Source organism: Xiphias gladius, chromosome 11 (genome assembly GCF_016859285.1).
Source record: "Xiphias gladius isolate SHS-SW01 ecotype Sanya breed wild chromosome 11, ASM1685928v1, whole genome shotgun sequence".
NCBI classification, from domain to species: Eukaryota; Metazoa; Chordata; class Actinopteri; order Istiophoriformes; family Xiphiidae; genus Xiphias; species Xiphias gladius.
In genome coordinates, this window is record NC_053410.1 from 20601923 (window position 1) to 20671341 (window position 69419).

The 69419-nt window shown below is 41.7% G+C and overlaps 5 protein-coding genes across 19 annotated transcripts; 3 read left to right on the forward strand and 2 right to left on the reverse strand.

Moving 5' to 3' along the window:
* The first annotated feature begins 3287 nt into the window (after positions 1–3287).
* lrrfip2 (leucine rich repeat (in FLII) interacting protein 2) lies at positions 3288–23128 on the forward strand. Of its 11 annotated transcripts, XM_040139112.1 has the most exons (27): positions 3288–3520; positions 4768–4928; positions 10628–10714; positions 11170–11229; positions 11899–11958; positions 12102–12140; positions 12343–12414; positions 13337–13384; positions 13514–13582; positions 13802–13891; positions 14488–14544; positions 14939–14992; positions 15124–15180; positions 15700–15771; positions 16074–16187; positions 16615–16656; positions 17122–17253; positions 17723–17794; positions 18699–18869; positions 19000–19092; positions 19535–19627; positions 20356–20457; positions 21248–21380; positions 21605–21775; positions 21874–21953; positions 22091–22195; positions 22278–23128. In XM_040139112.1, exons 2-27 carry the CDS (start codon positions 4839–4841, stop codon positions 22386–22388), a joined length of 2274 nt encoding a protein of 757 aa, XP_039995046.1. In that variant the 5' UTR covers positions 3288–3520; positions 4768–4838; the 3' UTR covers positions 22389–23128. The 11 variants fall into 11 exon arrangements, with proteins under 11 accessions (XP_039995046.1, XP_039995048.1, XP_039995047.1 ...); XM_040139114.1 differs by lacking the exon at positions 15124–15180 and having other exon boundaries at positions 3289–3520; XM_040139113.1 differs by lacking the exon at positions 14488–14544 and having other exon boundaries at positions 3289–3520.
* A 675-nt stretch (positions 23129–23803) lies between these two features.
* mlh1 (mutL homolog 1, colon cancer, nonpolyposis type 2 (E. coli)) lies at positions 23804–30131 on the reverse strand. 2 transcript variants are annotated; one of them, XM_040139902.1, is made up of 20 exons: positions 30042–30131; positions 29844–29960; positions 29511–29601; positions 28546–28644; positions 28378–28451; positions 28166–28238; positions 27988–28079; positions 27839–27881; positions 27569–27657; positions 27336–27448; positions 27139–27232; positions 26898–27051; positions 26350–26687; positions 25196–25356; positions 24968–25076; positions 24822–24885; positions 24581–24745; positions 24401–24493; positions 24199–24309; positions 23804–24101 (listed from the first exon to the last, which is right to left on the reverse strand). In XM_040139902.1, the coding sequence occupies exons 1-20, from the start codon at positions 30068–30070 to the stop codon at positions 23946–23948; spliced, it is 2265 nt and encodes a 754-aa protein (XP_039995836.1). In that variant the 5' UTR covers positions 30071–30131; the 3' UTR covers positions 23804–23945. The 2 variants fall into 2 exon arrangements, with proteins under 2 accessions (XP_039995836.1, XP_039995837.1); XM_040139903.1 differs by having other exon boundaries at positions 29844–30130.
* A 7334-nt stretch (positions 30132–37465) lies between these two features.
* On the forward strand, positions 37466–50132 carry fam83ha (family with sequence similarity 83 member Ha). Of its 2 annotated transcripts, XM_040139594.1 has the most exons (11): positions 37466–37702; positions 38383–38834; positions 38960–39124; positions 40703–40827; positions 41022–45273; positions 48443–48529; positions 48638–48763; positions 48855–48956; positions 49079–49194; positions 49744–49895; positions 49986–50132. In XM_040139594.1, exons 2-11 carry the CDS (start codon positions 38391–38393, stop codon positions 50003–50005), a joined length of 5589 nt encoding a protein of 1862 aa, XP_039995528.1. In that variant the 5' UTR covers positions 37466–37702; positions 38383–38390; the 3' UTR covers positions 50006–50132. The 2 variants fall into 2 exon arrangements, with proteins under 2 accessions (XP_039995528.1, XP_039995529.1); XM_040139595.1 differs by lacking the exons at positions 48443–48529; positions 48638–48763; positions 48855–48956; ... (1 more) ...; positions 49744–49895; positions 49986–50132 and adding an exon at positions 45371–46688 and having other exon boundaries at positions 37468–37702.
* A 4842-nt stretch (positions 50133–54974) lies between these two features.
* On the forward strand, positions 54975–64708 carry herc4 (HECT and RLD domain containing E3 ubiquitin protein ligase 4). Of its 3 annotated transcripts, XM_040139596.1 has the most exons (23): positions 54975–55231; positions 55337–55496; positions 55727–55803; positions 55905–56126; positions 56206–56297; positions 57201–57331; positions 57492–57646; positions 57763–57839; positions 58103–58227; positions 58422–58481; positions 58898–59009; positions 60674–60863; positions 60980–61152; positions 61273–61392; positions 61493–61591; positions 61775–61942; positions 62312–62455; positions 62667–62833; positions 63048–63114; positions 63198–63280; positions 63748–63931; positions 64041–64143; positions 64257–64708. In XM_040139596.1, the coding sequence occupies exons 1-23, from the start codon at positions 55006–55008 to the stop codon at positions 64463–64465; spliced, it is 3144 nt and encodes a 1047-aa protein (XP_039995530.1). In that variant the 5' UTR covers positions 54975–55005; the 3' UTR covers positions 64466–64708. The 3 variants fall into 3 exon arrangements, with proteins under 3 accessions (XP_039995530.1, XP_039995531.1, XP_039995532.1); XM_040139597.1 differs by lacking the exons at positions 63198–63280; positions 63748–63931; positions 64041–64143; positions 64257–64708 and having other exon boundaries at positions 62667–62859; XM_040139598.1 differs by lacking the exons at positions 63198–63280; positions 63748–63931; positions 64041–64143; positions 64257–64708 and having other exon boundaries at positions 62667–62859; positions 63045–63101.
* Positions 64709–65706: 998 nt separating this feature from the next.
* On the reverse strand, positions 65707–67131 carry LOC120796593 (cytochrome c oxidase subunit 5B, mitochondrial). The gene is made up of 4 exons (XM_040139600.1): positions 66951–67131; positions 66183–66253; positions 66007–66106; positions 65707–65920 (listed from the first exon to the last, which is right to left on the reverse strand). Exons 1-4 carry the CDS (start codon positions 67048–67050, stop codon positions 65808–65810), a joined length of 384 nt encoding a protein of 127 aa, XP_039995534.1. The 5' UTR covers positions 67051–67131; the 3' UTR covers positions 65707–65807.
* Between the last annotated feature and the right edge of the window lie 2288 nt (positions 67132–69419).

Below are 69419 nucleotides of genomic sequence, written 5' to 3' on the forward strand. Positions count from 1 at the left end.
GGTGACAGTAACAGAGGAGGAGAACACTGGCAAAGACAAAAGGTACTAAAGAGAAAGACAAGGAGATATTCTCAGGTTTGGTGCAGCTGAGTACACGCCTGTCTATCCCAGGAAAACAAACAGAGTGTTTGAATGTTCATGAATTAAAAGGGCCATAAAACTAGACAAACACACTTAATCACTGTCTGGCTGTTTTTAGGCCTTCTCTTTTTCTCCATTACTTCCACTTATGGCTTGTAGATTAATATGAACACGTCTCTTACATTTCTTACCGCTGAAATTCAAGTCCCAAATCACGCGGTTGGTTATTTTGTCTTGTTACAGTAAAATACATTGTAACAGGTCTTAATAGAACCAGCAGTGTCAGATTTCCAAACAGCAGACTTCACAATGTTATGTATGTTAGCAGAATTTTCTTGTCCATTTTCATATGAAGGCTGTCCGCTCTGTCAACACTGCAAAGGCCACAGTTGTAATTACTGTTATTACAGTTTGATCGGCAGTTGCGTAACTGAATCCAATGTTATGCATGTGTTGTCTATTTAGATGTGATCCTTTATCATTATGACTGTGAAAGATGGTTAATTAGTGCTTAAAATGATGACTACATGGAAAGTTTACCAGGAGTGGTGGCATGGAGACTGTATGGCTGATGCTGTCTCTGGGTTAAGACTCCAGTAAACTCTGTCTGCACGGTAGCAGAGAGGGGTGATCAGAGACAACAGTCATTAACTTCCTGTAATGAGGGAGAATAATACAGCAGCAGTGTGTGTGTGTGTGTGTGTGTGTGTGTGTGTGTGTGTGTGTGTGTGTGTGTGTGTGTGTGTGTGTGTGTGTGTATTTGCCTGCCTGTAACCTGTGTTATGGTTGTCAGTCAGGGGATTCCCATGCAGGTCCTGCAGCTTTTCTGAATGAAAATCCCCCTGTTGCCTAAAAAGAAAATATAAAAGAGACCAGGCATCCATAATGTTTGCACTAGTGCCATTGTTCATACTGTTGGCAATAGAAATTATTCTGCTGTGCTGCACTCACATAAATGCTGGCTCATGTTTACCATGTACACCAGTACAAAAACAAAAAGTTCAAACTATTTTTCATTCTTTCATTATCTTTAGCTATGTTAATGTAGTTTCTTTACTTACCACAATATTTATATAACAGATTACTTTAAATTTCTCATTTTTGTTACAATAAATATAAGAATAAAATCTTTGAAACACAATTCTGTCCTCAAGCATATCTATTTACATGTGGTGTAGATACAGAGCCTACAGTATGTCATTTCAAACAAACAAGAAGAAATCATTATCCGCTCCTGCCCTCTTGTGGACAAAATGTAAGCAGTCCATACAGTAGACTGGCATCCACTGGTGATCTGGTTCAAAAGGAACAGGAATCTGTACTTTTAATTTATAAACTATATACGGACCAGTTAAAAATTAAAGGAGAATCCAACATGAAGTGTCTAGTAAGGTGTTGGGCCACCACAGGCCCCAGAAAAGCTTCAGTGTGCTCTACTGGAGGAATGGAACACCACTCTTCCAAAAGATGTTCCCTCATTTGGTGTTTGATGATGGTGGTGGAGCGCCGTCCAACATAGCATACGATTCACATCATTTTCACATTCCTCAAACCATTCAGTGGCCCCTCATGCCTTATGGATGGGGGCGTTGTCTTCTGGGAAGAGACCATTACCATCAGGGTAGAAATTTTCATCATAGGATAAAGATGATCACTCTGGACAACTTTGTATTGATTTGCAGTGACCCTTCCCTCTGAGGGGACAAGTGGACCCAAAGAATGACAGTAAAATGGCCCCCACAGCATAGCAGAGCCACCAGATCCCCTCACTGTAAGGGTCGAGCACTCAGGCCTGGACCGTTCTCCTGGTGTACGCCACACATGCACTCGTCCACTTGTTGAGAACATGGTGAAGGATGACTCATCTGACCAAATCACTTTTTTCCAAAACTCTTTGGACCAGTGCCTTTGGTTTTTTCACCACTGAACTCTCAAAAGTGCGTTCATCTTTGTAATGAGGGGTTTATGTATTGGATCCCTACTAAAATATCCCTCTCCATGTAACTGTCGACGGACTGTTCTTGCTGACACAACCTGATGACGTCCTGCACTGACATTCTCAGTCAGTTGAGGAAGAGTTGCTCTGCTGATTTTTCCTTCTATATCGCACTGATGCACAAGCATCAGAGTCATCAAATGTGCCTGTGGACCACAATAACTGAACCTATTTTCTGACGTCTTGCCCATAGATCTAAATGCAGATGTCACTTTAGTCACTGGTCCTACTGAAACACCAACCAGATGAGCAGTCTTTGTGACTGAAGCTCCTGCCATCTGTGCCCCAACAATGAAACCTCTTTCAAAGTCCTTTTTCTTTTTGCCATCTTGATTTGTATCACGATTTAACTGGGCCTGCTCAGCATTTTTATACAGGCCACAGAGCATGATTGGATGTTAACTGTTTAATTGTACCCTGCATTGCACCTGTGTGGAAACATCTGCATTCGTTATGTTCCTCAACTCATTTATTCAGGGTTTTCCGTTTTGTCACCCGTCTTTATATTAGTTAGTTATCAGCTATACCTATTTAGCGACCTGTACTAACAAATAAAATGTGGTGCTGTACTATAATTGCATTAAATAAAATAAATAAATAAATAAAATCTTGTTCACTCTATGGATGGAAAAAATTACCAAAATATCCTACTCAACATTCTGCCAAAAATGGAATTCTTTATTATATACTCTATAATTATACCAATTTTTCTGATGTGAAAAGGTCAAAGTAGAAAATGGGCGAATTTTGACGTTGCATATGACATTAGGCTACTTAATACAGGAAAAATTACCTGGAAAAAGGAAACATACTCTTATAGATTGGATTTTAAAGTTATCTAGGCTTAAAACAATTTATATGCTGAAATGATCTTTGTTATTTAAAAAAGACTCTTCTCCAGGTAATTTTAACAATGAGAGTCATGTATAGCTTGAATATGGATCAAATGGGAACCAACTACGGATTGTCAGAACCAATAAACTGTCTATTACAGATGGGTATTTATATGGTAACAGTAATGCAAGCAGTTTGCGTCATTGCTTGGTGACAGTTTCCATGCTGTCAGCCCCTAAAAGCTAAATCCCGGAAAGTCGCTTCGTATGTAGTTATGCAAGAACCATTAACTACCACTCCTCGGAAAAGCACTCTCTCCCAGTCGGGCACAAACCTTGACTTGGTGATTTGTCTGACTGTCCTTGAAGGCAGCATCACACCCAAATTTTTTTTCCCAACATCCGGGTGCTTTGGAGCTAACCAGTGTGTGTGGAAACTAGGTAAGGAGGGCAGTGGAGAGCGGTAGAAAGGCGGACTGATGACAGCTGTCAGTGTGGACAAAAACACAATCAATCTCTGAAGAGAAGCCGAATGGCTCTCCCCTAAACCTCCAGGAGAAAAGGGACAACACCTTGGCACTATCGCGGGTTATTAAAAGGTGTCGCGAAGGTAAAAAATATGTATTTTTGGGATATGAAATGTGACGGGAGGATCAGTGCCAGTTTGCTCTGTTTGTCTCTCAGGAGAGTCGAGGTTACCCCTACTGGCTACCCAAGCTAACTATCCAGCTAAACAGGTCAGCTAGCCTTGGCTCCCTGTGTTGTCTTCGGTGCTGGGGGTCATCGCCGTGGGAAGGACATGTCCGGATAGTTGTCGTTTTTGTAGAGCGTTAGCTTCGGTGGAAGCACAATAAGAAGGGTCCTTAAAAGGGTAACTTTTTAATGGGAATTTCAGGGGGATGAAATGCTAGTTAGCGCCCGTAGTTAGCTTGCCAGGAGCTGGCTAACATCAGTCAACGTTAACAGTAGTATAATTGATTAGCTAACGCTAACAGGGCAGTACATTGGTGTAACTTCAGCTTTAACGTAGCTGGTGGTTATTATCCCTATGCCTCAATGGACATAGTATAGGGACAGTAATGTTTGCTTTGTTAGTGGGTGGAAAATTGTTCGAGCAAACTAACAATAACTTATGTTGTCATTTGAATGATCCCAATTCATTGATTTGCTAGCCAGCGTTTCCGGAGTGGTCAGACTGTTAATTTTGAATTTTGAATCCATGGGGTTTAGATCAGCAAATGTCTACAGGGAGTGCTCATTCTTCGCTTGGGTCGTCTGACTCAGCCGGGTCCTAAACTAGGCGTTTTCCACCCTGTCTGTACCAGCCAGCTACAGTGCTGTTCTATCGATGCGATCCGTTAACTTTGATATTGCCTAGATATCCATCAGACAGATGTTATCATGTTGATGATATTGGAATACTATTATAGCAGCCGTTGACGCAAGCCAAATTAGTGAACAATCGTGGGTTCAGATCAGTTTCAGACGTAGAAGTTATTGTTATCATCCCTCTGTAGACCTCATTAGCTGTTCGTTATTGGAATGTAATATTAAAATGCTGATTTACAAAGTTGCAGTGGTCCTGCATGTCACATTTAAAGCTGGTTCATGTCAGCAACAACTGTTTATCCAAAGCCCTTGTTGGTGCCATAGGTGACTGACTGTCGGTTTTTGCAGGAATGGAAGTAAGAGTTAGGGAGTGTACGGGTTGTTAGTGAGTCCATAAAGCCATAGACAGTGAAGCGTAGTTGAAACTGGAGACAGCCCTAATGCACATGTCATATTATTCTGACTCTAACACTTGACTTTATTTACCGCCATGTTGAAGCTTCTTTTTCCTCTACTTTTTATCTCTAGGTATTTACATACACTCTTGTGTATTTTCTGGCCTTATACATCACTGGTGGAGCTACAGTTGCAGAGGCAACATGGGGACACAAGGCTCTGGTAGAAAGCGTGCCCCTCTGAAAGATCGGTTCTCAGCAGAAGATGAGGCCTTGAGTAGCATTGCCCGAGAGGTAAGTTCATACCCCATCACATACACCCGGTTTGTCCAGTTTGGAGCATAGTGGGATGAACCTGGGTTACATTCTCCCTATATTGCTATAATCATGCATTGCTGAATCAATACTAATATTATTTTGTCCAGCTCAGGTTTTCTTGTTTATTCTCATCCAGATAATGGGCTCTTCAAGCATAGGTAGAGGATTGATTTGTCAATCTCTGATGTTGTTAATTTAGGCAGCAGCATCATCACATTTTAAAATAAAGGGAACATGAGTAGACTGTTGAAACCGTTATCAGCACTCATATGATTGTCTGACACTGCACCATGGCCAAAAGAGAGACCTTTTAAACTAATACATATTGATGAAATGTTTTACCAAAACCTGAAAATGTTTATGTTTATGAAGGCTAATTTTAGTTCTGTAACCCTTATCACATCAGTGTCACTACTTAAACCAAAGAAAATACTTTGATCAACTTCCAAGTGTTATGTTTTTAAATTGTGTGAAAATATTGAAGAAAACTTAAGTATTTAAAGTAATTATATCATTTTTAAAGTTGACTTAATATAAAATTCAAATCCAATCCAAATTTGGTCAACTTTTGCTCAGCAGTTTCTTTACATTACAGTCCAACAGGCAGTTAAGCGTTTGCTCTAATGATTGTGAAAATTATTCAGCTAGCATCTTTCAAACACAGATAGAACTTAATCATTATTCTGTACTTTTGAAAACCTAATGATTTGGAACAGCATTATGATATTTTGATCAAACTAAGAAATGGATCAGAAGTATTGAAAATGAGGTCAGGGATTAAGAAAAATTAAGTCATTCTGACGATGATTGACAGTTGTGCAGGTTTTTTTTTAAGGACATAAGCCAAAATTTAAGATTTGATCACAACTCTATAGATTGTAAGCCAGCTTTGAAAAAACTGAAATATTAGGGCACATATCAAATCGGCCTACCTTAGTCGTCTGTCTGTGAATATTAGGACTAGATTCAGATTTTAATGCAGAGTCCAATAGATCAGCAGATGATGTGTCATATGTCAGACTTTAGGCTTGCTTACAAAACTCTCGGCCAGTTGTTTAGTCAACCAGAGACAGAAAGGTATACTGAATCTGTTATGCAACCAATTATGTTAATTTGAAGTGTGCTAGTCCAAGTTGTGTCAGTAAATGGGCCTCTGAAGCATATCAAATATGTGGATATTCAGGTTTTGCTAGTCAATTGGTTTTTTAACCCAAGCAAGCGGAGACAGCTGGTTTGGACCACAGAGAGATTTTCTTGACTTGTAGTGTTTTTGTTTGGGGGTGGGGGGGCATGGGCAGGGGCAGATGAGAGAAGCTGCCTGGCCTGTAACAACTTGCCCAGGGTTTATTCCATTTTGTTCCACAGCAGGGCTGCCATTCCTTTGCCTTTTTTCCTAGAATGGGGTAGTTAAAAACATTATACATAAAGATCATTTTTCAGAGTTTAAAGGGGGGTTGTTTTTTTTGTTTTTTTTTTAAGTTTGGTAGGCATAGATAAAATGGCCACATTGTCTGCAGATTTATTGTGAAGGTTTTAGATCAAGTCAAATGATTTATTGCTTTTACAAGTGGAAATGTAACACTGGATAAATCAGTTTTTCATTCATATTTTCCTTGGCCCACTTTTAAGAATGCTTCATCTGTGCTGTTTGAAAGCTGTGCAGTGCCTCATTCTTGGGCACTAAGCACAAGGCTCCATTTGCACTCTTTATAGTCCTGCAGGCCAATCATAGAAACATGAGTCATCTGACCCTCCCAGTCAAGTCCTAAATCTGAATCTCTTTGTGGAGCAAACCAGAGATTAGATCAACTGTGCAGGGAGTTCATGGGGTCAGCGTCTAACTTGTTGCACATCACCACCCTCCCAAACAAATCTTCAAAACACTTCAGCTTCTGCTTAGTGTTTTCTGTGCCTGGTTAAGAAGAGTTAAAGCCTGCCTGCCTGTGCTTGGCACGGATCTCCGCTGAAAATGACTCTAAATTTGAGCCTGCACTGTCACCAGCTTCTTACATTACTGGACAGTCAGTTATGAATACCAGCAGCTTGCTTACAAATCTGACTGTGGCCAAGCGTTAGAATTAGATGATCATCTCATACCGGTTGTGCCTCAGATTAGGATCTAAGGGAGCTAATGGTACTTGAACATGGCAATCATTGACTTTTCTTAGTATACGGAGGGAGTGTGTTTGTGTCTAATCCGTAGTTCATAGTCCATATGATTTTTATTTGTTGTATCAACAAGGCGCTAATGCTATTGAAGGTGTCACACTTTCTTTTATCGTATGAGACTGTTTAGGCCACAGAGAACAAAGCACATACCTAAGGGCCTGTTAATAACTGGACAAGGACTGTCAATTTGATCCAACTCCCTGATTATGTAAGCTTTTTAAGAGTTGTATTTTGTTGTAAAACTAAGAAGTGTATGTCTTATTAAAGTACCACATAAAACACCAAGCCATCACCATGTTTAAGGACTGGTCTGATGTAATGTTAAAGGAGAGGTCCGTTTAGTCATTTACATAACATAGACCACTCTAGTGTACATAGAGTGACTGTACAAGCTTATTTTTAAAACTGACTATCTATGTATCTAAACAAATCTACCACTTTGTAGGAGCATTTCTGCATTTAAACATCTATTTTTTTTTTTTTTTTTCAGGATATTAATGTACTCCATTTACAGCAGCATTAACAGCATTATCTGCACCTTCCATTTAATGTATGCATTGTACGTGTATTTCTTACCAATGAAGCTGGAGATGCTTAATGCATTTACTAATTATTTAATTTTACATCATAAGTTTGCTGACTGCAAGTTCTAGTGCAGTTTCAATAGTGGAATATTGTGTTGATTATTTTGATTAGTGGTTAATCTGTTGATTAATTTTTGATTAATTGTGTAGTTTCTTACAACTTTCCAGAGCCCAGATGTGTCCAAGTTTCTTGTTTTGTCCTTCCAACACTCCCAAACCCCCAGACAGTAATTTTTAATATAATTTATAGTTATATAAAACGTTAAAAGTAGTAAATCCCTATATCTCTTTGGAGCTACCCTAACTTGGGTATTAGCTGGTATTTATCATACTCTGTGACTCTGAGTGCTCCAGGTGATCTCATGGTGGACTGCTGGACTCCTATTGCCCATAGTGCTGGAGGTGTGTTTGATGGCGAACTTCTGCTGCTCAGGTTACCCTCCCAGCCCCATGATGTGGCTGTCGGAGAGCTGGGGCCGGATGGGCCAAGCTATAGATAGGACAGAGACAGAGAGCTCAGCTGTGCTGCTGTGCAGAGCAGGTCATACTGTCAGACAGCTCGACAGGTGCAGTGCACAGGGCCAGCCGTCTCTCCTGCTTTCTCATTCAAGCGCTCTCACAACTTAACTTCCTTTTTCACCTAGTACAAATGTATGAATGCACACAGAGTAGCCATAGGGAATAGCTACTCTGTGTAGCCACATGGCATATACACTTGCAAAACAATGTTTAACCATAAGTGTTTCATAAATCTTACATAGTGAACTAGATCTTACACAGGAATCACATATCTTTGATGATATTTGTTGACATCAATCAGTGATGGTGAAATTTAAGAGTTGTGTATTAGCTATACAGACATGAATGTTTTTATGTGATAGTCATCATTTTATCTCACTCATCACCTCAACTTTCCCAAACAGTATCATGCAGGGTCATGGTTTTCACTCCTTGCCTTTCTTTGGATATGACTGTAAAACAAGATGGTTATTGTACTAAACTGAACTAAACTGTCCAACTGAATACAGGTTAATTCCTCCTACTATTAAAGTCTACCTAAACCTCCACCACAAGTGTCTTTTTCTGTTTTTATATTCAAAATTTGGTATTAACTAGATTTAAACAATCCTTTCACACAACAATAGATGTATAGGTAGAAAGAATCTGAATTTGGGGTGGTTGTTCACCATTACTATAAAACGATGTTTCTTCACTCCAGGCTATTATTGAAACAGGAATAGCCTATGCCCACAGGCCTTCTATTCTGGCAGTGCAGATAAGAAATTGCTGGAATGCTCAAAGTGTGTGTCTGCAGTGAGATACACACCATGCGCAGTATTTATGGACTGTCTTGTAGTTAGAGATAAAGGGCTGGGTTTCATTAGCAAGTGTGCCATTCTTTAGTGGTGGGATGTTTAGTTTTCAAGCATGTGCAGTATTTAATTAGTAATCGGGACGTAATGGAAGGATAGTCTACGTAGACTCCGCAGGGCTGAGTAGGGACTCGCCTAAATTAGCCCCTTCTGCTGAGGTACACTGTAAAATTAGCTCCTGTTCATATTCTGACTCAGTCGGGGGAAAATTCTGGGATGACTCTTCTCACTTTTCCCCCAGAGGAGAGTTTATTGGGCTTAGTTTAGCTTTGACTTCGACTTGTTTGTACTTCATAAGGTTCAGCTAGTTAGATATTGTAAAATCGCCTTCATGTTTACTGACTGAGCAAAACCACACTATTGTGAGTCACTTTGTTTTCTCTTAATACTGTCCTTCTCTGTCAGTTTGTTTGTGCACTATTGGCATCTCCCACATCAAGGCTTTAAATTAACCCGCCTGAAACTGATCGTTAACACATGTTGTTTGTGATGAGGCATCCCAAGCACTCGCTGTGGACAGGATAACAGAGCTCACAGAGGAAACTGGTCAACTAGGGCACACTACAGTATGGACTTGTTTGTTTTTTTGTTTTTTGTTTTTTGTTTTTTCTTTCTTTCCGCTGAAATGGTGTTCAGTTTTTGATTCTGTTTAGTTGTTTTGTGATGTACTAACAGGTTTTTCTGTTATTTGGTCCAGTCTATTTACTGTATATCAATGACGGTAGGCTAAAGTACATAGTGCTGAACTGTATTGCATTTTACAGAGAAAGAGCTTTCTGTAAAATGCAGTACAGTTCAGCATTATGCACTACATCCTCCAAAATGAACATAAAGTTGAATCAGCAACTCTCTAAAACAAAAACAAAACATTATAACTTGGATGTAGGTAGGATTTATTGGGGAACTATGCACTGTATTAGACTATATTAGTTTTACTTAGGTGTACTTGATAAACTGCCAACTCAGACTATCCTCTAGCATTAACATACTGCAATTTCTTGTTACTTATCAAAGTGTACAGCAATACCAGTATAACTGAGCTAATACTGGAGTAGGTTTTTGGTACAAGGAAAGGTATTAAAGACTTGACGCATTATTCTGATGCTGCACATTACCATCCTCTAAACTAACTTTAATATCTGAGAAAACAAAGCAGTTCTTATTTTTAGGATCTTTTTTTAATTTTAATTTTATTTTATATATTTTTAAATATCCTAATAATAAACCACACCAATCAGCACTACCATAAAGTCAGCCTCATCATCAAAGGGTTGGGTAATTTGGTTCCAGCAAGGGGAAGAAGCTGGACTCTCATAGGCCTTGACAGTGACACTTAAGAGACTGTAAAGAAATGAAATCAAGGCATGTGAACATTTTCCAGTGGAAGCGGATGAATTAAGTACCCAAATATACTCATGTTAAATCTACTGTGTGATTGTTTTTTGATTTAAACTGTCCACTCCGTTGAACTTGGGCGTGTCCTTAGAGAGGGGCACCTTTACCACTTTCCATTCACGGCTAACAAGCGTGTTCATGTTGTGTCTCACAGGCAGAAGCGAGGTTGGCAGCGAAGAGGGCAGCCCGGGCAGAGGCCAGGGATATTCGAATGAGAGAACTTGAACGGCAGCAGAAAGAGGTATGCAACACAAAATGGACCTGACTGGCAACGATGCACTGTGACCATTATTCAACCCAACAAGCGAGATAGTGTAATGTCCCATAACTGCTGCTCTCAACACAGATCAGCTGGAGAATGAATATGGAATTTGGCCTTCTTCTATCCTGTATATTTGTTGTTTTTACATGTACTCTGGCCAGATACTAGAGTAACTAACTCAGTTTTTGCAAGCTGCTTATCTGCATCCATAGTCACTGGTGCAGAGGTGCTGCTTCTTGAAAGAAATTTTTAGATTGATCTGATCGTTCATATACAAAACCATACCCACAGAAAGAAAAATGCAAGTGCTGCATGTCCACAGATGTAACCAAAATTTCTATTCCTGTACTGAATGTCACCCAGTTTTTACATTTTCATAGTTTTGAGTGAAGTATGATTGTATGTTTTTCCTGGCATTTCCTCCCTCTATCCAGCTTTCTTACCACTCATCTGGCAGTAGCAACAGAAAATGGGGTCAGATCCACCAGTGGATGGTAGGAGAGCAAGAGAGTGTTGCAGCCTCACAGTCCACTAACGGCCTGTTGTGTGGGACTGAGCCCCAGTCAACCCTGACCGTTTACACTTGACTCACAGACTACACTGTACCTCACTGTGGAAATATGCCTGAGCAGTGTATTTGCTTTGGAGACACCGTAATCTGTGACTGCGTGTATCTGTAGAACAGGCTTTGGCTTTTGACTTTATTTAGAGTGGGCGAGTCTGCATGCAAGAAGGTGGTTTGGACATTGAGCCATACTCCTCCAACCTCCAGCTACCTCAGAAATGATGGATGGTTTTGAATGTTAATGAGCCAGTTTTGCATGGAATTAATCTGTATGTGTGTTGGTGTATGGACACAGTGAGAGAAGCAGAGCTTTTTAGTGTGCACTGTTATGTTGCCTTTTTAAAGAACAGATGAGACAAAAATGTGCAGTATATTTGCTGTTCTTGTATATCATTAATTTTGCTGTGGTGCTTAAAGAGAATAACATTTGCGAATGTTTGACATCCATTTGGTTATAAACATAATGACAGAAGTTGTTTTGCATGGTTTGGGCTTTGCATAGCAACTGTTAACCATTGCAGTGACCTTATTCACCCCTGTGATTTAGCCTCTCTACTTTCACCCCATAATTCTTACCAACTTTCCTTCCTGACTCCAGGCTGACACAGAAAAAGCCAGAGCCTCTAGTAGTAGTAGATCCAGCAGTCGTCATCGCCGGGTCTGTATCTCCCCCACACACTTCCTCTTTGTCTGCCTATATTTCCTTTCTTATGTCTCCTTTAATCCTGCAGTTAATCTCTCATCACCCATGTTCCTCTCTTTCTGCTTTTCTGCTGTGACTCCATGTTTCCACATTAACAGGGGCTGGATGATGATGTCATGTCAGTCCGCAGCTACAGGGTGCGTACATAATACACCCCTGCCAGTTTTATCAAGACTGTGCTCTCATAGGGGCACGCTGAAGTGTGAAAGCCATTGTTCTTGTTAGGAAAGCACATGCTGAATGAATACATCGGGTTGAAATACTTTTTTTGGGTCATAGCATACTTGTCCTACAGAAGATTTGTCATAATGTTTGCCTTTGTCTGTTTTTACTTTGAAGTCAACGTCATCAGCAGTACGTGACTTGGGCTCTAGTAGAAGTCGATCCAGTTCCCGTAGAAAAGATGCCTTGGTGCGTTGTGTGTGCATGTGTGTGAGAGCATAATTTATAATTGTGTAGAGTTTGGAGCTTGAGTACCTGGATTCGCAGCATGTAACCAGAGTCCAGGTCTGGCTAACTTCATTATGCTAAGCAGAACTAACTTCTGTAGTATGTGCAAAGTATGTGCTCAACAAAAATCAGAGTTTTCAGATTTTCTTGATCCTCCCTTCTTCAACACGTGTCCTCTTCTTGTGCTCCAGTTATACCCTTTTCATGCTAGAGATTCGAATATGACAGATGAGGTTATACCTGGAGGGAGACATGGCATTGAGGCGAGATTGTTGGAAAGATCTGTTTCACCTTCTTTTCCCCATCTCCCTGTATCATTCTCGAATACGTTGCTGTGTGATTCTGATGGACTGACTAAAGTTTGATTTAGAAGTTTCATAAAGTGAAACATTTCTCAGCTTCTAAATTTCCATCGTTGTTGTGCTGGAAAATTTGTACGTTGACAAGACATTTGGGCAACGGCAAACAACAGTATGGACACAGAAACACATTGCCAGTAGCGGTTTTCAACAGGATTAGATAGACAATAGAAGTGCTGATAGACTGCGTTTGTACCCACTCATAAAAAAAAGTTAAACTTTAGGCTGACTCTGCTTTTTTAACATCACATTTGCTTTACATAGTAACATCACACAACCATTGTGATTGTCTTTGATCCTTCACTGTGGCCTTGCCAAGGTGCAGAAAAATAAATGGTTTGCCTTGTCAGCTGCTGTGTTGGATTACTCAACCTACTGTACACCTAACCTAGCGTTAGTAAGACATATGAAATGTGTTTTGCCAGTACAGACCTAAGACCTCCTCTAACCAGCTGTGCTTAGAGCTTCTCAGATGTTTGACTGTCTTCTCATCATAATTCTTATGAGTCCTGTTGTCTTTTCAGTCCGATGGCCTCTCCACTAGCTCCGTCCTCAAGAGTACCCGCTCCACTGTATGTACATGTGTGTCGATCATCCATTTATTACTGCCCTAGGCTTTTTTTCTGGATCTTTGTCTCATTTTAAGTTGGGTTTTGTTTTTTTTTTTTTTTTTTTTTGGTATATTTTTCTGTGCTGAACAGAGTTCTGTCTACAATGACCTGTATGGCCATAAAAAGGCTTCATCCAGCACCTCGAAGAAGGGCCTGCTGGTCAGTGTGCTCTCTTAGTGTTGATGTCTCTGCTGCAGCCTCGAGCATGGAGGCAGTGTAGATTAACAATAGTGGTTTGCAGTGATGATTTACTGTTGATGTTTACCCCCGATAAAATTTACTTTTTATTAGAAGTGTCACATAGACGTCTGACACTGGAGGCTAAAATATGTTATGTCAGTCTTTGTTTGAGGTCATTTCATGTAACTACTCTTCCAGACTGGTCTGTACCATGATCAAAGAAACAACACCAGCCTAACGAAGACCAAACCACCACCTCTACTCTCCACTTCCACCTATCAGCCACGGGTCAGTCCTCCTCTGAGTGCTGTCAAAGTGTTAGACTTTTTATACACAGGCTGGTGTGTTTAAAGGACACCCAGTGAAACTGAATGCCAGTTGAAGCAGTGTACTTTTATCTGCGTGGTCTAGTGTATTGGACATTTATACTTGTTTATACTTGTTATACAGCTGCAATAAGGGCTATTTTTTGTGTGTCATAAAAGGATCCAAGCAAAGAGAGAAACATGCTAATTGTACATAATGTTGCCTAGTTATGTTGTAGAAAGCCAAAGCTTGACTTTTGGAATGAGATATCTATCCACTCTACAAAAGTTGTTACGATCATTTGAATTCATGTAAATTGCTGACTGACTGACAAAAGCGGTGCTCTATCAGTATTAAAAACAGTAGACAGTGACAATGTCACCTCACCTCACCTCACCTCACCTTACTTCACCTCCACTCAACACTCAGCTGAAGGACCTAAATGCTACAGGGTCAGCAAAACATTCATCCTGTTTCCACTTGCTGCAGCTCTTTAATGTCTCTCCACCTCACATTCCTGCTACAGCCCTCCTCTGTCCTCTAAACTGACATTTCCCTGCTCCCTTCCTCTCTGACAGGCCACCACTTCCTTGTCCTCCATCACTGGCACGGGGCTGTCTCGCAGCTACAGCATGGTCAGTTTTCTGTCCACTGGGTGACCAGCATCTCTCTGCATGCCTCTAGTTACATTCGGAAGTAGACCTCCCCCCTCTTTTGTGGCCAAATACATCTGATAGGATGCCCAGCAACTTATATTTAGCTCCTGGACACTCTGAGGACTTGGGGGTGGCCAGAGATTTGTGCTTCAGTTAGATAAGACACATGTTTGTGTGAAACTAGGGCTTTTGTTCTACAACACTGAAACAAATTGATGTTGGAAATAATGGGTGTTTCTGTTTCTGCATGCAGTTTCTGTTGCATTGGGCAGAGAAAGTCTTTTTACTCAACCTACTTAGCTAGTGCGTCAAAGATTACTGTTCCCTCTCGTGTTTTGCTGAGTCCTGCATTGTCTCCCACGTGTGCCCTCAGGCCTCTATTTACGACGACACTGGTCTTTACGGCTCGGGCTACAGTTCAAGAGCTGTAAGTCTTCTGAATGTCTGTCAGACAGCGTTTCAGCAGTGTCACCACCACAGCTGCGTGCTGTTGTGCCTGTGGCCTAACCTGTGTATTCATGCTGATCCCCTGTCCTGTCCTCCTCCTCCCATCCACAGCCCTCTGAATACAGCTGGTACTCCTCTGGAGCCAGCTCCACTCGCAGCAGCCCTGTGGTGAGCACCTTATATCCACCGCCACCCAGCATGATGTCAGCTAACACCACACACATGTACACCAACTGCTAACAGGGTCCCCTTCGCCCCCTCTCAGCACCAGGCTTCCCTCCTCCTCCTGTGGATAATGTTGACCACTCATACCAAACGGGCTAGAGTTTGCTTTAGGGGACAGCATCCTAATTGACACTAAAGCGTGTGAGCTGAGCTGAGCAGTACTGTGCTGTGTAGCCTAAGATGTTGTAGCAAAGTTGTCTTATCTGACTTAGTTTCAGTTGGTGCATTTGATTAAATTATCCTAATTGCATGAATTGGCACTACTTATAGGTTTACAGTTTTTAGAGTAATCCAATAATCAGTTTAATACAGAGACTGCTGCTGGATGTCTGCGTGTTGCTGTTTGAACAAGACGTGTGTTAGAGAAAGCCTTGGGCATGCAGCCACCCTTTACTTCACTTTGTCTCCTCATCATGTGCGTGTGTGTGCTTGTGTGTTTGTATGTGTGCGTATTCCTCTCAGTCTACCTCGGATGATGACACCGTCAGCAGTGTGTCCCAGGAACGCTTCAGCAGGGGCCGCAGGGACAGTGTGGTGAGCTGTAGGCCCTGGGCTGTGAAAAATCTAGACTGATGCTGTTCTGTCACAGTTGTTGATGATCTAGTAATCAAAGCTTTTTCAACTGTTCCTGTTATTGTATTGTACTGCGTAAGAGTATCAGCTTCTTACCTATCATAGAATTTAAATGCTTTGACCATGAGTGATCTCTTCTGTCTGTATAGTAAATGTCATTGTTTTTCTTCTATCCTTTTACTCTCTGATGATTTTTACTCGTTGGCCCTTGTTGTTATTTATTTCTCTACCTGTCATCTTCATCCTGTGTGTGCTGTAAGCAGTCATCTGACTTCTCTGACATTAGTGAGTCGGCTGCTGATTATTTCAGCCGCTCCAACCGAAGGGGCAGTATTGTGTCTGACCTTGATGATTTGAGCATTCCAGATCTGGACGCTGTAAGTGGCTTAACTAAGCTCACAACAGTTGGTTGGGAAATGCAGTGCAACACAAATGATGGATGAATTATTTTATAACTTATGCATGATCAAAAATAACACATCCTGTGTTTTTTATTCATAACCTTATAAATGAATAGACTGATATAAGGGTAGCTGAAGTGGATGCGACTGCAGTGCTGCAGTGTGCAGCAGCATGGACTTAGAAAATATATCTTCTTGGAGTGGTGTGATTCACTCAGATTAATTTGCTTGTCTGGTTGTCAACTCTGTGAACATGCAGCACTTATCCCCGACTCATGTTTACTCCTGGACTAACTCCCTAATTTACAGATAAAGGACACAGCTCAAAGCATGACCACACAAGACGCATGGTTCTCAAAACAGTGTGCAGCTAATTCTAGAGTGCATTTTCTTTCTGTTTCAGCTGGATGAAAAATGTGACAAGCAGTATTCAGATTATAGTCGGGTGAGTGCACCATTATTTTGTATTTTACTTTATTCATTCAATATCTTCACCAAGCAACAGAATAGGTTTTCATTAGGTGTTCCGGTGATCTCATTTTATATTCACTGGCTACACATAGGGCCCAATGAAGTAGATTTCCAAAAGAATGTAACTACACACCAGAAGTCAATAGGTAAAATCCTACACTGACCTATAAAATAGTACATTAGGTAGTTAGTGTCATGGTGGCAACACATCAAGCATGATCCGGGTTTAATACACACAGCCTGTTTTGATTGTAAGCTAGTTTGTCAAGTTTATAAAATCCACTTAAGAGAGTTCCTCCCTCAGGGGGATTTAAATAGGGGCAGAATCGCTGCAGAGACCTGTTGCTGACTAACATGTCGGAGTTGTGTTGCATTTTGCTGTGCTATGCTGTTTTTGTGTTTTTTCTGACTGGAGTTCTGTGGCACTTTGGGTTTGCAGCCATCCTCCCGCTGTGCCACCCCAGGCCTCTCAGCAGCCACGCTGGCATCGCTGGGTGGCACTTCGTCACGGCGTGGCAGCACAGACACCGGTAGCGTCTATGACCCTGACACCAGTCTGAGTGAACTTAGGGTAAGGTGTACAAAACACACATTTCCAGCTCTCTATACATGTGCCTGAATAAATTGATAGAAATGCAAACGTATGGAGTAAAATTGTACTTATTTTAGACTCTGTTGGTTATCATCACATTCTTACAGTATTTTTTTAATTTATCATATATATAATCCATATGTTCTGTGTTTGAGAAAATTATATAAACATCTGTTTCTGCATATGAACCTCCCACAGCATTGCCTCTATTTTGCCCTCCCTGCTGTTCTAAGTGTCTGCTTTAACCGTTTTTTCTTGAAGTATGCACGGGAGGTCTGGATGTGACATGTGTCCTGCATAGCTGTTCCTTATACCTGGGTGGTCAAGTGTATGCCAGCTAGACTGTCTTTGAGATGGCAGCACGGGCGCTTTGTTATCTCTCCTTGATACTCCCTACCCTCTCTGATGCCCCAGTTCACCGCAACCATTCCTTCCATCTGCCCTACAGGATATCTATGAACTAAAGGACCAGATTCAGGATGTAGAAGGGCGGTACATGCAGGGGCTTAAAGAGCTGAAGGTAGAGGGGCTTGAGCTCACAGCATGCCTTCTCTTGTCCTCTGGGAGCAGTATGGCGACACTAACCCCCTGCCTTCCCACTCATACCCCTCTGTGCCCCCCTCCTGTAGCTCCTAACACCACAACCGTCTCTTTGCGTGCTCCCACTCTGAATTGTGTAATGACCCTTTCATTTGCATGATCTTCCCTCACTTCCTGTTTTGATCCAACTCACTGGTTGTGCCCTGAAATGAAGACACTCCCACAATTCAGCTCTTGTCAGAGATGTAAGAAGAAGAGTAACAAGCTCCACCTGCTGACAGATAACAGCAATGCTTTCAATTAAGAGGCTCCTCTTCCGACCAGGCTTTCATTGCCTCAGTGTTGGAAGGCCCTCTGGTTTGACTTCTCCAGTAGCTTCAACAGCTTCCTGTTCTCTTAGAAAGGACAGAGTATATTTTATTGATAAGAGTAGTTTACTAACAAACCTGACTCCTGGCTTGTTCTTGGTAGAGTTTGATAGAGCTGATGCACTTTAGCTAGACAACCTTTCATCATCTTGTTTCCTGGTTCAGTTGTAGTTCTCTCTTTCAGATCCCCATTTCAAACTATTGCCTTGTTTCACTTCTGAAAGTGATTCAATGCATTCTAATTATTGTCTGTTCAATGTCACCACTTGCACATCACATATGAGTTCCAAATGACCTGTTTTAAAATGGAAAAATACCACAAAAGGTGGTACAGAACTATTCCTTTACTTAATGTGACATTTAGAAATTATTAAAAAAAAAAGGTTTCTAGCATGTTTGGTGTGTTTAATTCGTTACAAAACCAAATTCTTTTTATAACAGAGAGACCACCTAATGCATGTAGATGAGCTTCATATGAGTTTACTCTGTTTATTAACATGCTTTTACCCATATCAGGAGTCACTTTCAGAGGTGGAGGAGAAGTATAAGAAGGCCATGGTATCAAATGCACAGCTGGATAACGACAAAGCCAACCTCATCTATCAAGTGGACACACTAAAGGATGTTATAGAGGAGATGGAGGAACAAATGGCAGAGATGAGGAGGGAGCTGGAAGAAAAGTCAAAGGTGAAATGTCACTCAATCAAGGAAAAGTTCTCAATCCTATTATGCTAAAGAAAATCATTTTCATGTGGGTAAAGTTAGAAATTATTTACATGGAATGGTTATGGCTAAAATGTTCGGTCTGTGGTTTCAGGAACTAGAAAGACAAAAGCACACATGTACAGTCCTGCAGCATAAACAAGAAGAACTGAAAGAGGGAATCCGCCAGAGAGATGAGCTTATAGAGGTGAGGCTGCCCTTACATTATGAAAATAAACTGTCTCTGCCAGTGTGACCACATCAGACTGTTATTCTGTCACCACCTTGAGAGGTGTTGGTACCTCTGTGCAGGCTGCAAAGGACACAGTGTTCTGCGGGAACTGATAAGGATAGATTGGCAGTGGCCTGCCTCTAGGTCCTCTCCCAGTGTATTGCTCTGTCTCTTCTGATGTTTAGCTCTGTTTCATTGTCCTGTCTGACTCTGAACGCTATCGTTCATTCCTCTCTCAGCATTATTTCCTCAAATTAGTCTCCTCTCAGCCCGTTTCACCTCTTTATATCTCTCATTTTTGTATCTGTATCTATTTATGTGCATTTTCACTTCTTTTGTCTTTTTTTTCCTTTCAATTTTTCCTGTTCTGTTCTTATCCTGTGCTGTGTCATCTTGTTACTGCTCAACACCACTCCAGGAGAGCCAGCGAATGCAGACTAAGTTAGATGACCTCACCAGAGAGGTGTTTGACCTGCAGGAAACTATAAACTGGAAGGACAAAAAGATTGGGGTAGGAGGTCCCACGTGGGTGCTCCGACAGAATATGAGAAGCAAAAGATGGTTGTGCTTTTCAGCCTTTAGACACAGTGTTCATCCAGCTCTTTTGCCTCTCATGCTGTCTCTGCATGATGGAGACCCTTAAGCATTAGCCTATACCAGAACCCATCCATATTCACAGTTTGGATTTTTTGCATGTCGAAATAACAGGGTTTTCAGTTTGGATCCTGCAATCTCGGCTAACAATGCAAGTGTGCAATGCATTGTGTTAAAGCTTGAGGGGGACAGCCTGCGAAATACACATTTTGTTGTTTAGGATTGTTAAGTGACTTAAGGAGAAATGTAATCCATATAATCTAGCATGACATGCATGTTCCACCTGTGGATCAGTTAGTTCATAAAGTCAGACTCAATGATGACAAATTCATACTTATGTGTAGCTTTTCACAAAGTGCAATATCAGAAAAAATGATCTCCCTCCTTACAAGCTTAGCAGCCCCTGTGCTCTGCCTCTCCTCTTAAGTTTTCCCAGTAATATTTTCTGAGAGCATGTCACCTTGTCCTCATCTATTTCTTAAGTCTGTTCCTACATCCTAGTTGTTGGCTTGAGGTGCACAATGCATGTTTGTGCATGGAACGTGTCTTGCTGTAGCACGTGGTGTTGCATTTCTGTTCAGAGTCTATCCAACTTCTCCTCTGCCTCTTCTCCTCTCTCTTGTCTTCTATCGTCCGTGTGGCCAGGCCCTAGAGAGGCAGAAAGAGTACTTTGATTGCATTAGGAATGAGAGAGATGAGCTCAGAGATGAGCTCGCTGACATCAAGGAGAAGGCCAAAGCAGGAGAGGTAGGTCCACGAAGTCCCAGAAGAAAAAACAAGGCTACAGGAATGAGTTTTTGGCTTTAGCTTTTGACTGGAAGCCATTTAATGCTATCAGACCTGCTACTGCCTCTTTGTGTCTCTTTCCACCTTATTTTCTCTGTAAAAGGTTAATCTATACTTGACCTTGAATATAGTGCACTTCATCAAATTGCTGATGGATCTGTTGTTCATAGACGGTATACACATGTTATTGTACATAGACATCACCATGGTAAGTTCCTGCGGTGGCGGAACAGTCAGCATGTTATTGTGCATACACATGGTAAATGAAAAACATAGAACACTCTGCTAAAATGTGAAAGAGCTGTTGTGCAAATGACTTTTGATTATAATGAAAGTACTTTTGAAAACCTGTCCCAACGCAGCCAGAATTTCCTTTATTATTCCTTTATTAATTATTTTGACCAGGCAAATCCTGACACATCCTGTTTGAGAACAGTTAGGCCCCAGTGTTAAGCTACATACTGCATACAGTATACACAGTACATGTGTGTCAGAAACATCCACAGTCCACTGACTGTTCAGTATCTTGTACAGATCATTGTCATTTACAGTGGCCTTTACTTTTCAAGATTTTAGTTTTCGGTATCAAAGCTCCATCCATTCATAGCGGCCAGCTGCTGGTTTGTTTGGTCACTCAGTGGTGGTGAGGGGGAGTGGTATCATCAGTGCATACCCTTTCTACCCTCTATGAAGGTTCTGCCAACAGAGAGAGTGGACCTTTTCCTCAGTAATGAGCGTTTTCTCACCACAGAAACACGGGCTGGTCATCATCCCAGACGGCACACCAAACGGAGAGGTCAACCACGAGCCTCTGTCCTCAGGGATCACTGTGGTCTCCCAGGAGGCCGCCCAGGTGCTGGAGTCTGCAGGAGAGGGCCCGCTGGGTGAGTCAGAGGATGAGTTTGATTAACGCGAAATGCCGGGATCTGATGAGGCGTGTATTTACATGTACCAAAGCTTGTAATAACTTTTTTTTCACATTTTACTGATCCTGTATTCTAACATGTTTTTCCAGGCAGCACATGCAGCAGAATGCAGTTGCTACACACTCACTTTGCTTGTTAAAGTTAACTGCATCGGTTAAAAGTATTTTCCTTCTGTTGTGTAGATGTCAGGCTACGGAAGTTGGCAGAGGAGAAGGATGAACTATTGGCTCAGATCAGGAAGCTGAAGAATCAGCTGGAGGAGGAGAGACAGAAACACTCAAAGGTGGACAGTGCGTACACAGATGGGGAGAGGATGGAGAACGGTACAGACCTACACTTTATTGAGATGCAGAGTAAGTTGGCTTTATAATTATGTATCCACACAAACATGAAATGACCTTTTGAACATTTTCTGTAATTGCAAACTTACTGGTTTCTGTTTTCTCTGTAGGAGATGCCAACAGACAGATTAGTGAATACAAATTCAAGCTTTCTAAAGCAGAACAGGAAATGGGTACAATGGAACAAAATGTAAGTGAAAAAGAAATGTCAAACCAAATAATAGTCCACATTAAATTACAGGAACATGAGCCACAGAAATATGAAAAAGTTGTAAGTTTTAGGGCTCCATGTCACCAGTTGTAATCTTTGTGCGTCTGTTTTTTCAGATTAACAGACTTGAAGGGCAAGTGTCCAGGTACAAGGCAGCAGCAGATAACTCAGAGAAAATAGAAGACGAGCTTAAAGCAGAAAAACGGAAACTTCAAAGAGAGGTAAAGAAACCGACCAACTTGCGTTTTCTAGTGTGAAACATCAGCGGGCTGAATGTAAGGTCTCTCCTCTGTTCCCCCACAGCTGCGCACAGCTCTAGATAAGATAGAGGAGATGGAGATGACCAACAACCACCTAGTAAAGCGCCTTGAGAAGATGAAGGCCAACAGGAACGCCCTTCTGTCGCAGCAGTGAGGCAAGGCAGCGTCACCACAGAAAGCCCTGCAACTCCCACCTCAGACCTCTGACTGCCATATTGCGTCTGGAGCGCATTTCCATTTTCAGCTGTAACACTTTAAGATTTGTAGCTAACCAAAAACACTTCAAAAAAAACTTGTAGCACAGGCAAAAAACTGAACTGTGTCTGTTTTTTGGTTTTGTTTTTTTTAAACCAGAAGTGTTGGTTTTCTCTGGTGAGCTGCCAGTGTTTTTGGAGGAATGACTCAGAAACTTAACCAATAAAAGTATAAAGTTGCTGGGAGATGCATCAGAGGAAATTTCTCTAGTCACTACTTAATTTTTCAGAACTTTGTACTACATCATGTTATATACGAGATTTATTTCTCTCTGGCTGGGTGCTTGGCTGTATTTTGTTTTGTTTATTATCCTTTCTTTTTTCTTTTTTTTTGATAAGTTGCATGAATGAGTATAATTATGCTTTTAAACTATTCAACCCTCACGGCTGCTCCGGCCCTGCACCTTCTCTGCTTCCCCTCACACAGTGAAGTGCCTTTTCACACTAGGAGACTGGGGGTCTGCACTGCTCAATGAAACAATAATTGTTTTAACAGGTACAGATTGATGTATTTAAAACAAAAGGTGCAGTCATTATTTGAAAATATATAGAACCAAACTGTGTCTGCTGCGGTTTCATTGAAATTTTTCAAATATTTAAAAGATTTCTTGAAAATAAATGTGTAATTTGCAGAAATGTGTATACAATCTGAATCTTCTTTGCCTTTTTATGATGCCGTTTTGCTATTTCCTCCTTTTTCGAATCTGTCGTCAACATCGTGTAGATGTTGTTCATTAGATTTGATTTCTGATACCAGTACCCAGTGACATTTCAGAATATTTAATCTCACTTGTTTTATTACAGTTGTGAATCACATTAGGAAAAGACAAGGTTGTTTTCTGCAACATGAAATTCTGAGTTTTCTTTTTTTATGTCAACTCTTGTTTCCAGATTAGTTTTTGTGACGGGAATAAAGACAGGCACAGTTAGGAAGACATCTGCTACAGTATAAATCATGGAAATAGTTTTCATTCACTGACTCAATTTCTCATACTTACAGAGGTGTTACAAACCTGTAATTGTCCGTAAAGTATTTGGAAGTGGAGGTTTTACCTGACACAGCACACGTTCTCAGAGTTACAGGGGAAATGTAGAGGTAATAAAAGTCAAGCTCGTTTGCTGGCACATTTTAGGTATCGTTATGGGACTGGTGACTCATTTCTATTTTTCCTGGCTGCATGTCCCAAGTCTTACTTTTAGAAAACCATGTGAAGGCTTGACACTTTTAGATACTTCATTCAGAACAAGGATTTCCTGTAACAGAGCAGACCCTTTTATACAACATGGCTTATGGTTTTTCACTCAAAGACAAACATTTGAAGTTTTGTTTCATACCAAGTATTTATTTACAGCACAAATGTTACATCATGTACACAAAGAGCAGCATGTAGGGTTGATTTTTTTTTTTTTTCCTTCTTCTTCTTTCCCCCCAAAGTCATTTGATGATAACAAAAGATTCAGCACCTCTCAAACACTTTGTAGAGGTCAGGTAAGTTGGCGATCTGCAACACTGTGCCGTCCTCGCTGAAGTTCTTCGGAGGACTGAAGAGGGTTCGGAAAGCTTTGAAGATGATGTGCTCTACTTTCCAACGCCACGAGTTCGCCTCACCATCCTGAAAACCACATTACACATCGCATTTCAGTTTTTTTTGTCATAAATATACGGTGTAAGGAAAAGTAGAAAAAGTTCAAATGTGTTCAACGTGACACCTGCTCCTCTCCCCGCTCGGCCTCCAGGATGTACTGCTTCCTGATAGAGTAGAACATGCTGCACTCCTTACTGAAGTCCCTGAAGCACTCCTTCTCATTGTCCCAGTTCACCTGCACAACACCACCGAGCAACAGCCTTCACATACAGTTTGTGTTTCCAGAATCCTGTCATAAATGAGGAAAAGACTAACAAGGACTTCACCTCAGTGGCCAGGCGCAGGATGAACATGGGCAGACCTTCCATGATAGGAGTGTACTTGTCGAGCAGTAGTGGCAGTCCTGTCAGATTCCCGTCCTACAATGCATGAAGCTCAATTATACAACAGGGCCTACTGTGAAGAAGCGGGCAAACGCTGTTGCAGAAATGACCCTGAAATCTGACCTGGTCTATCTCCATGGAGAAGTAGTCCTCCAGCATCTCAGATTTCTTCTTCAGGAAGTCCACGATGTACTGAGCCAGGCCTTCTTTGGGTCCGTCCTCTTCTGTCCAGCCACTCTCCTCACAGTCCAGAGCCAACATGGCCAGGTCATAGAGCGGAGCCGGAGTCTGAATGCACATAGTCATTCATGAAAATCGTACAGCACGGCACCTTCTAATCATTCACAATCTAGACTTTACTCACAGATAGTCTTAGTACACCAAAGTTCCCGAAGTCGTAGATCAGTATTTGGTAGAAAAGCTCCTGGCTGTAACAGAAAAGAATGACACGAGACATAAAGCAGCCGGCTCACACACTGGAAGTGACCCATGCTGTTTCCTGACTCTGACCTGAGTTTGGTGGTGTTGAGCAGGTACAGTTTGGTGTGATGCTGGATCAGCGTCCATTGGGGATTGATGCAGCCCACAAATGAGTGGTTCTGCAGCATTTCTTGAAGACCTGGAGAAAGTACAGACATACTCAAGAGGAGAATTGTGTCGACGTGTAAAATTTGATCTATTTTACGTCGTAAACTGCCCAGAGATCCTGGAACAGATGATGATGCAGGCTTTTTTTGCCTTTGTGTGTGTTCTCAGTGATCTCCGCTCTCAGCTCTTTGATGCTGCTCAGTTTTATGGCTCGTCTCTTGGGCATGGCTGCAGCCATCTGGTCCTCCTTTTCTTCTTCTTCTACTTCTTCCTCCTGATGCTGCTGCTGCTGCTCTTTCCTCGGACGCTTCCTGGCCCACAATCACATGCATGCACACACACACACACACACACACACACACACACACACACACACACACACACACACACACACACACACACACACACACACACACACACACACACACTGCTGTCACACCTCCTGCATACAGTGCAGTATACGCTGCATGTTTGCAGAAACTTGTATTCTACAGACAATAATTCAGACCAGCTTGCAGTGGAAACTAAGACTTAACGGCCTGTGAAAATGTGTACATATTTTATCATCCACTTAATGAGTGTGATGAGGTGTGATGTTTGTTTTGCTGTAATAACTTGACGAGATGAGACTGCATTCACTGAAATATTTTTTTCGGCCACATGGGGGCAGAGGAAATCCTCAATTTGATGGATATAACCTTTGAAGATTTTTTTAAGTTGTACCGCCTAAAAACAATTTCTACATCCAGCAGACACAGAGCAACATCAACACTCATTCAGGCTGGACAGGTGGTGTACTCTGGATTCACCAATACCGTTTTGCAAAAAACTGGAGTATTGAGAGCAGTGAGACTGAACCATAGAGTGAATTTCTTTGCTGGAAACCAAAACAATGAGCTAGTTGAGGCTTTAAAAAAGCTCCACAGAGCTGAAGAGGGTGATGAGTCTCTGTGGGTTCATTACTGAAAGTAACACCTTTCAAAAAGTCTGTCAAAGATCAGTAACAGGGGAAGACAAGCTGGTATCAGTCACTGATTGACCTAGAGGATGATGACGCATGTTTACTTTTGCATTCCATTCTTACTCCGCTCATTTGCTGCGGGTCAATGTTCAGATGTGATCCTCACGCTACTGAAGCAATCATACGTCAAGACCTGTCCTGATCTGACTTGCAAAAAAAAAAAAAAATCACATCTGGATTACTCATGATGGATCTGACTGAGTGCTTAATCCCCTGCTGAACACTGAACCACCCAAAGTGCTTTAGCTCTGGCGTAAGTAAGTTTTGAAAAGAAGTCAATCACCTTTGAGAATCATGTGCACTGACGCCTCTTTCTTCTTCGCCTTCTGGCACCTCTGCCTCCTGCTGAACCAAGGCCTCCAGCATATCTGTATCATCTGCCTCGTCCATCTCCACGCTGTCAGGCTGGCTGGTTTTGGTCGCAGCCTCTTTGCTGCTGGGGCCAGCTGGTTCGGGGTCAGGAGGCGGCCTCTCTTTCGGCTGGAGGAAGGCGTCTAGCTTCTGAGCGCGACAGTCGGTCCGCACCATCTGATGCGCGTAGACTCTCTCAGTAGAATCTGCTGTGGCGCCGGAGGACTTGACCTCAGTGCCACCGGAGACCGACAGCCCTGGCAGCAACGTCTGCACAAACGCACAGTGTACGTGTCCTAATACACCCTCACACCTCAAGTTTTTTGTACCCCCAAGGAAAAAAAGACTCACAAATGATTACACTGTAAAACTGACAGGATATCTGGGAGGATAAAAAATTTTAAAAAAAGGAGATCTTCTCCACTACTGTTGTGACAGTGCCAGCATTTTTACACAAATAGTAATGGAGTCATATCATACTTGAGTGAAATATGTGCGTGAGGAGTTGGAGCCCAGCAGCTTGCTCTCAATGTGCTTCTGTAGACTCTCAATGACGCTGTCTTCATGCAAGAAATGCACCTCGTGTTTTGTGGGGTGAACGTTCACATCTACGTTCTGCGGGGCGATCTCTAAGCTGTGGTGATCAGAAGGCACCGGTGAATATAACATGAATTTAACCGTGACACAATCCCTTATAGAAAACAAATGCGCATTTAGATACCTGAGGTAAAGAAAAGGGTGTGTGTTCTTGGGAAGGTATGCGGCGTAAACGGTCTCAATTGCTTTCTTCAAAGCACTCGACTCCACCAGACGATCTGAGACATCACAGATCACAATCTCCACTTAACAAAGCGCTAGCAAGATTTCATTATCTTCAGCGGTGAGCTACTGTGCCAGTAACGGTTCCGTGATACGTACGGTTGATGAAGAGGATCAGGATGCATTTCTTGACCGAGTAGTTTGCATTGGAGACGTAGCCTTTCATCTTATAAGCGAGCTTCTGATCCTCGCAGCCAACTTCGATCAGCTCCCTGGGAACATTGCAAAGAGCCAGTCATGCAGTCAGCGTTAAGATGATAAGCAATCACGTATCTGCAGCAGGGCATCGAAGCAGATTTTTTTTTTTCCCCCTTTCTTGGTTTGATTAATACCTGCTGACTGCATTGCCAAACACTCCTCGAATATTATCCACTACAGATGCGTGGGGTAGAGTCCTCACATCTGCCACAGTTTCTCCTTGCTGGAAAAGCAAAAGAAGAGCTGTAAAAACAGACTATTAATGATAAGGTCCTTTAAGCAAAGGAAAGATTTTTTTTTTGGTCGTATCTGATTGATGGAAGGGAAGCTTGTTAAGCTTTCTTCCACAAAATACCCTAAAATATCTTTGTGCTTGAATCAAAGAAAAAAGAAGCACGCCTTACCTTTTTCACAGAAAAACTTTTCCCTGAATTGTGTATGGCGTACCTATAAAACAACATGGAGACTTGAGTACAGACAAGGAGTCATCCAAACACAGTGTTATTCATCAAAAAAAGCAGGAATTACAAGACACAAGGGACAAAGCCCAGACCTGCTGACCACATCTACAATCCTGGAGTACTCGTCACTGGGGCTTTTTAAAGCTTTCCTCCTGGTGGACACATTATAGAAGAGGTCCTCCACCTGCAGACAGTGAGAGCAAACTATTGTGGGTCTCTGAGCATCCATGATCTTCAATCTGTAGGCGGTGATGTGTCCAATGAACTCACAAGAATCTGTGTTCCCTGGTTGCCAGCACATGGTTTGGGAGGACTTTTCAGTTTGCCGTCGCTGTAGCTGGCTCTGCATGATCACAGAATAAGAGAACAGATCCATTACAAGAGCGCCGCCGTCCTGCTAACTTTCTACCTGTTATGTACATGTAATCTTCAAAGAGGCAAGAAAGCAGATGTGTGAGCCACGATTTAAAATGTTATCGTACCTGTAGGCGCATTTGGCATCGGCCGTCTTGGTCGTTATGGTCACATGTGCAACGTGGCTTATACTAGCAAGGGCCTGCAGCCAAGAACACGGACGACAAATGTGATGTACAACAAAATGGTTGTCAGCAAAGTGCTAATACTGCTCCAGAGCTCGCAGAGCTGCTCACCTCTCCTCTAAATCCGTAGGTTGCAATAGCTGAGAGGTCCTCAAACGTCTGGAGTTTGCTGGTGGTAAATCGCTCACAAACGATCTCCATATCTTCTCTCTGCGTCAGTGAAAGAAAGCTTTGTCAGGAATCAACAGATTTCGAACGAACTGAGAGCTCCTCAGAGAGTCAGCAGTCTATACACACACACACACACACACACACACACACACACACACACACACACACACACACACACACACCCTAAACTTGATTTGAGGGCAGAGAAGATCAGACCCCTTGTTAGACACTAGGGAGAGAACAAACATCTGTCTGAAGGATCTTTCCTGTTATGTCTTATCTTGTCTTTTTGTTTATGTTGTCACACATTGGAGAACCGTGGCATTACACTCATCGAGCACTTTATTAGGAACACCATACTATTATTGGGTCGGGCCTCCCTTTGCTCTCAAAGCAGCCTCAATTCTTTGTGGCTTGGATCCCACAACATGTTGGAAGCATTCCTTTGGTCCACGTCGACATGTTTGCATCACATCATTTCTGCAGATCTGTCATCTGATCATTCCTGCTGCCCTTCTCCCGCTCTACCACATCCCGAAGGTGTTCGACTGGATTCAGATCTGGTGATTGGGGCGGCCAGTGAAGTAGACCGAACTCGCGGTCCTGTTCAGAATTACTCAAACCAGCCAACCTGGCACCAACAACCGCGCCACGGGCAAGGTCACCGAGATCCCATTTCTTTCCCCCTTCCTGACGTTTGACTTGAGCATGAGCTGAAGCTCCTGACCTGGACCTGCGGGATTTCATAGCTTGCACTGCTGCCACACGATTGGCTGTTTGGCGGGTGTTCCTCGTAAAGTGCTGGGTGAGTGTAATGATAAACAAACAGACGTGGTGAGAGGCGTTGAACTCATGATTCTCCATTGGAAAGGACACTTTAGCGACGCATCTCCTCTGGCACCCACCCTGATGCCGGTGCCGTTGTCCTGAATCTGAAGGAGCTTCAGCCCGCCGTCCTTCACGGTCACCTGGATGCTGGTGGACTTGGCATCTAAACTGTAACATTTTAAAGCATAATAACTCGCAGTTATTAAACAGCCGTGTTACATGTCCAGTCAGTTCGCAGTGTCACCGGACCGCTACTATGCTTTGCCTCAAACGGGATGTAAACAACGGTGGCAACTGCCATATACTGTCACTTTTGTTGGCTCCGCTGCTGGTTATTTAAGACAGCAGTCGAACACCTAACATTAGCTAACTCTACCGAAATGAACTGCGTCGCGTGGCTAGCCAATTACCAGTTTTCAATCAGTTCTTTGACGGCGTTGGCAGGACGCTGGATAACTTCTCCCGCAGCAATCCGGTTGACCACAGTCTCGTCGAGCCTCCGGATAATTCCCGCCATGTTCACAGTCCTGCTGACCGAGTTTCAGAGTAGTTAAACAGCCGGTAATAGCTGCGAATACACATACATATGGATTAAAAAAGGTGTATATTTTGGCCAAAATGCAGCATCACAATTCATCTAAGAAACTGAGCGTGCATGGGGCCACAGAGGGAAAGAATGAGGAGGTCTCACTCTCCCTCAAAATGTCAGAGCACAGTGAAAGACATTATTTCTGTCATTCGCTCAACTTTCCCATCAACTACTGTAGAGGCATTATTGAGAAAGCTAAATTGCTTCACTTACCCACAAAAAGCCGAAATCACACGAAGTTTACCATTTTATGTAATGCGTTGCGGATAGAGTAATCTTGTTTCAGCAACGCTTTTCTCGCTAGCAAGTGATTCATCTTCTCAAGTATAAACAATCTTCGATGACACCGCGCGGGGAGAATATGTGGGGGCGGGGACTGCGTCCCGCCGTAGGGAGGTGACGATGACGTCATTCGCTGACCTTCTTCTTCTCTGGTAAATATTATGGAACATTGTAGCTTCGAAGGTACAGTACAGCGCCGTACAACAAATTACTTTCCACATTATACTATATTATACATTACTATGCTATATATTACTATACTACATTATACTACACATTTTGTCAAAAAGCAAACAGAATAAAAATTAATTTCCATCAATTTTGTTTTTTGTATACATATTACTATATGTGTAATACAGTACAATATAATAATAATGTTACAATTCCAATTGTAGAAAATAAACACGTTGATCGGTTAACATTTCTCCGCTGCATTTTTTTCCCCTTTTGATGTGCAAAGTACTGATAATGCACTGACAAGTTTGTGTGCCTCTGGCTTGTCCCACACCCGAATGTACCACTTTAAAGTGGCTACTTTGGCCATAATGTAAAGTTATAGGAATAAGTGAATTGAATTGTCCCCTTGGGGAAGATGTCTTTTGCTTGGTCAGCAGAAAGGTCAGAGGTCAGAATCATATAAAGAACAGTATTTATCCTGACGGCTATGCCTGCCAGTGGGTATTGAATTGTTGTGTAACTACAGCATATACTTTTTTTCGATGTTATCTATGTTTTACTGTCTCTTTCAATTGTGAGCTATTGAAGAATTTTGTTAACATTACACCAAGTAAAGTCCAAATTCCAGATCCATTAATCTATAGTCACAGGATTCCAACCAAATCCTTTGTATGTAAATTTAGATTAATTAATCCAGAGTAATTAAGCCATGATAGCAGGATCTCTACTGACTGCTATCTAGCATGGGGGCAAGTTAAAATGATTACTAAATCTGATGTTTTAACATGTAAAATTGTTTTAAAAAACTGTGTGACAAAAATGGAAGTTTATTAGTAACATGTTAAGAAGGCTTTGGTTTTCACAGTTTTGCCTGTCTCTGCACAATCATTTGTAAGGATTCACTGTAATCTTCAACTCTGCACATAGTTGGCCAGTCTAAATGTGTCTGCATTCCGTTGTCTTATATCAGCAGAACCGTGGTGGTCCAAAATCCAAAATCTGCAAAAATAAAAATGTTCTCAGAGATATTTTTATGAGGTTGTTTTTTAAATGGAAAGTAATCTACGCAATACTTATCCTCTGTTATTGCCACAGTAGGTGCCAAAATTATGTTGCTAGGCTGCTTAACTGTGGCCTCAGGCAGGATGACCTCAACAGAATGAAATGCTGTGAGTAGGCTGTCCAGGGAGTGGCGCTGTTTGGATATCATGACCAGGCAGAGCGTTTCAGTGAAGTCCGACCTGAACTTAGCTCTGGCTGAACGAGAGTTTTTGGAGGAACATACTATCATCGAGTGCCCGCATGAAGAATCCAAATAAACCGATGACAGCTAGTGAAAGATAAAACTGAGTTGAGTTCTACCAGTCTATATTTCAAACTCAATCCTGCATTTTTGATTCAGTATTTGTGTTGGATTTAAGGGTGAAACAAAAGAATATAGGCATTCGTTGTGTGTATTTGAGAAAACCATGGAGATCTTATTTTTATTTAATTCCACAGTCCTCCTTTATACACAGCAAATATGGGTAGATTTGTAGGGACTGAGTTTGTGAGGGTGAAAAGTAAAATTGCTGTCCACATACCCTCTAATCTGATTGCCCCTTAGAAAGCTACTGCCAGTGTTTCAGGCTCCATATCTGTAGTTAGGGTCTCTGTAGCAGAGAAGCGTTGGAGCTTGGTTAGACTACTCCACCAGACGAGGCTATCTACAGCCAAATAAAAGCCAAAATGCGGCAGTCAAACAAAACAATGTCATTTAAACTTTAGTGAGCTTCTGTTGATGTTTGTGTTTGAAGCGCAAGGTGAGAAACAGACTAAGCGCACTTTCCCATACAGTAGCATCATACTACTGACCTGGGTGAAAGCTGGGTGTTTCCCAGTAGAGTAGTGTAAGCCTTCCACCTGCCAGCCCTGAGAGCTAACCCGGGGCGGTTTAGTAGTTCAGCAGCTTGTTCTGCTGCTCTTTGAGCCTTTGCCAGCGTGCCACAAACAAGCTAACCACTGGCAGACGCAAACACGGACCACGAAACTAAACGGCAAAAACTTGAAAGGTCACTGGAAGTATGAAAGGAAGTGAGGTTGTCATTGACAAACAAGTGGAAGGTATGTATAAGCTCCTTTTGTAGCTGAACCACAGCGTTCAGCCAGAAAGAGTGCGGTGACAGCACAGTAATGTCAAGCACATTCTCCTATATTAATTACCATGGATTACAGAAGTTTGCTGTACCTCACTCTGGTATGATGGATCCTATTCTTGTTTAAGTTGCTCCACCTCTCCCTTTAGTCAGAGGGAAGACGGTGGCCATTGTTGTGTCTCTGCATCCAAGATGTACTGGGGGCTGATATGTTGTCTGTCCTGGGACGTGTGTCCCTGACTCAATGCAGGACATTCCAGTATATGTTGCAGCTGCAGGATGTGCAGGGCAGGATACAATACAATAGAGCTGGAAAGTAATCAGGCAAGTGAAAAAAAAAAAAAGGGGTTGATGTAAGCAAGACAACGTTGCTAAATGTAAATCACAGTGGCGGTTCCCTCGTTTTCATCTTTTTACTGTCAGGCGGCAATTATGACGTCAATGCAGACAGCTATTCTCTATCTAGTCTGTGTAAATTTACTCTTTGAGAGAATGAAACTGTAACATTGTGTTATGGAAGGCCTCAACCAACAAGAGTCTGGGTGGAGTCATAACTGGTTTTGTATCTCTCAGGTCACTAAAGGCATCATTTTGCTTTTCCCGCTGCTGTTCTCACATTATTCTCTTTCTAATGTGGAGTCACATTGAAACTCAGGTTACGACTGTTTCAAAGAACTGCCACTCCTGTAATGACAGCACACACAAGCATCCTAGCTAGTGTACCAGCGCAGACGCTTGCAGGTGCACACAAACATGCACGTACACATGCATGCACGTATCCAGAAAGCCAAAAAGTATGTGCAGAGGATTCAAAAATAGTGGGAAAATGGAGTCCTGGTACAAATCTTTTGTAATAACCCAGATATACACAGAGCAAATGCACTCCTAAATACGCAAACGCTGTCAACGAGCAAACTGACAAATGAGATACAAATGCACACCTGCGGCTGAGTGGTCCACCCAGCGTGTGAACTGAGGTCAGCATCCAGTTGCAGCAAGGTGTGCCCCGGCCCAACATGGCCTCCAAATACATGTTAAAAACAGAGGTTTCCATCCAAATGCACCTTAGTTCAAACACAACCTGGGACCATCCCGCACCTTCAAGCTGCTGTGTTTCTGTATATTCCACACCGACAAGAGCCTGTTGGTTTTCCTGCTGTGGTTTTGTCTCACTTGTGTGAGGCCTTTCCAAGTGACAAACATGGAGGAGCCTGTCTTTCCTCTAATGATAAGGGCGGTCTCTCCCACATTCTAAATCTAAGATCATGTCAAATTAAATGTCAAATTAAATCTACAGTCAAATATAGGAGTTCTCCTCTAGTTGCTGAGTATGCATTTATGGACTATGTGTCAAAGCCAGTCACCAGCCCAGTCCAAGTGTAATGACATGCTCATTTGTAACTGTGCTAAATCGTTTTCCTCTTAATTCCACCTTCATCATCTCTGTAGGCAAGACTGATCTCACCTCCCCGAGACCTGCTAAGACTTCCTCTTCCTCTCTGACAAATTATGCATCCAGTCATGGGTTCTACAGCTGCTGCTCTTCCTTTTTCCTTTGTTTTCTCACCCTTTTCCTCCTCCCACTCTCTCCTTATCAGCAACACAAAAGCCCTGACACATGTGACAAACAAAAGGTGAACGCACACTTTCCTAGGTAAATCAGAAAAGTTTTGTCACTGCTAACATGCTTAAGTTTATATATATATATATATATATATATATATATGTGTGTGTGTGTGTGTGTGTGTGTGTGTGTGTGTGTGTGTCAGATAGTTGATGAGATATTTCACTCAAAACCAGTGTCAACCTCATGGTGGTGTTTGTGGAAATGTCAGGAGATCTCCAAAGACTGTAGGCTTCATCATTTGGGGACACATTTTAATCCATGTATACATTTTCATGGCAAACTGTAATAATGAACACGTCTCCCTCCCTACAACCCATACAGCTACCGAGGCTGAAGACCATCCTTTTCGCCACCTGTGTAGGCATGCGATTTCCCACATTTACAAAATACACGCCAACACTTGTCCCAACACACCCTACTAATGAAGTTCTACTTTTATTTTCACCACCATTTGTTGGCAGCTCTTACTCTGAAATCATACAGTTATCCTTCTGTTTCTTGTTCTGCTTTGAAAACTTGAATTGAAATATTCCCCTCCGCCGTGTTTCTGTTGATTCAGCCAAGCCAAAAGTTTAAAGATTCTATCCACACAACCAGCTACGATCAAGAACAGTACTTAAGGTTTTATTAACAGTATGTTATCTACTGACCTCTTCCCAGCTGATGCATGGGAGCTTTATAGTGGAGGCCTGACACACGGCATGCTGGATATTTGTCGAATCCCAAGACTCTCAGGCTGCATCTGTCGCGTCTACACTGGTGTGTAAGAAGTTGATTATTCAACAGGATTGTATTCTTTATCACAGTACATGCGACATAATAATGAAACAACCCTCACTTTGATCAAATGTAAAGTAAAATGTCATACATCTGTCCCCAAGTATCAGAGTATATCTAACAGGCATGAATTTTATCTTCTAATACTTTGAGTAAACAAGCCTTACTCTACAAGGCCTCCACGTACGCACAGTCGAATCTCATCTACTCTGTTGTCTACTGTTTGTTTACCACAGGGGATACTGCGTCTTTGTTCCGCTTCACCAACACCGGCCCATTCTGACACCGTGTTATCACATAAATCATATCGGTTTGTTTGTATGTTGGATTCACACATTCCTGGAGATGTTATATGAAGGGGGAGGGTTCCAGCTCTGATTCAGTGTGTGGCCAAGTTCGTGTTTCATAATCAGAGCTGTGAGTCACAAAACCAAAAGGCAGGACCCCAAACGTGTATGTTTTAATGTGAGCTACGGGAGTTAAAGGAGCGCAGCGGTGAATGCTGCCCTATGGTATGTAGTGTAGCAACTATCTATGAACTGAGTGAGTATTCATTTTAATGTTTCTATTCCAGCTGCTCCTCTGTGTGCCCTGGGTGGTGCCTGAAGGGAACAATGAGGGATTGTCTTCAAGTCTTCACTTGAGCAGCTACGTTGCATCACTTCCTTTACTTTGGTTACATCAGATTCCACCCTGTCCAGGCTATTTTAGGTCTGACTGAGGAGCAGGCCTTGAAGGAAAAACACTGCATTTCTCTCTCTATCGCACTCCTTTCAGGGTTTAACAAAACATGAGTTACGAGGCCCGGTCTTGGAATCCCATTGGCTTTCGTCCAACTTCAAAGCTAGGTTTCCACATCAGCACTCTCATTAAACCTTAAGTCTGAGGTCATTATTGTAAATGGTGCAAGAATATTGTTAATTAACCATGAAAAGAAACAAACAAATCAATGATGGCACCATGTTGGCAGAGGATGCGTTTCCCTCAGGCTTTGAGGCTTTTCCCTGGCCACCGCGTAATGCTCTGCTGTTTTGTTTGTGTTACTAGACTGCACCTGCACCATCCAGGCATTTAAGCCTTGATACCACACAAATAACACTCTACACTCTTTACTGGAGGGCTGACAGCATTCCCGTCTTTGCCGCTTTTCTGTTACTTAGCCGCTTTTAGCGATTTTATTAGTCTTTTCATTCAAAATATTTTGCAGGTCTTGTTATTTTTGGCGACCCATTCTCCCATGGAATGAAAGATGTCCTTGTATAGGAAAATGGAAAAGGGTCTAGGGGGCATTTGATGTCATCAGTTAATGGCTGTGTAACAAAATAACCTATTAGCAGAAATCAAGAGACTCATACAGTTTAAGAAGTTGCCTGTAGCTTGTAACTCAATGTACAATTAACACTGTAATTACTATAATAGCCTATCAAAATTACAATTAATTATCTATCGCTATTCATCTTCCTTTAATTCATCCAACTTTAATTATGATTAGGTAGGATTCCTTAATGCCTATAATTAGGCGCCACCCTTTTTCAAAATACTGTCAGATAAGTCACCATTTACAAAAGGTTTATAAGCAGGGCTGGATTCATTGACTAGGGAGGCCCCGGGGCAAAAATCAGCGATGGGCCTCTACTGACCACCCAGATTTTTTTGTGTATGCAGAATTCTTAATAATTTCTTTTTGGTAATTTGACTAACCAAAATTTTATCCAGGAATTTCTCCCATGTAAGCACAGTATAAAGTGAAATATTAGGTCTTTTAGATTTTAACTCAGGGCCCCTCTACAAGAAGGGACATAATATCAGTTATCTTATTTTTGTTCAGGTATATTGTGCTTTAGTGGTACCTATTACTAAAGAAATCAGCTATTTATCAAATACTACAAAGTTACTGCCACAAAAGTTAACTTGGAGCGTTCCAGTCCCCTAAGGATCTGGGAGCCCGGGGCAATAGTGTGCCATGATTCATTGGTAACACAGTGGTGGCTTTATTGATGGTTTTTCATAACATGGCAATCCAAGGGTTGCCTATTAATAGCTTCCACAGGATCTAAAAAGCACTAGTAAGTTAGTATTTAACCATTAATAAAGCCATTTATTACAACTTATAAACCTTTTATTTGGTGCCTCATTTGAAACTGGCCTCCTGTTTGGTCACTGTGTATGACAGTATCCATATATTCATATCTGCCTATATCTTAATGACACCATACTGACTGGGCAGTTGGGTTACACATGTAAAGGAAAGGCGAGAACGATGGCGAGTATGAGTGGGTATGAGTGCTGAGCTTATGCAGCGGCCAAACCTTGGCTGACATGACGTTCATCCGCCACTAGTCACAGCAGGCGGGACGGCAGATGTGCGGAGTCCGGCTGCCTCTGGACGCGCAGGAGCGAGCGAGCCGCGGAGCTCCAGCTGAGGCGGGGCCAAGTTGCGTCGACAGAAGTTTTTTTTCCCCGCCGCGCTCCGTCTCAGGCATTCTCGCCAGCATGCCTCGAGCATGACAGCGAACTGGTTCAGCTGGGTGACGGGGGGGGGAAAAGCGATGTAGCAGGGAACCTTCGCCAAGTCCCACCTGGACCTAGAGGCGCGACGCGACCGCGGAGGGACCGAAGGACACGATGACTGTCGGCTCTAAGTTTGCCGGACGAGAAGCTTGACGACTAAGTATCGGCGGGGTAAGAGCTCCACATAACGTTAGGCCTAGAGCAGTGTTTTATGGATGTGAAGTTTGGGCCACACCGACCTGTGCTACAGCGCCTAGCTCTTTCTAAACATTTCTGACATGTCTAAGTGGAAAGAAGTGCGTACAACTCCGGATTAAAATCTCAGCAGTTAAGATTCGGGGAACCAGAAACTGTCCAGTCGGTGATTTACTCTGTTACGTCGGTGTTTCTGTTTCAGTCGGTAAGGTTTTTAAGGTGTTTTGCTCGTGGCTTTAAATGAACGTGCAAATGGAGACCTTACTTTTTGACCAGAGGGAGGAGCCACACCCAGAATCATCCGTCCTGTGGTCAGATACCATCTTCCCCTCCTTACTGTCTGGGCTTTCTCTACGATAGTGTTGGAACAGAGAGGATCCCCGTTGTAATGGCTCCATCTGTCCAGAACCTAAAGACACTCAGTTTACTCTCAGATATTCACATTTCAGAGACTGGAACCCATGACATGTTGGCATTTTTGCTTGGAAGTGATTTGTAACAGTTCACTGATTAAATTTGATGAATCATTTTAATTGAATTACCGGTCGGCCCTGTCTACTTTAAACCTTCTTTAAACAGTTGTGTGGCATGAAAACTGTTCATACAATATGCAGTAAAATGAATCATGTGTCTTCTTTTGCCCTCGCCCTCCTTAGACAACAGTATGGCACGTCGCTCTCAGTGTTCCTCTGCTGGGGATAACCCCCTGGACCCCAACTACCTCCCTCCTCACTACCGGGAAGAGTACCGCTTAGCTATTGACGCACTGGTCGAGGATGATTTGGAAGGATACTACAAGTTCCTCCAAAAAGCCGATGTGGTGGACTTCCTGTCCACATCTGAGATTCAGCATATTCAGAGCTCTGTTCAGGTCCCTCTGCAGAGCCACCACCCTGAACAACATTTTCTGGAGACCGGGGGAGATGGCTCCTCGGACACTTACTGGCCGATTCACTCTGACCTGGATGTCCCAGGTCTGGACCTTGGATGGCCTCAGCTGCATCACTTCATTGGGCCCACAGAGGTCACCACTCTGGTCAACCCCCCTGAGCCTGACATGCCGAGTATCAAGGAGCAGGCCCGACGGCTTATCAAGAACGCTCAGCAGGTTGGCCTTCCACTTTCTTCATAAAGGGACACCTCGTTCCAAACTCGACCTTGAATTGTCAAAGTCAAGCTGTCCTGACAGTTTTGTTTTCACATTGGTTTTGTTTGTGGCTTTTATCTTCTCAGGTCATTGCTGTAGTGATGGACATGTTTACTGATGTTGACCTGTTTGAAGATATTCTCAATGCTGCCACGAGGAGCGTTGCCGTCTACATCCTTTTAGATGAGCAGAATGCACATCACTTCATCACCATGGTGACCAACTGCAGGGTCAATCTACAGAGCATTCAAGTGAGAACATATTCCTTTAAAACAATTTTACATTTTGGTGCAGGCACTGTAATATATAAAGCTGGGCTATAAATATTCAATTCAATAAACAAAACAGAAAAGGCTGGTTATACTGTACTTAGAAATTGCATTACATTTCTTCCCTTTTCCTTTAAATACCCCCAGTCAACATAGCACAACAACCCCAGTCATTTTTGGAAAGCTTCTGAAAAGGTCTGAACCTGACCTTTTCGATTAAGAGGAGAACCTAGTAGCAGTAGTAAATGAGTTAGTAAATAAGCGTAAATATATGGACATTTTAATGAGCTCTTTTGTTAAAAAAACAAGAAAGGAAGGTTATGAATGCAGTGACGATGCCTTAACTACTTTTATATTCATTACACTCTGAAACCAGAAGATGAAAAACATTAAATATGCTAATGCACTTTTAAATACTTAAAGGATAAGTCTGGTGATATTCAAGATTTTCAACAAATCCAACGAAAAGATCAAAAGCATCAACAAACTGAAGTGATCGAAGCATTGTCTTTGTATCCATAGCGCAATACAGTTTATACCTGCTGCACTGGGTGATATGTTCCTTTGTTATGATGGACATGGGCATTGTAGTTTTATTGTTGTTGGTGTATATAATAATATTCACTAGAGCACCAAATACGTAGTTTGGATAACATTTGCTGAAACCTACAGTAAACAGCTTTTTTGAAAGTTAAAATATATATTTGCAGCCTGTTTTTAAAGATTTACACCTTCAGCAGGAATGAATGGGCTTGACGCTTGGAGACAGGAAAGGGGAAGTCACAAAGTATTGAGAAACATGTTTTTTTTTTTGGTCTTTTCATGGGATTATTGACAGTAACATAAATACAGAATAAAGCTAATCTTATCCTTTACCAGTTACCGCTGTTGGTAGAGGTGACTCTATCATGCAAATAAAGGAAACCTGTCAGCCTTTTTTTCCCAAACATCACAGGGCTAGCATGCACTTCCAACTGCCTTGACTATTAGAAATGTATTAGATAATATTATTTGAAAGTGACTGAGCAAAAATCAGTGAACAAGATATTTAATAACACCTTCGCCTTGCTTTTTCAATCAATGTGAAGCATTTTGTGTGTGTCAAATGCTTTATATGCTGTATATTATATGTTTGGTTTTACTGTATGCATTCTTTGTGCCTCTTGTGCATGCCTGTAACCCTATGCCAAGCTGTCTTTTTTTAATTATCTTTTTTGTCATATTCGTTTTTATGTACTTGCTCAAGTGAAATGTAGCCATTTGGACAAATCTGGTGCATTTACATCACATTCATGTTAATTAATATCTGTTGTCCCTGACATATACAGTGAATATATATAGTAATGTATTTTCCCATTGATAGAAATCACAGTAGCTGCATATTACTGTAAAAGTGAAACTTGAAATGCAGCCATTTTCTATCTTCTGATCTCAAAGGTGGGAGTGCTAATGCAATGCTGCCACCTAGCTCGGGTTGCAATAAAATACACTAACACCACTAGATGTCCTACTTTGGCTGAATATTCATCATACTTGGGTGATTTGATGTGTGTCTTGCAGTTTTTGCGTGTGAGAACAGTCTCTGGCATCACGTACCACTGCCGCTCAGGGAAATCCTTTACAGGTCAGATGATGGATCGTTTCTTGTTGACAGACTGCAGGGCTGTGCTGAGTGGAAACTACAGGTGAGGCCATTTAAAACTGCCACAAAAAGGCATACCTCTGCACCTCATACCACACAAGGATTTGACACACACACACACACACACTTGTAACGAGATTTTTTAATGAATGTATTCAAATTGCATCTGTTTGTATTAAAAATCTGACATGCATATGCAATGAATTAATTCACAACTGTTGTCATGTTTCTGTCCAGCTTCATGTGGTCTTTTGAGAAGCTCCACCGCTGCATGGCACACCTTTTCCTAGGACAGCTCGTGTCGACCTTTGATGAAGAGTTTCGGATTCTGTTTGCTCAGTCCCAACCACTGATGATTGAAAATGTGCTCGCTCAAACGGAAGATTTGAGCCTTTTACAAAAGAGGCAATACCCAAGTGAAAGAACTTCACTGTACAGAGAACCCAGGAAATTTCGATCACTGGACACCGGTCATTCAGAGGAACGGGTGAGACGTTCCTATGATGAACGTGTGGATGTGGATTGGAGAATGATTCCACTCAAAAGGCAGGGGTCCCTGCAGGGCCCTTCAGATATGTACAGTAGATATCCCTCCCAGCAGCCTCACATGGATCCGTCTTTTGATCAGGGCCCCTCCAGGATGGCCACGATGGAAATTCCTGCCTTCAAACGTCACAGTTATGCTGAAGGTGTTCATGGTGGATTCTCTTATCCGTTCCTGCAGCAACAGGGAATGCCAGAGCCTGAGAACCAGGGAAAGCAGTTTCACAGGGGGCAGCAGCCCTATCCAGGGCCTGGACCAGGACCAGAAGCAGATTACAGTGGCTACGACAAGTTCTGGGGCCAAGACTATCATTCAGCAGATCAGTACTCTGAACCTGGTTTACCACAAGAGATGCAACCACCTGATAACTTTGACCCTGTGCTTAACTATTTATCATCTACCAGAAATGTGGACTTTGACCAGAGTCCGGAGAAATTACTACCTGCAGCAGATTTACCATTTAGTTCATCTTACCCTAGAAGACTGAGTTTAGGCCAGCCATATGCCTGCCAAACCTCTCCCACCCCCTCAAATCCAACTGATCAGATGCAGTTTTTCCAGGAGCCTAACACTGACCGCAAGGATCATACAGTGAAACGAGGGCTAAGAAACTGGAGGATCAGCTCATACCTCAGTGCATATGATAACACAGGAGATGAAGGCCTGCCACCGGCAGGGAGCACTGAAGCACTGCCACCTCAGGCACCAGACCCTTTTGAAGACCCCTCAAACCCCCTACAGCAAACAGCACGAGGCATAGATTTTTCAGTTCCTAAAATCCCTAATGTCAGAGAGTTTAAGGTTCCTGCAATACCCAGGGCAAGTCAGATGCCAAGTTACACCAAAACCACTGTAAGAGAACAGCAAAAGAAATTGCCTGATGAACCTACTGCAGGGGCAGCAGAGACAGAAAAAAAACCGACACCTTCAGAATCATCATCCACAGCAGAAAGAAAAATGGCAGAGGAAACAGGACAAAAAGAGGAAAAAGAACCAAAAACCACTGCTCTCCGAAGGGAGGAGTCATTCCGTAGGAAGTACAATGCTGCAACGCCAAGGAGTTCCAGATTAAGATCCTCGCTGATATTCAGCTCTCTTGATCAGCAGCATGCTTTTCAAGATAACAAAACTGCTCCAGGCCAACAGGGTGAGGAAAGTGACAAAAATGAGGCAGAACAGACAAAACTACCTTTTGTTTCACAGGTTTTAGGACAAAGGCGATCTGCTGCAAGAGAACCTTTTGAATGGAGCCGTTACATAAAGTCACGCACTTTTGATAACTCAGCCACAGAAACATCCAAACCAGATGATGGAGACAGTAAGGCAGATATTAAAGATCCATCAAAGGTAGAAAATTCAAAGGATCTTTCAGAAAACCGTGGGTCACAGGAGTCATTAAAACTGCCAGATGTAGAGCAAGCTACTTCTTCACCATCAGTGCCCCGATCCAAGCCTTCTGAAGACGAGCAGCCCAAATCTGATGAACCAGTGCAAGCACCCAAATCTTTGCTCACCACTCCATTGTGTTTAGATATGAATGATCCTGATAAGAGACTCACGTTTTTCAAAGAGTTGGCAGCAAAACGCAAAGCTGCTAAGGCTGCAGAAGCCGAGAAGAGCAAAGACAAGGCTCCAATGAAACCACCAACTGATCACAAAAATAATACCACCGTTAAAAAGGAGGAACATGATCCAAAAGAAGCCTCAGAAAAGATGATTAATACTTTGCCACCTGAGGGTTTATCTGACAAAAATGTTACTGTAGATGATGAAGGGAAAACAGCATCCACAGAGGTATGTGAGTCTGTCAGTCTGTCTTCAGAGGCCAGTGTTAAGACCAACAAGCAGGACAGTCTTGTTAAAAATGATCCCAGAGTTTCGACTGATTCAGAGAAGAAAGAGCCGAAAACCAGCAAACCAGCAACATCTATGCCTTTTTCTGAAGAAATAGAATCTCGTCCTAGTGAAACTCCTAAAGACCCAAAGCTGTCAAAACCTGCTGTAAAAGAGTCAAGTCATCCACTTATACCAACAAATGCTACCCCTGCTAATGTTCCTTCTCCTGCACAAGGTACTGATGAAAGGGAAAGCCCAAGCTGTGATTCTACCTCAAATGAGTCTAGTTCACACACTCCCAGTTCAGTGGAGGCCCCACCTTCTTCTGCATCTGCTGCATTGGATTCTAACGCCCAAAGTCCTGAATCACTTCAGTTAGAAACCAGAATGTCCCAACCTGCGCCACGATCTGAACAACAGACTGGGTCAGAGTCGAGCTCTTCCAACCCATCCGTTCAAAGCTCTTCCTCTGATCACAGTCTGTCAGATTCTGGTTCACAGTTCAGTCCAAGTCCTGCAACCTCTAGCTCTGCTCCTCTTTCCACTCCTGGAGAGACTTTATGTTCTAATGTTACCCCAGAAGACTCCAGCTCAATCCCTTCCTCCAGCATATTGTCTCCAAATTCTGATAAAATAGAAGCACAGGAATCTGTCAGCTCCTCACCACATGAGTCCTCCCAAACAATTGACAAAACTTCTACAGGATCTACAGAATCTGAGGCTTCCCAAGCTCCTGTAGATCCTGTTTCCCAGTTGACGTCATCCAAGACCCCTACAGCGGTTGACTCTGCAGACGTGGAATCTGATATATCTCCAGACACATATGCAGCTTGTGCAGAACCAAACACATCCTCATTACAGTCCACCACAAAGACAAATTCCGAGGAGGTTTGTGTTCCAACACCTTCAGAAAAAGATGAACCTGAATCAGAAAATATCTCTGTCCCAAAGGCTGTTGCCAAGGAATCTGAGGTTCTTGGATCATCAAAGGATGTCAAAGCTGATAGCACACCTCCTAGTCTTAGCCCTTTATCCCCCAAGTCAAGTTTACCTAATGTACCTGATCTAGAAAGTTCTACTTCTAGACCCGATCAAATTGAGACTACTACTCTCCACTCCCCACCTGAGCAAACCCCATCAGAAACATGCTCTCCTGTCAATCCAGACATTACTCCTAATGCTGACCAGTCCACGACAAATGTATCTCCACAAGTTGCACTAACACAAGCAACCCCTCCCGTCGAACTTATACTGACAGGATCTCTCACTCTTATGCCTGTCGAAACAGTATCATGTTCTTCACCTCTAACTGAGTCAGTTGGATCAGTATTTTCCCCTGAGGCTGAAAAAACAGAAACCAACATGTCTGCATTGTGCAGCCCCTCAGATACACCCTCTCTTCCTAAGAAGATTACAACAGACTCCAACGAAACTCCAATGCCCCCATTACCAGAAGCTTCTAGCCCAACTGAGCCTACCTCAAAAATTTCAGCAGAGACTGATGTGCAATGCAAAACACCTGAATCTGTGACTTCTGAAAGCTACCCTTCAGAGCCACCTGTACCTGCTGAAAATCGTAAACTAAACCATCAGAGTGTAAGCAAAGAGCATGAATTGTCTGGCCCTGGTAAGAAGATACCTGAGGATACTGACGCCACAAATAAGGTCAATAAAAGTACTATGCAGGAATCTGTCGGAAGTGAAAAATCAAATGACCAAATGGGGAAAAATGACTGCTCTGAACAGGCAGCGATCACATCAGATGAAGTCGTTCCTCTGTCACCACTGTCCAAGCAGCCAAAATCAAGCCAGTCTCGCTATCACTCCTCAACAGCCAACGTGCTCTCAAGCAGCAACCTCAGAGACGATACAAAGCTGCTTCTAGAGCAGATTTCTGCCAATAGCCAGAGCAGGAACGAGGCTACCAAAGAGTCCCCTGTCACCGATGACGAGAAAGAAGATGAAGCTGACAAAAATGCCAAAAGGGAGAAAGAAAGAGGGATCAGGACACTTAGCAGTGGGCAGCCTAAGTCGACGCAGGAGAGGGAGAAGGTGCTTGAGAGGATCCAGAACATGAGGAAGGATAGGAAAGTTTACAGTCGTTTTGAGGTATGAATACATACAGCACCGCTGTTACTTTCTCCAATTGAAACGCACATTTGGTTGCCTCTGTGGTAAATCGGTTCGTGTCTCTGCTACTTCACAGATGGCACCTTAACTTTTATCCCAAGGAATGTTGAGAGAAAGAAACAGTACATACAGTATGTGTAGAAAGAAGATGAAGTCAAGTAAAAAGTTTGAGTGATGCGCAAAGACACGAACTTCAAAGGGTGAATCGAATACAAAAGGATACAAACCTGTTGTCCCAATTACATGTGCCATGTTCAACAAAGGGCTAACTGTGGGTGAATAACCAAATTGCTACCAGTGTGAAAAGTTCATGGACTGAGAATACGTATGTGGTCGAATATGTTTTTACAGACTGCATGGGTAAAGTGCAATGTGTGCAACAGATTTTCTTCTATCATGAACCCTGCTAAGGCTTTTTTTTTTTTTTAAAGCACCGACAGCCATTACATTACATTACATTAATGTCAGCTGGTTTTTTAGACAAAATGTGATGTTCAAGTGTAGCAGATAATCTAAAGTAGTCTGAGTTTGGAAAACTGTAAAATAATGTAGTTTGTATTGTTGTATTTCACAGTCATGTTAATCAAAAAATGTTGATTATTACATATACATGTATTTGTGAAACAGGTGGATATGTAAATGCATATCCATGAAAGGCAATTTATTTCATGTAAATAAATAAACTTTAATTCTTTGCAATCTGAATCAAACATTGAATTGAAAAATGCTGAACAAACCTGAGATTGAATCAGAATATCATCTTAATGATATACCAACAATAGTACCGTGTAAATCATTGCACACTGTGCAGTATGTAATGTTTCTGTTTCTTTTATCTATTCAACATTAGCTAATAGGAGTCATTTAGGTTAGATGTCAGTTTTATAAACTGCACCTGGTTGTTTTAAAGGTTCAGTTCTCCCAAATCACCCAAAGTATTTTTATATAGTAAAGTAAATTATTTTTATTAAATGATTTGTGAAGCATCCATCCATTAGCTATACTGCTTATCCTTTTGAGGGTTGCGAGGGGGGCTGGAGCCTATCCCAGCGGACATTTGTGAAACAAACACATAGTTAAAAATATGTTGCTTTCAAATTATTTAAATTTAATCTTTGGCCATGTAAAGCCAAAGCTACATGAAAGTACGGGGTTATTTTTTGTAATGTACTGCAACCAACCCTTTAATTATCTCTGAAAATTTGCCTAACCCCTTTATTTTATAAATGAAAACTTGTCATATCTGTACATTGAAACAAGAAATGCTGAAGCTGCAAATAATTTACCTAACAGTAAGAGAGTTGTGCTCTGAAAGTTAAACTTTTTATAATGAATTTATGATACCTTTGTTCAGCAACATTTGCCATTTGTAAATAAAATTTCTTTAAAATGTGTTTTTCTGGCTCCTGTGTGCCTGATGTTGCAAAAGGAAGTTACTCATAGAAGCTAAACTGGTTCAGTTAATCAAGTTAGAAACGTTTCATAATCTATAACAGGAGTTTTTCACGGCAGACATTTTGAGTTGTCATAATAGAAAAAGTACAGATGTTATTAATAACGTTAACGATGGCTCCATTCTTTTCAAGCGCCATGACAGTGGGACAGTGAGGCGACTTGCACAATACCAGGACCCTGAAACTGAAGCCCCTACATGGAATCAGCCATCATTCATTTTATTATTAGCGCTCGTGCTAAGGCTTTTTGAGATGTTACAGTAGGATAATACTGTAACATCTCAAAAAGCCTTCTGTGAAAAAGGCCTACAATTTTTTTTTATGTATCCCTAAGCTTATGCAAATGCTCTGCAAAAGACAGTATTTTCTAGAAATATTATACATAATCAAGTTCAAACATCTGCAAAAATATGACATTAATAACATTTCTAACAACTCTTGATTTGTGACAGGATTGAAAATCAGTTGCTCAGTGTGAATTACTGAACGTCTTTCTCATCTTGACCTCAATGAGATGATCCATGGAGCTGCAAAATGCGACCAACTTGTACTTCATATAATATTATTTTGCTATTTATCATAACACGTGTTATACACAGATTGATTGCAATATACTATATATTATTAAATCATCTGTATCTTGATTACACCATGAGAAACATATCACGGTTATATCATTGTGACTTGCTTACCCTGTAATTGCCAAGATTATACAAGCTATCCCAACATCTCATGCGTGTCCCACCACAATGACTTTACCTCTGGGACCACCCTCAGGCCAAAAAGCAAAGTTAGTGCTGCAGAAAGCTATGAACACTTGCTCATCAGAGGTCAAAAAACTAGGGTGTAGATATATAGTATAGGCCTTTCCCCTGGCGTCACCCTCATTACAGCATCACAAGGCTGCTAGCCTGCTGTAGACGTAGTTGTTTTTGATGACACGATACATTTAGGACCATGATGCACATGATGACCCTCATACAATTTTTTAAGTTATATTAATGAGTCTGTGTTCTCCTGGGCAGAATATTGAAGAATTCATTTGTGTTTCAGTGTGTATCTTTGCCTCCCACGGGGGGGGGGGGTCAAAGGTCAATATCAACTACTCAGCAGCATACCTGATGCTGACTTGGATTTAGTGGGCACCTCTGTATTTTAGAACAACACAGAAATCAACTCTTATTCCTCAATAGATGAAGAGCATCTCAAGCTTTTGCCAACGTGCCATGTTCTAGTCTAGTCTCTCCTGCCTTAATGATCCCGATTTATTGACTCGATCTGATTTACTTACAAAACTTTGTGGGGCTTGTTTTGCAAAAAAGTATGAAAACTGATTAAGCTCTCACTGCGAATGCAATTGCCACCGGTCACATGCTACAGTGCGTAGGTTATGAAAGAAGGACTCCTATGCCACATAAGAAACAGTGGGCCTCTTGTCTTAAAGTGTCGCTTTGCCTCCACTGCTTGCAAATGTCTTGATAAGCTCGTACTGAATTACTCTAATCTTTAAAGAACCCTGGCTGCCTGGAGTACATCAAGTCTGCGGCGAAAAGACACACGAGAGTAGTTTTTCCAGAGTTTATGTTTATTTTGTTGTTTGTTTGGGATCAGTATAAACTTTCGCTAGAATGATTTCAACCCTGAGGAGAGTGTTCCACATCACAGCATTCAGCTGGTATGCTTTTGTTGTAAAGACTCTCGCTGCCAAGGATGGAGAGGAGTTACCAACAGGAATCTTTGTTTATGGGGGACCTTGGAAATACCTTACTTTTTTGAATTTGGTGAGTACGCTACCTTCATGACCTAGTAATAATAGTGCATTAGTGTATAATAAGATGTCTTGCAGACATGAAAACGGATCGTGGAAAATAATAATGCTTATATTTCAGTTGTTGCAAATGTCGTTCTTTGGACTGGCCGCAGTGAATGATCTACAACCTGGGAAAAAGTCCGAGAGTACTCTGAACAGATTTAAAGACCTCCTCTTCTCTGTCTTTGCCTTCCCTGTGGGCATGGTGAGAATCATGTTTCCTAAAATCCTGCATTTTTTTATCATTAAATAATCGTCATGCTCTACATTGACACTGTTCTGTGCATTTTGTTTAGTTTGTTGTTCTACTTTTCTGGACGATCTTTGCCTATGACAGAGAGTTAGTCTACCCAGCTACTATTGACACCTTCTTCCCCCCCTGGATAAACCATGCTATGGTCTGTAAACTTTCTTTTTTTTTTTTTTTTGAAAGAATCTCTCGTACAAAGTTAAATCAACCTGATTCTTCCGTCATAAACCATCGCACATAATGAGTCATTCGCACACTGTTTTTTCTCAGCACACATTTGTCCTGCCTGTTTTACTTGGAGAGGTGCTGGTGCAGCCTCACGTCTACCCACAGACTAAACATGCGCTGGCCGCATTAGGAGTTGTGGGCTTAGCTTACTTCTTCTGGTAAGTGACGAGCCAGCATATATAGTAGAATCATGACAGTAATTTCCGAACTTTAATGGGGATTAAGTTAACACATAAATATATAAGAATTTTAAAACAAAGAATTTCCTCCTTGATTTAATATTTTTCATCTGAATCTGACTGAATCTTTAATATCTCTTAATGTAGCTACATGTGTCTATGTTCCTACTGTAGCTAGTCTAGGCCAGTCCAGCAGCGGTGTTGATCGGTTCACAATGCAAACAGCTTGAGGGTGAAGGCTTTGAACCTCTAACAGTTCTGGCACACATACTCTAACGCTGCCTGTAGATCCTAATGTGTCTGACGGTGCAAACAATAAACATACTGTATGCTGAGGATGAAACTGTTTTATTATGCTGAGTGTTTTTCTGTTATAATGATTAGTATCATCAGTGTCAATGGGCGGGAACAAAAGACATACTAGGTCTTTGAGACAAGACAGTACAAGATGATCAGACAGATACGGCGATACTGAGAATCCTTTTCTCCTTTTTCTCTCTCTTGCTCTCTCTAAAACATGTTCTGCAGGATTACATGGGTGTACTTGTCAGTTGGGATTTGGGTGTATCCCCTCCTTGTCCACTTCAGCACTGCTGGTCTGGTGGGCTTCTTCTTATTTAACATGTCTGTGGTGGCGTTGTTCTACCTGCTGGGGAACAAGCTCAACAGCCACGTGTGGAGTAAGTGACAAAAACAAAGGTACCACTGGAGACAAACAACTGAATTCGAGTTAACTCGCCTCTGACCTCTCTCTTTCTCCTTTATTCTAGGTAAGGACATGAAAAAATGACAGCAAACACAAAGTGACTCTCAGACTTCCTGCCAAAAGAAAACAAATACAGGTCAAATACAGTAGTAATCCTTTAAAGTGAGACTATGTTACTTTTGTGAGAAAAAATTAAAAAACACATTTGTCTTCTTACAAATGAAAAGTTGAATTTATACGCAATAAAGCCTTTGTTGGTCTGGTATGACCATAGTTAGTGTGAGCAAATAACATTGTATAACACATTTTTCTGAGTCATTTCACAGGATATATGATTCCTCTCCGCTTGTGCTACTCTTACATTAGTTTAGCCTTTTAGCTAAAAGTTAGACAGTAGTTTAGTAGTTTAGGGTTTGCACTGTTCCATTAGTTGTAGCCACAGTAGCAAAAAGGACACTTCAAAGGGGTTAATTGCTTTATGTTCTGAAATTGCCTAAAACAGCGCTGATGTAAATATTACAGTTTAATTTTAGAGCTCGGCAAGGGGGTTTTAACATCGAAATACAGCTGAATAATGCAATTCATACATTAAAGCAGGCAAGCAAGTGCCACTGACGATAGCACAAGAAAGCCTCCTGTGTCTATATTTATACTTTTTGCATTATTCTGATTTAAAGAGAATATACTGAATATAATATAGCAGATGCTCTTTTTTTCCACATATCCACCGATTTTAAATTATAGTTAGGCAATAACTGAAGCAGTCAGGATCCATCTTCAATATTATCACTTTCATATTAAGCACCATTGAGTTCCCCTCTACGCAAAGGAGAGATTATTCCTAATTTATTACCAATGTCATGTTTGACCTGAATAAATATTTTCCATTCATCATGGAACATCTGGAGGGGGTTGCAAGAACAGCTTGACTTGTGGTAATCCAGAACACAGTGCTGAACAGCCTTGGTTTGATGTCATCACAAGTCCATTGAGATTTCCAGGAACAGTTGGGCTTCTGTGTCCACTAGTCACTGCAAGAGGGCTGATTGATTGATTTCTTTATTTATTTTAAGAAGAGATCAACCACCACGCAAGTCTCTGTAGCCTTTAAGATGGTGGAGATAGTTCGGATCCGCATCCACCAATCCAACTGAGAGGATCCTGGCCAGTAATTGCACATCCGTTTCACTCAGGTCCTTCTGTTACAGAGATGAACATCAGCTAGTTAATCTCAATCTTCATAAATGATTACAGCATTTAACTTTGGACAGTTACGTACCTTCTTGTTGCTGGCAGTGGACTCAAGCCTCTGTGATTTTTGAGGTTTAATTCCCTGTCAAAGATGATCAAAATTTCAGAAAATCACACTTTATTTCCTGCTTCCACTCACTGGTCACTTCCTTGAGCAGATGCAGTGCTGTCTTTATTTGTGTCTGTGTTTTTTAAGGTTGATTTATGTCTTATTCTTTATCCAAATTACATATTAAAACAGAAAATCTCCCACCATGCATAAGAGGAACACTGTAATTGTTTACTCACCTCTTTAAGTCCTTTTGAAAAGCACATTATGATGGCGATAAGGCCAACAACGATCTGAGAATTAAAAAGCATTCCAAAACAGCATTAAACAAATGTTTACCCTCAGCTAAGAATTATAATAATGTATGAAGAAGTTCGTACTTACTCCCAGGAAGTGCAACATGTTTGTTTCTCTTGGCTCTGTCCTGCTTGTGCGCTGGTTTTTGACTTAATGTGGACCAAAGAAGTTCCTCCTGCTCTGAGACGTCAGACGACATGGCATAAGAACAGAAGGGGAAAACACCTATGAAGAACCAGTGCTACAGGATACACTGCATTTTCAAGGAGCAGCCATTACACAGCTGAAAGATGTTAATCATGAGATATTTTTGTTGTTACGTAAATGTTTGCGTAAATGGACTGTTGTTGTGGAGAGAGGACAGTCACTGACTGTCAGTGTTGACGCAGTTTCTGGTTTAGACTGTCACCAGCAAATAACAGTTAAAAAAGAAGAGTTGCAACTGGCCCGTGATCTATGGTGCAGCATTGAGAATTAAACCAACACCTGTCCATTTGAATTCTGTTTACACCAAACATACTCTGAAATCAATGTTGTTTGGAAACATCATACTGTATATTTTTGGTTATACACACACAGTGTAACCAAAAGTCTATATTTGTTTAACCAAATTTATTCATCAGATTGACACCACTGATGCCCTTCATATGTTGGCTGTCCATTGAAATTCTAATGTTGGACATTATGGAGCACCAGGGGATGAATGTAAGTGTTAATGTACATAAATTTACTCAGGTACATTACTTGAGTACAGTACTTTTACATTACTAAAGTATTTCAATTATATGCCACTACATTTAAGAGGGAATGTCGTACTTTTGTTCCACTTGGTACTAGGGAAATTGGGATTTTTTGTACAGAATAAAATGAGTCTATAAAGTAGACTATAAATTACATTACATTGTTATAAAGTACCCAAAAATGTAAAAAGTATTTCCATATAGCTCCATCTTGACCTGCTGCAACATTAAAATGCTGCTTACATGTTAATGCATCAGTATAAACATTCACATACTATATTTAATGATTGGGTAAAATTCTCCTAGGCCATATTTTCAGCATAAGGAGTATTAAAATTTTCTAATAGTAACTCCGTACATTCACTTAAGTAATTTTTTTCAAGGCTTTCACTTGTGATTGATTTTTAAAAATGTCTTGTATTTCTATTTTTACTTAAGTACAGGATGTGAATACCTTTTTCCACCTACTGATATCGTGGCAGGGGTATTATACACTTTTAGTTATTTTTTCCAATCACCACCACCAGAAGGGTTAGGGTTTCTTTAGCCTTTTATTTATTTTTTTCATAAAGATATGTGCGAGTGAGTCAGTGAGTGAGTAAGTGAGTTAGTTTGTTTGTTTATGAAATCCACCAGAGGGAGCGACACGTTTCAAAGACCACATATTTGCCACTTAATCAGGTTGGCTCATATGTTTTTGAAAAAAAAGCAAATAATTCCAGATAGAGAGTGGCATAAGATGAAGAAAAAAAAAGAATTAAATAAATATTATATTTTATATAATGTCAATATAGTAATATACTGAATATTTTGCAAAATATTAATCCCATTGCATATTTGAACAAGTATACATTATAGTATATATATGAGTTTTAGCATTATTTGGTGCCTTTATATAAATATTTTGGAATATATTTGTTTTTAGTGAATTGAATTATACTCTGTGCGTGTCTATATGTTATAACTTTTAATCAGAGTTGTTTGATAAGAATGTGAGGACAGAGAAACTTAAGTTTTATATTTACTAACATTTCTTGCACTTTCACGTTTCTTTTTAGTCACACACAATCACTTACATACAACTTGTACACACATTGTACATGTAGGCTTTAGATTCACATAATATATATAGATTACGTGTTTGTGTGTGTGTGTTCGGTAGGGTGGGGTGGGGGGCGGAGTGTATTGTGTGCGTGTTTTTGTACGTACAGAATGTGTACATATTTAACTGCAGGGACGCGCATGCGCGCATGCGCCCCATCTAGAACATTTTGGATGCTTCGCGACATTTCTTTACCGTCATAAAGTTAAGTGTGAGGAAAAGCATTGGAACTTCCGGTTAAGTGAGCGTACCTTCAAATTAAAGGTCACCACGTTTGTATTTCAGTACACTACATTCACACTACACTTTTTGAATAAGGTATTCAGATAACTTCGACAGCACTTTTAGTCTAGAGTCAAACTGAAAGGCATAGTTGCACTGTCTTGTACGCCTTGCTGCTATGCTAAGAGTTGTATTCCTAAAAGAAAAAAATGGACGTATCAGAGTCTAGTACAGCTAACTTGACGGGTTTCTTCGGCAGCACCGTAGAGCAGTTGTTGACAGCACTGGAGTAGAGGGGCTTGGGTAGGAATTCTTACGACTAGCTGGTAGTTGGCTTTTCACATGAAAAACCGAAAATGCGCTCGTATGTGTGTTTTTAACAGTCGGACCAGCTAGCGAGCAAAACACTGGAAAACAGTGACGCTGTCAGGTGGGTTTGGTAAGATTTGCTATTTGGCTTTACTGTTATTAGATGACTTACGCTTGGCTTTTAACTTTTAACTGCTTACGCCAAAGGTAAAGGAATAATGCATCTTTGAGCTGCATTGCGTAGCTATGCGGTCACCTTTCTAAATTAACTCTAAGCTCCATTAAGTTCTGACTAACGTTAGCCTGCTAACATTACAGCAGCGTTGGAGAAAAGCTATGCTATATGAATGTCACCACGTATCGAACGCTATTTAAAAAAAAAAAAAAAAAAAGGTCTCCTCAGATTGTTTACCATTACCATTAACTGTAATGCTATAACGTTAAGATATGCCAAATGAACACGATCAAGTTGCGAGAGTCAAGACAAATCTTTTTCGCTTGTAATCAAGGTAAAGGATCGTCAAGAGGCATACACGCTGTCTCATACGCGGTCTAAGAATAACACTTCCGCTTTTATTACAAAAAAAAAACACATGCATGTAAATCTCAGAAGAAACATGGAGTTCTAATTTGTATGCTTGTGACCATTATTTTGAGCTCGTAAATTATTAGCAATACTTTTGTTTAAACGCGTTTAGACGCGTGTTTTAATTTGGAGTTCCAGTCGCCCGAAGCGGAAGTCGTGTTATTGGATGACTCCGGCGAACGCAACTCATCTAAAACCGTTATTTTAACTGTAGCTTACTTGGCTAATCTGTTTACATATTGTCTGGCCATTTACGAGCTCATTGTACTGATATTATAAATATCATTACATCCTAAAGACATTGGTTAAACTGGCCACACGTACGCGTCTATTGAATGTAACGATAATGTTATTTAGCGATAACGTTATTCGACTACCTTGCTAGGTGATACCAGCTGAAGTGTACATTGCAACTCAAACCATGGATGTCTGAATGTGCTCTGTCGGGTTCCATTAGCCGAGGTGTCTCTCTGGTCTTCACAGAGACGGGGATCCTGCTGGCGTGTGTAGCAAAAGGGGGGAGCTACAATGCTGTGCTGGGGAAATGCTTCCTACGGACAGCTGGGCTTGGGTGGGATTGATGAAGAGATCGTGGTTGAGCCACGAAAATGTGAATTCTTTCATGGGAAGCAAGTGTGTGATGTGGGGTGTGGCCGCAGACACACAGCCTTCCTGCTGGAGGATGGGACAGTGTACACCTGTGGCTGCAACGACTTAGGGCAGCTGGGACATGAGAAGTCCAGAAAAAAACCAGGTTGGTGTTGTTTTGTTTTTGTTGTTTTTTTTTTTAAATGTTTTTTTATAATAACAGTTGGTAAAATCATTCATCATGCAAACATTTATCCTTGTCCTCTATTAGAACAGGTTGTGGCCCTGGATGCACAGATCATAGTGGCAGTGTCATGTGGAGAGTCCCACACACACGCCCTGAATGACAAAGGGCAGGTTTTTTCGTGGGGTCTGGGCTCAGATGGGCAGCTGGGCCTAAATAACTTCGAAGAATGTGTTCGTGTGCCTAGGTAAATTCAGCAACTAGTTTCATATTTTCTGATTTGCATAAAGTCTTATTTTTTTTAGCTTTACACATTATTTGCTTATCCTTTCCTATGTAAAGACAGTTGTAATTAAAACTAGTGAATGTATCAGCTTATGTTTATCTAAATGTCACAATGATTTTCATAATCAAACTCTATTGCAAATGAGGGAATTTATTTAAACATGTTAATTTCTTTCTGCCTGTATAATGCAGAAACATCAAGAGTTTGTCAGATGTACAAATCGCTCAGGTAGCCTGTGGGTATTGGCACTCACATGGACTTTCAAGAGGTATGGATGGTTTGTACCTACATAATGCATATTTACTCATTCAGCGTATTTTGTTTTCCACGTGATAAGACATTCAATGTTATATCTGTTTCATTGCACAGGGGGCCAAGTCTTCTCCTGGGGCCAGAATCGATATGGACAACTTGGGCTAGGAATAAAGGGACAGAGCATTTCCACACCCCAAATCATTCAGTCTCTGCAGGCTATTCCTTTTGCTCAGATATCAGCGGGTGGTGCTCACAGCTTTGCCCTCACTCTCTCAGGAGCGGTGTTTGGTTGGGGGCGCAACAAGTTTGGTCAGCTGGGTCTCAATGACACCAATGGTGGGTGGTCAAAACCCTAAAGTAATTGTGAGCATTCGAGCCCTAAATTTAGACTAACTGTCAGAATTATCTCTTTCAGATCGATGTTTCCCGGCCCTGCTGAAGTCCCTTAGATCTCAGAGAGTGATTTACATCTCCTGTGGAGAAGATCACACAGCAGCACTGACCAAGTTAAGTTATATACTTTTTCGGTTATTTGATAAATCTGCAGTGTTCTATGTGGAAGACCTTGATTTGAATCTGGGGTTACTTTGAGTCAAAGTGGTGTCTCATTTAATGTGTTGAATCGATTGTTTTTACAGCCTGGGCCTTATTTTTGTAGGTTTGGGCGTCATTCCTAATTGTCTAAATATTCTGATTACATATTGTTGATATTACACATTGTTGATATGGAGACACAAGGACGACTTAACATGGCCGCGCAATGGAGTCATCAGGGCTTTTCAAATTTCAACCTTTCAGGCTCTTCTGAGGTTTTACAGTTTTATTTAGCTTTACTAAATTATATGTACACCATTGATTAGGAAGTGAAGATTGAAATTAACGAATGAAAAAAGGTGAATCATAATCATCATAATCTTCTCTCAATCCACAAATAACCCCATATCTCAGCAGTTAAGATGGGAAGTAATACTATCATAATTAATATGAATGAAGGATATACTTTTAAAGAGTAAGTTGCATAAAAAAAAAATTTCCTTTAATTTCAGGCACGACTACAGTTTGGCTATTGTGGGCTAAACAACTGTAATCTTTTACCAACTGAAGCATTATTTGGCTTGTTACGTGCATTGTGAATTTCAATTTCCAATCGAGGTACCCAGAGTGCAGTAAGTTTCTGTATCAGTAGTGGCCTCAAGACTTTCAGATCAAAATATAACCTTGATGAAGTTTAGTCCTATTTAGCTTGCTCCTTCCTATTGGGAACAACTGGATTGAAATCACTAACATGATTTCACACCCTGCCAGATTTTCTGTCTGTCCCAGTCCTTTATACTGTGTTTGCTAATGTTTGGCCTTGCAGTGCTCTGTTCCTTGGGAAGGTCAGAATAACTGGTGGTGCTGATTTTACAGGAAGGAGGTGTGTTTACATTTGGAGCAGGAGGATATGGACAACTTGGACATAACTCTACAAACCATGAAATCAACCCTAGGAAAGTGTTTGAGCTCATGGGAAATGTAGTCACGCAGATTGCATGTGGAAGGTAAAATACACAATGTGTATATTTCATCTCACACATGACTAAATTTGTTTTGTGCAACGACATCAGTGTACATGATGTCATTTTAAGTAATCAGTGTAATTGAATTTTATTGAATTTCATAAACAACTCAACCTTTTTCAAATTGTTGTGCATTTATAAGGCAGCACACGTTAGCTTTCACACCTTCCTCTGGGAAGATGGACTCATTTGGGCTTGGTGGTAACGGGCAGCTTGGTACACGCTCCACTTGCAACAGGAAAAGCCCCGCCCCCGTCAAAGGCCCCTGGGTAGCCTCCAATGCTCCAGCGGATACAGGTGAAACACAGTAAATAAAGCTGCGTCAAGTGATTTATCAGGACCGAAAGAAACAACAAAATCAGCAGCAATTTATCCATACATTTATTTCTTCCTTTCACTCCATTACGTTGCAGAATCGCAGCAGTGCTGTTGTGTCAAGAGGATTCATGCCGGAGGAGATCAGAGCTTTGCTCACTATTGCACTGCCAGTGTAAGTTTTCAGGAATAAAGGGGCTTCTCCCAGTTGAGGCCTCAGTCACTGCGGTCTCTTAGAGATGCTTTCAAATTTGAAGTACATTGTAAGAACTATATAATTTAACATACAATAACCATGCTACAGAATTTTCAAATGAACATGGCCGAACTGCGTCATACAGAAGGGGGAATGTAATTCCTCAAACAAATTAGTCAGACTGCTTCACCTGATCGATGCCAGTTGGTCTTGTTTTTAATCATGATGTTTCATTTTTGTAGAACCTCCAGAGCATGGATGATGTGAGGATACAAGATCCCCACAGAGGGATTTGCACCTTGAATGAGGATATCATACAAAAATGGTTGAACCATTCACCAGGAAGACTCCCGCTCGAAATCTCCAAGTAAAGTCTTCTCCTCACAAGAACCATGGCTGACCACACCTTATTGATGTTATGGCTTGTTTTAGTTCATTGTAGACATATTTTAACAACTGGGAAAAGCTGTCATGATTTTTTTTTTTTTTTTTTTAGTTCTCTGTATGTTTTGCTTGCGAAAAGTAGTCACACTAATTACTTGCCTTTTATGATTCCCTCAGTGAGATTGACCTCGTGTTCTCCTCAGCAAGCTGCCTCAATGGATCTTTTCTGTCAATGAGGTAATCACATTTTAGATGAAGTTCATTCTCATCTAGAGTCTGGTCCAAAAAGTCTTATTTCATCACTACTAACTTTTTGTTTCCTTTATTGTCCAATCCAAGACATTTTCTTCACTGATTTGATCCTTCGTCTTCACACACTATTTTCAACCGATTCACATCAAAATTGAGAAATCCTTACCATTTGTTAGTAACCTACAAGTATCAGACCTAGTTTTTGTTGAGACTGTCAGGGAGACGCTGATTCAACTCCAACTGGTTTGGAGCTGTAGTCAATGGAGTTGTATTATAATGAGAGGTGTTTCTAATATTCACTTCCCCTTTTGTATGTAAGCGGAGTTGTTTTGCTTGGCAGCCGAAATATTTGGAATTCTACCTTGTATGGTCTCATATTAACTGTCTATTTCTTTACACAGTCACCCAGATCACTACAGTACCAGCAGCAAATATTCAGGGGTGGATATGAACATGGCGCGCATCTTGTTTCACAGGCTGATTCAGCAAGATCACCCGGAGATAGCTCAGCAGGTCAGAAGTCCAAAAAAATCCTGTTGTTGTCGGACCATATCTATGTATTACATTGTTTTTTCCCCCACTAGTTTACTTCAGCAGTTAAATAAAATTGTGCTAATATTGATTCATATGTTTTATATTTGCTGTAAATGTACATAACACTTAGTCTCTCTGCACAAATTTCTCCTGCAGTGGCAGCATGTATTGTACTTTTGGGTACAAAAAGCATCATGTTGAATGGATCAGTGTCTACTATACGTGTAGATTCTGAAAACTCTTAATGAATATTCCAAGCCACATTTTATGCCACACCGCCTCTTTTAGGGTACGTGGCCCACCATCTTGAATTTGTGCCCCTGTGTCTCATTGGCTTTGATAGGGAAGTACTTTTCTGGACACCCCACCTCCCCCCTGCCAAAAAAAAAAAACCAAAAACATTTCCACACAATTTCTGATGAGAAAATCCTGGCCTTCAGTTTCTTAACCCATATTTCTCACAGTCTTTTTTGTAAGATGCTCATATAACTTTCATTTGGTACCTGCATGAAAAAAGTTGGCTTTGGTTAGGGGCTTTGGATTTGTAGTGGTTATTAGGGTTTACGACAGTTTGAAGGCTGTCTGCACAATCTGAAATGCATATTTAAGCCCTCTTTTCTCAACTTACTGTAATTACTGCATAATGCTATCACTGTGAGGCTTTACCACATATAGAAACATTATTCCCTCCATGGTTTTTACGCCAGGATTAGAAGCTGCAGTCACCCTCAAACCGATTGACTGCTCTAAACGCAAGGATTTATGTTAAATAATAACTGCTATTAACATCCAAACATTATAGAAAACTGATCACATTTCAAAATTTATTACTTTAGTAACATTGTACAGGCATCTTAAAAATGACATAATACTGTATAATCCTTATAAAACATGAGAGTATCTAGCTTTAGCAGCCGAATGTTCCACTGTTATCACCAGCTAGCTGCTAAATTTGTCTGTATGCCCTTTCATGTTGGAGATGTAGCGTCCAGTGGGGTGTATGAGAGCTTTTCCCCCTGAAAATAGCTGCCTGCTGCATCTGGAAACGAGGCTGATGAGAGGCTTGAGAATGACCCAAAACACTGACTTCAAAGATGCTTCATAGAGCTGAGGGGAATTCTCTGTGGGTTTGTCACTTTGAGTGACACCTTTCACATTACACGTAGTGATTGTTTTCCCTTGTTAATACAAAAATATGGATTATTGCAGCTTTAATTAAATACAGTGCAGTATAAGCACGATAAGTGCAGTAAAAAGTTATTACTTGAAAAACACTAAATTACAAGAATCTTCACATTGTACATTGTTGTATAATATTTATAATATACAATAAATCAGAGTACTTCATGTTACTGTTAGTGCAAATCTCCTTTCAGTGCAGACTGAAGCCAATGACTGCTTGAAATTGGTTTAAGTAGACAATTCATGAGCTCGCCTTCTCCGAAACCGAGACATTGTGTCTCAAGTCCAGCTCCAGCATTAGCACCCTGCCACACCTGAATGTGTCATGGTTTCACTTTGCCCCCAGACCTTCTCAACACAGTGTTTATGAAACAAGCGCTGAGATAGGCGTTGCATCAATTAGGATGTATTACATTAATCATAACAGACCTACAGTGTATACTTTCTTCTGTCTCCTTCAGATCGCTGCCAGTCTGGAAAAGAACCTGATTCTGAGACTGAGCAGCTCTCCTCCAGACATTGAAGCCCTGAGACTCTACCTCATTCTCCCAGAATGCCCTCTCTTCAGTGAGCGAAATAATTATGTGACCATTGCTATTCCTTTTGCCAAGTCCCTCCTCAGCCTGAAAGAGGCTCCACTGAGGGTGCTAGGTAGGATGAAGATGATATTTCTTAATGCTTTATGCCACACATGATGCAACAGTTTCTCTGTGAATTTTGGCTTTTCATCTTTCTTCAAAAAATGATTGGTCCTGTGCTTGCGTCAGGAAACTGGTGGTCTACGTTTGAGCCCCCAGTCTTCCAGTGGCTGGTTGAGTTGTACAAGGAGGTGGTGGTTTATCTGCTTCAGATGCACAAGGTGGGCATTCCTTCAGTAGAGCAGAGGATTTTCACCTGTTTCCTGGACACGTCCCTCCGACTCCTGGAGATCCTGCACACGGTGAGATCTCGGGAAAAAAATCCATGGATTTGTGTTACAACAGCTGTCACATGCCAAATTCATACAGTAAATCGTACAGTACCTCGACAAACAGCTTATAACATTTTCCTGATGCTTCAGGTGAGTGAGAGAGCAGGACACATCATTCAGTACGATAAATTCTACATCCACGAGTTGGATGACTTGATAGATATCAGAAATGACTACGTCACATGGATTCAGAGGCAGATGTACCCACTGGTGAGTCTACTGCTGATGTCGGGTCCATGATTCGCTTCATTACATTTGTCTATGTTTAGGCACCAGTTTGATCCATTTGTTTACGCCTCTGCATCCTCAGGGTCATGATGGTGTGGTGACTCTGTGCAGGTATCCTTTTGTATTTGATGCCCAAGCAAAGACCACTCTGCTTCAAACTGATGCTGTCATACAGATGCAGGTAATGTACAGGTTTCTTACTTCATGTGTTGCTTTTTTTTTCCTCCTTTGCGTTGGTTTCACTCCGTGTAAAGGAGCTGAATCTAGTGAAGGCAAATGATTTGGGATCACACCGACTGCAACATTGTACCTGTGAAAACGTATAACATTGTCATCATCCATCATTCCCGTGTTGCGTTGATAGATGGCAGTGGACCAGGCACAGATGCAAAACTTCAGCTCCATGTTCCTGCCAGCAGTGGAATCTGTCAACCCATGCCTCATCCTCATCGTCCGGAGGGAAAATATTGTTGGAGACACCATGGAAGTCCTCAGGAAGTCCAAGAACGTTGACTACAAGAAACCACTCAAGGTAAAAGCTGCTATAATTAATGTTTTTATATTAACAAAAGATCAAATGACGGAAGTGTGTGTGAAAGGTGTTGCGCATGGTTGCACACCCACAGAAATTTGCTCTGTGACTCTGCAGTTCCCCTCAGCTCTATGGAGTCTTTCAACCTGAAAAATTGTACAGATTACCTACAGCTCCTCTAATTCAAGGCCTTATGTCAAGAATTAAATATATATGTCATGGATAGACAGCGGGATTCATCAAATATTATGTAGCTGAAAGTGTTCTGCCACTAAAATACATACAGTAGTAGTACAATTCCGTGTTGTCATTTAGATGAAGACTTAAGAGTTAGTGCCGTTGTGCTAATGTTTGCGACCTCCATGGCAGGTGATCTTTGTGGGAGAGGAGGCTGTCGATGCAGGAGGCGTGAGAAAGGAGTTCTTCCTCCTGATCATGAAAGAGCTGCTGGATCCCAAATATGGCATGTTTCGTTACTACGAGGAGTCCAGGCTCATCTGGTTTTCAAACAAGGTACATGCTCACACTGCTGAAATATCACTAGCCGTGTTTTTGAGCGCACTCTAAAACACCCTCAAAAATGGGGACACTGAAGTGGTCGTAACATGAATTGGCACATATAAATGCCATATCCTGTTTACAGAAACCCAGCTAACACCTGAATGTAACCTATGAGAAACTGCCCTCCATAAAATCTTTGACACTCAATGACTGTCCCTTGCAGACCTTTGAGGACATTGACTTGTTCAACCTCATCGGAGTCATCTGTGGTCTGGCCATCTACAATCTCACTATAGTGGAGCTCAACTTCCCTGTGGCCCTTTACAAGAAGCTTCTGAAGAGGAAGCCAACACTAGACGACCTGAAAGAGCTAATGCCAGATGTGGGAAGGTCAGATCAAGGAACAGTCATCTGAGGTTTCCATTTAACATGTTTATGGATGTCAGTTTACCTTGGTATTTTCTTTCCTGCATCTAAAATTGATTCTTTTAATGTTGCAAGTACAGTATATTACCACAGACAGTGTTAATACAAAAGCGTTTAACATTGTCTAACAACATGATTTTGATGCGTATATTTCTATTCGTGTCTCCTGTAAAAGCAGGAGTCTGCAGCAGTTGCTGGACTACACTGAAGATGACCTTGAGGAAACGTTCTGCTTGAACTTCACAGTAAGATAACTGTCAAGCAGCAGTCTCTGTGGTGCATAAAGTAAATCGTGGTAATAAAATCTAAACACAGTCTCTTCTGTCAGATCACAGAGGAAAACTATGGTGCCACAGAGGTTTTGGAACTAGTACCGAACGGCGAGGACATCAATGTTAATACATCAAACAAGTAAAATTTTCTCGCCTGTCCTGTTGGCTGATAGCGGATGTTGTTTAAAGGAATAGTTTTACATTTTTGGAAATACATTCTGCAAAGAGTTGCATAAGAAGATCGATACCGCTCTGATGGCTGTACGTTAAAAATCTAACTGGAGTCAGTAGATTGTTAGCTTAGCTTAGCATAAAGACAGGAAACGGGAGGAACAGCTAGCTTGGCTTTGAACATGTTTTCAGAAGTTTGGACATTTTCCAAAATGTCAAACTATTCCTGTAAGACTCAGACTTGTGGTGTCTTCCTGTTTAAGAGTTCCAACTCTTGAACCAGTAAATTGTTGTAACTCATCCTGAAAATCTCAACGGCAGAATCATCCTCTGTATTGTTTGCTCTTAGAAATCTGGTCATATTGCTGTCCTTCAGTTGCATTGTACCTGTAACATGTTTCTAAATATCACTTTGTCCTTTTTTTTCCCCTCAAGGCAGGACTTTGTCAACGCCTATGTTGACTATGTTTTCAACACGTCAGTGGCCCCACTGTTTGAATGCTTCTATGCAGGCTTTCACAAAGTGTGCGGTGGAAAGGTTTTAGACTTGTTCCAGCCAAACGAACTGCAAGCCATGGTCATTGGCAACACCAACTATGACTGGATGGAGCTCGAAAAGGTCGCGTTTCAAATATCGATGAAGGAAAATGTGTCATCTCAACAGCTCATTTTGTCAAAGTCAGCCTAATAGGTTTAAATAGTACATTATTTTTGTCTCCGCTCTTCAGAGTACTGAATACAAAGGGGAGTATTGGACAGATCATCCCACCATCAGGCTCTTCTGGGAGGTGTTCCACAGTCTTCCTTTAGAGAAGAAAAAACAGTTCCTCTGTAAGTGAATCCGTCCATATACAACATCAGAGGAGCTCTTCTTTTGGCAATGTGAACTTACTCACGTTTTGTGTTCAGCTGGAAAAGTGAAACAGTGTCTCTCACGTTTCCAGTGTTCCTCACAGGAAGCGACCGCATACCCATCTTGGGCATGAAAAGCCTGAAACTGGTGATCCAGCCCACCGGTGGAGGGGAGCATTATTTACCTGTCGCCCACACCTGCTTCAACCTGCTGGACCTGCCCAAGTACACGAGTCTGGAAACGCTCCAAGAGAAGCTTCTACAGGCTATAGATCACAACCAAGGCTTTAATCTTGCCTGAAAGTACCCAGAAATGCCTAGAACTCCATGTCGAGACCAGAATGTTTTGTTTTGCAGACTTCTCAGTCCGAATTCTGCTTTAAGAATTGAACACTGGTTAGGAAAGAGGAGGAGGCCACATTACGCTAGAAATGATTAAGAATTGGATGTCTAGACTTTCATGTTAATCTTGACTTTGATCTTCCAGCTTTTTTCCATGCCATCACAGTATTTGATGCCCTATTAAAAGCTGATTGACATTTGATATTGCTCTTGCAGATATGCTTTTATTCATGTTTGGATATGACAAGTGTGATGAAGCAAACTACTGGTATACACTTTACAGGGCATGCATACAGCAACAAAAAAGCCTCTAAAATTTAATTACATCGCAGCAGCACTACCTTTCTGAAGCTGATAATGTAATGTAATAGTGAGATGTCTCTGTTTATACTGTTGGACAATTTTTTCAGAAACACCTCAAAATATAATGTGATCCAAACACTGGCCTCAAAATGACCAGATTTCAAAACACCGCTCTTACAGAGTGTGAACAAAAAAGTAACATTTTAACTCCACTGTGGTAAGTAGTTTCTCACACTTTATTTTACAGGAGTTAATGATGTTGTGTCCACTCCCACAGCATTAAATGTTTGATCCTAGACAATGTAAACTAACTCTCTTTATGTTTATTCCTATTGTGACATTTAATTGAGAGCATTGCGAAGCGTTTTCTTAAGATCCTGACTGGATTTTCTTGGCTATAAGCCTTAATCAATCCACAAATAAAAGCCACTGAAAATGGGTTATTTTAGGGATAAAATACCATCCTGTTGTTTAAGTCATTTTTCTGTACTGTCTTCTGGATCATTGGCTGATTGATGGTTATATTTGATCATTTATTGCAGCATCTTACCTTTGGGATTAACGACTAAAGTAATTTTAACATGAAACATTTTACTTTCTTTTATAATGCAGTGTAATACCGCAACTTAAAAGATGCGAAGACAAAAAGCTTGAGGTGCTTTGTACTCTCCAGCCTATAGGCCTATATTGTGGCATCCAAAGATGATCAGTGAAATTAAATTATTTCCATATTTGACATATCAATGATTGTAATACCACTAAAAGCAGCTCAGTTTAGCTTTAATAATTTTTCCTGTCCTCTGTCAAAGAATGACGGATGTTGATCTGTTCCTTAATTAAAAAACCTGACAAAAGATCCAGACAATTCAGTTCAGGTTTGAATTTTAATGATAAACTGTACATGTGAAATGATATGCACACATTGCAGTATACGGCCAGGGAAGGAGGCAAATACGGATGACTGTGTTGTTCCATTTGTACAGAGCTTAAATTTTGTTTCAATGGGGCAGCTCATGGTGGACCATCTTATAGTGGGTACCACAGGAGGGACAGCGCTGGGCACCTCCCTCATGAATCCAGAACCACACAATAGAAGTGTTGTCTTCCTCACCTGCAGATAATTGAATTATGAGTAACCTGGTTTGTAATGTGCATATTCATAGAAAATGAGACTTGTGTTTCATATACATCACTTACAAAGACAGCCCACCAGCCTCTTCTCTCCAATGACGGGCACAATCTGAGGATCTTCTTTGGTGCCACTATAGTATTTGGGCGTCAGTATACTGTAGGGATCCTGTCAATGTTAATTTAAAGAAAGATTACTACATGGGAGGTTTACCCACAGTTCACTTTTGTGAATCGTTGCCTACCTTTCCCTCTTTGAAGCCCTGTAAGATGCGTCGCTCCAGTCCAGTGGCCTGTTCCTCATCTGTTGGTATTCCTGAAAAATTATATGGCAGAGGTTTTCATCGAAACAAGATTGTTCGTCTCAAATCTGAAAACCACTTTCATAGTGATCTGGCAAGGGTGCGCTCCGTGCGTTTTACGGACGGACTGTCCGTGTACTTGAACGCCAGCAACACCGCACGTCGGCACTGGGCACCGCCACCCACACCAGCCTGCTGCCGTCCCCTATCAGGATGCTGGCACCAAACCCACAGACGCCTGCCAGAGGAGGTGGGTCTGTCAAAGGCCCTTCCGCGAATGATAGTCCCAGTGACCTTCATTATTTGTCCCAAACATTGTAGTCGCATTTAGGTGGAAAACACTGACATGCCGGTGGTAAATAATCCCTCTCCCAGCGCATCAAGTGACCACAAAGAATACTTTTTAATCACTTCGGATATCTTTTACGTGACAAAATTCAATGATATTTAAACCCTCTCTGTTAACTAAAACAGCGGTGGTAGCTTGTCACTTTACAGACGCCGCGAATCACACAGCGTTTTAGTCACCAAACTGCACAGTTAAGTAAAAATGCCGCTTTAACACAACCTGACTACCAGTCCGGCTCCCCCAGCTAAACTCCTACATTTGTGGCCGGGGAAAGTTGTCGCTGTCCCACCAGTCTGCGAGCCCGCGGGCCTATTCTACGGTGTAAAGTCCCACTTTTCCTCTGTAGCAAACGCGACCGTTACCTTCCCCGGTGGCCATGGCACGGGGCAGCGGTCTAGCCACCGCACTGCTCCTCAGCTGCAATGCCGCTGCGCGGGTTCGGAGAAGAAGACGTCCCGCCATGGTTCTGGTTCTCACTTTCGGGCACCGAGAGTGACCTGAAATCAACTGTCAGGTGGACTGAAACGACCCCGAACACCGCCCGAGTGACAGGTGGGTCGGACCAATAAGAGCAGGAACTCGGCTGAGCTTAGCCAATGAAATTGGTCAGACGGGGCACGAGGAGCAGGTGCTGAATGGTCCACTGGTGGAACCTATAAATGAAAGAAACTCGAGAGCTCAGTACAGAGTTTATGTTAGATTACTTAATGGGATATTGTTTCGTTTGCACTTCTATCTTCTTCATCTTCACACACGCACACGCACACAACGAAAGAGGCAGTGTGAGCATCGCAAATTAAAAGTTTAATTTATACTCAAAAGATTCACAAGTGCTCTTAACGGAATGTATGCTATAGTTTAAATCTTGATCTTCAACTACTACGAGCTGTTGCTAAGAAGTAAACGTACTGGACTACAACTACAATAACACACAGAGAAAAGTGTCTGTTGTGAGATTTCTCTCGTCTCCGTCAGGTTCATTCAGTCCCGCTGAGGAAAACCTGTGAGTTTACTGGGGGAGTGTGTGTGTGTGTGTGTGTCTGTGTGTGTGTGTTGCGTTGAGTGGTGCGATTGACGGCCATTGTTGATGTGGTCCAGGAGGAGGCGCTGTAGGGGCGACAAACGGCAGCGGCGGGTGAAGGTCTTGCATGTAAACAAGCGGCTAAGGAGAGAAGGATGGAGGTGTTGCGCGACACGAAGCGACGACGTGCGAGCGTGTGCGTTTCCCCCGCTGTTGTCGGAGCAGTGTGGGGAGTGTAAAAAGACTGGGTCTCGCTGTATTACTCAGGCTGCGCTACAGCGTCTATTCACAGGCGCGATCCCGCTACTGAGCGGCACGGGGGCTTTGGCCTGCTCCGTTTCCGACCTGGGCCGGTGCACCCCTCCTTAGGCGACCTGGTAGTCCCGGACTCCCCCGGGAGCACCATATCGATACCGAACTTAGCGCGGACACCCGATCGGCATAGTCCGCTGCAGCTCAGAGCTCCTGAGCTCAATCGATCCGCCAGCCTCAGCCTCCCGGTGACTTGGATTACAGGCGCGCGCCACCGCGCCCGGCGAGGAGCAGACGTCCGCATCTGGCTTTTAGCTTTTACGCAAGTGATGTCATCACAACGGCTGGCGACACCTGGTGGCCAAAGTTATGCAGCAACAATCACACATGTTCTTTTGAGGCCCCTTTCGAGGCACCAGAGGAAACTGACTGCAAATGCACAAAGACATTCAAGGCACCAAACAAGAGAAAAACAAAAAGAAAAAAAGTCTGTTTTGGCAGCGTCTTTTGGAGTCATGTTTACTGATGTTTGGATTGTTGTATTATTCATACAACAACTTCATATGGTCTACGTTACGTAAAGTGGTATCTCCATTTTCGGTTTGGAGACATCTCTGTCTGAAACTTCTGCCTCCACAAAAAGCCGAGAGATGAATCCACAGAAGACACGATCTACAGTTTACACGGAGACAATTTCCTACTAAAGAACTGAAGGACAAACTGTCCACACTGTTGTTGTGGAGGCAGAAATTTCACAGATGGATGTTTTTCAAACCTGGAGAAATAAAATTGCAGCATTTTACAGTGGAGGAGGTTCCATACGAAAGCACTAAAACAACCATTAGTTCATTTGCTTTGTTTTCTTACAAACTAGATCGAATCAAAAATAATGAATTAAAAAGAAATATCGGCCCTTAATGTGCTCTGCTGGGTCAGTGAGATCACATATTACAGTCAGGTGCGGTTGGCGAACAGTTCAAGCTGGCCATCCACTTTCCAAATTCTCTAGGAAATGGCAGGTAAGGGGAAGCGTGGACGGTAAGACAGGATGCAATAGACCGAGAAGCTTTTAGATAAAACCGCATGTCTGCCGGGAAGAAAGGCAAAACAAAGTGCGCAAGCTGCGGGGAGATTTAGCTGACACAGGTGTGGTGGTGCACCGTCCACTGTGCAGTGTTGATGCACAAACGGGGTCGACATGGAAGAGACATGAGAATAAAACCTCACCTGCCACCCCGTCGCAAAAGTCAACGTCTGAAGTCTACAAAGCAACATCTGGATGAGCCAGAGTCATTCTGGAAACAAGTGCTGTGGACAGAGGAAGTTAAAACCGAGTTAAAGCATGTTCTTTTGAGGCCCCTTTCGAGGCACCAGAGGACACTGACTGCAAATGCACAAAGACATTCAAGACACCAAACAAGAGAAAAACAAAAAGAAAAAAAGTCTGTTTTGGCAGCGTCTTTTGGAGTCATGTTTACTGATGTTTGGATTGTTGTATTATTGTGTTTTGGGACTTCATATGGTCTTGGTTACCTAAAGTGGTATCTCCGTTTTCGGT

Bases quoted from the DNA above. Each gene is read 5' to 3' on its own strand.
- lrrfip2 (XM_040139112.1), top strand. From the start codon at position 4,839: ATGGGGACACAAGGCTCTGGTAGAAAGCGTGCCCCTCTGAAAGATCGG. The intron at 13,892-14,487 runs GTCAGTCCTCCT...CCTCTCTGACAG, and splicing joins CTTCCACCTATCAGCCACGG to GCCACCACTTCCTTGTCCTC. The intron at 21,954-22,090 runs GTAAGTGAAAAA...CTGTTTTTTCAG, and splicing joins TGGGTACAATGGAACAAAAT to ATTAACAGACTTGAAGGGCA.
- mlh1 (XM_040139902.1), bottom strand. From the start codon at position 30,070: ATGAATTGTGATGCTGCATTTTGGCCAAA. The intron at 27,882-27,987 runs GTCTGGGCTTTG...GTTGTTTTATAG, and splicing joins ATTGTAGATGTGGTCAGCAG to GTACGCCATACACAATTCAG. The intron at 24,310-24,400 runs GTGAAGTCCTTG...GGTGTTGTGCAG, and splicing joins TCCTGCGCCTGGCCACTGAG to GTGAACTGGGACAATGAGAA.
- fam83ha (XM_040139594.1), top strand. From the start codon at position 38,391: ATGGCACGTCGCTCTCAGTGTTCCTCTGCTGGGGATAACCCCCTGGAC. The intron at 48,764-48,854 runs GTGAGAATCATG...CATTTTGTTTAG, and splicing joins TTGCCTTCCCTGTGGGCATG to TTTGTTGTTCTACTTTTCTG. The intron at 49,896-49,985 runs GTAAGTGACAAA...CCTTTATTCTAG, and splicing joins GCTCAACAGCCACGTGTGGA to GTAAGGACATGAAAAAATGA.
- herc4 (XM_040139596.1), top strand. From the start codon at position 55,006: ATGCTGTGCTGGGGAAATGCTTCCTACGGACAGCTGGGCTTGGGTGGG. The intron at 55,497-55,726 runs GTAAATTCAGCA...TGTATAATGCAG, and splicing joins GAATGTGTTCGTGTGCCTAG to AAACATCAAGAGTTTGTCAG. The intron at 58,482-58,897 runs GTAATCACATTT...TTCTTTACACAG, and splicing joins GGATCTTTTCTGTCAATGAG to TCACCCAGATCACTACAGTA.
- LOC120796593 (XM_040139600.1), bottom strand. From the start codon at position 67,050: ATGGCGGGACGTCTTCTTCTCCGAACCCGCGCAGCGGCATTGCAGCTG. The intron at 66,254-66,950 runs GTAACGGTCGCG...ATAATTTTTCAG, and splicing joins TGCCATGGCCACCGGGGAAG to GAATACCAACAGATGAGGAA. The intron at 65,921-66,006 runs GTAAGTGATGTA...AATTATCTGCAG, and splicing joins GAGGCTGGTGGGCTGTCTTT to GTGAGGAAGACAACACTTCT.